The sequence below is a fragment of the Rhinolophus ferrumequinum genome, chromosome 15 (genome assembly GCF_004115265.2).
Source record: "Rhinolophus ferrumequinum isolate MPI-CBG mRhiFer1 chromosome 15, mRhiFer1_v1.p, whole genome shotgun sequence".
In the NCBI taxonomy this organism is placed as follows: domain Eukaryota; kingdom Metazoa; phylum Chordata; class Mammalia; order Chiroptera; family Rhinolophidae; genus Rhinolophus; species Rhinolophus ferrumequinum.
Genome location: NC_046298.1, coordinates 46948858 through 47020703, shown reverse-complemented (window position 1 = coordinate 47020703; position 71846 = coordinate 46948858). Strand labels below are relative to the sequence as shown.

Here is a 71846-nt window from a genome sequence, read left to right as displayed (position 1 = left end):
ACCATCGACTGACTTCTAGCCAGGGGTCTTCTCAGGCCTACCTACTCCCCATATAACACACCTATCTAGCCGGTCAAAAACTCGATTGATCCTATAGACTCGTTCAAGATCTCAGAATAATCAATCAAGCTATTCTCCCAACGCATCCCATCATCCCCAACCCCTATACCTTTCTTTCCCACATCCCCCGATACCACTCACTTCACTATCCTGGACCTCAAAGACGCCTTCTTTACCAATCCCTGACATCCTCACTCCTAAGACCTCTTCGCCTTTACCTGGACTAACCCTAACACACTATGTTACAGACGACTAACATGGACAGTCCTTCCCAAGAGTTCAGGGACAGCCCCCATTTCTTCGGTCAGGCCCTAGCAACTGACCTAGCCGCTCTCAACCTCACTCCCAACACACTCCTACAGTACATGGATGATCTCCTTTTGTGCAGTCCGTCTCACTATCTGCCATACCGCTACCTTTCTGAACTTCCTCGGTAGTACGGGCTACCGGGTGTCCCACACAAGGTACAACTCTCTATCTCCTCTGTTATCTACTTGGGAGTCCAACTCACCCCCACATACAGGGCCATCACGTCTGACTGTATCTCCCTTCTTAAATCTGTACCATCCCACGGGCCCCCACCTTCCTCAGTCCTTTTGAGCTCATGTATGGCAGACCTTTCCTACTAGACAACCTCCCTCCTAATAGCTCACCAATGGAAAACTAACTCCCAGCCCTTAGCCTCGTTCGGCAGATCCTTAGGGAACATGCAGATCACATTCTTCCCCGACCCCAAGACACTTCCTCTCTCTCTTTCCCTAGCCCCAGGAGACTGGGTCCTTCTCAAAGACCTCAACCCCTCAGACTTATGACCACGGGGGTAAGGGCCCTCCGTGTCCTTCTCACCACCCCCACGCAGCCAAGCTGCTGGATCACCCCTCCTGGTTTCACTTCTCTAGGCTGAAAAAATGGCTGAACCACCTGTCCTGCCATTCCACAAGACCACTCAGGCTCCACAATATCACAGCTCAGTCCTGAGTCCCACCGGGCTTTGACTTCACAAGATCCCTGAGGAAAAACCGGGAAACTCATGAATGATGACCCCTGCGCCTGTCCCTGTCCTCGCTGCACGAACCAAACACCCCCAACCTCACTCCTGGTTCCTTCGCTTCCCCTCCAAATCCTCTCAGTTATCTCCATCTTTCCCCTTAACCTCCACAGGTCAATTTTAGCCCTCCTTTTCAACACTTACCTCCAAGGAAACTTTGATTACCTGTGGGATTCCATCACCCATCTTCTCAACTCCAGAGGGGACATACTCAACTCCAGAGGCACCTTCATAACAGTACTTTTCTCTCTCATAACACTTTCCCTACCATTACCCCCGTATCTCCTCCGGACCATCAAACTAACTCATCACCTTCTAAACCAGGCACCCCCCTTACTTACTCAAGATTGCTGGCTCTGCTTATCCACCTCTACTCAACTCTTTGCTGCCGTCCCCATAACGGCTCAAATATGGACTAATACCTCTGCCTTCCTCTTCTACAAAGTTCGATGTGGACCTGCCTCACACTCTAAATCCACCACTCGCTACAACTCCTTCCCGAGCCGATACCAGCTCAGAGCAACACAATACCTAAAAACCTTCACTGATGCTCTAGACAAGGCCCGTGACAAATCCAGGCCCACTGTGGGGATAGAACTCTACTCACATCCACACCACAGCCTCCCACTCACAGGCCAGCAGCAGCCCCATGGGCACCTTAGGCCCCAATCTCTGTAATACCGCCATCACTATCTCACCCTCTCTTACTCATGCCACCTCCTCCGCAGGTTCCTTCTTCCAACAACCCCTCCGCTTCTCCTCCCGTCCGAGCCTCAGCGTCACCTGAACAACTAACATCAACACCCTATACTGTCAGGAGAGGCCTCCGACCTCAATTAGACTTCCTCCTTGGTTCCCCCATACTGTCTAAAAGGGATCCACCTGTCTTAAGCTACCTATTCCATCTGACCCAGCTGACTTTTACCTCGATACACTCAAACTCCATCTCTTTACACATCAAAACTCTACACCTGACATTCCCATACAACCCCTCATGGGGCCACAGTATTGGGCACGTTTGGTATTTGGGACAAAGAAGGCTCCCCACAAAAATACATGGGAACCCTAACCCCTTTCTTCTCCCTCGACATCTTCACCTGCCTTGGTCCCCTGGCCTCTTCTTCCTCTGCAGAACCTCCACATACGCCTGCCTGCCCACCAACTGGACACGCACCTACACCCTAGTTTTACTTTCTCCAGATATTCAGATCGCCCCCAATAATCAATCTCTACCTGTCCCCACATACACTGTAATGTGCCCGAAGAAGGGCCATCTCCCTTATTCCACTCCTAGTGTCACTGGGCATCTCTGCAGGGTAGCAACAGGGACAGCAGGGCTCAGAGTCTCTTTACACCACTTTCAGGCCCTGTCACAGAACCTTGCCCAGGCCCAGAAAAACAGAGACCGCCACAAGCGCCAGTGGGGCTCCAGGTTCATGGGTAGCTGGGGCCAGTGGCTTCTCCCCCTCCTAGGGCCTCTAATTATCTTTTCGATCTAGCCTGCGATCACTGTCTCCTCCGCCTTTTCACCCACCCAATTCCTGCAGAGGTGACTCCAGATGTTCACAAATGAAACTGTCAGTGAAAGGCTTCTCCTACAACAACATTACCAGCTCCTTCCACAAAGTCCCCCTCCTCTCGCCGTCCCCGGTCAGCCTGAAGCAGCTACAGAAAAGAGACACAACGGCGCCTCTCCTTTTTAGTAACAAACAAGGCTGGACTGTTAGGTCTCAGAGACCTTGACTTACAGACAGCGCCATGTCTGCAAGAAAACAACAAAATGTCTGTTGGCCTGTACCTGTAGACAGAGCCAAACTTGCGATAACAGAAAACGCCACAAAACAGCTACTGGCTTACAGACAGTCAGCATTTTCTGTTCAAATAATGATACTTTGTCAGCACAGCCCCTGTAGTACCCTCCTCACCCCCTCCCTCGGGGCTGCAAGTCTCCCTTAGATGTGCAGCCCCGGCTGTAGCCAGCTCTGTTCAGCCCGATAGACTTTCTCTTAATAAAATAGACTTTCTCTTAATAAACTTGCTTAACTTGCCTGACCTTAGAGAGTTCCTTTATTGGCCGACCTATCAATAGCAACTATAAAATGGGCCAGCCACAACTTTGCCTCAGCACCTGCCAAAGACACAGGAGGAGTTCTAAACCAGGAAAAGAAACCTTCGTTGCTAAGCGTCCGGAAGCCCAGGCCCCGCCCCAGCCACTCCTTCACCCCGCTGCCTTTTCCCTTCCTCAGGTTCAGGCTGAGATCTGGCATCTCACCGGCCTGGCCTTACAGCAGCTCAAGCGCATCCCGGCCCCGCCTTCACGTCAGTTTCCCTTTGCTTCCTCCCAGCCATCGCGCATGCGCAGGCCCTGCCCCTCACTCCGGCTGCGCCCAGGCCCTGTCTCACTTTGCCGACCTTTGGGTCTGCGGCCAGTTCTTAACAGACTCTTAAGCGGAGACCTGAGAGTGAAGGTCACTCCACCGAGGTGAGTTTCCGTCTTTCTAGTCTAAAGCTGTGTTTCACACCCTACCCATCTTCATACATGGGTCTGGAGTCGCTATGGACCTTCAAGTCCGCGCGACAGGTCCTCCCCTCTGTACACTGAAGTTTCGCCCTGGGAGCCCCGGCGCTTCCTTTGGGATTTGAAATGCCTCCGAGGCTGCTCCCTGCCCGCCGGCTTTTCTGTCTTTTCGCGTTGTTTTCCTACGTAAAACTCTTCACTCACCTCTTCGCCGGTCAGGCGCCCTTCAAGTATTGCGTGAGGTGGATTTGTAACCGTATGTGAACGTCCTGTCTTTTGGATGTATTCTGCTTTAATCCAAGCTTGCTTTGTTTATCCAGATAGAACTGTAACTCACTTGCATTCTTTCCCCAGATCCTCCTGCCTGCTCCTATACTGTATGGGCGTTCCTTTTAATCCTTAAGCCCTTAGGACATTGGGTTCTGGTCAACACCAAATTCACTTAAGAATAAACCTTCAGGTCTATCCACCCTGACGAGGATACAATAACTAAACCTCAAACGATGAGTACGAGTTTAACACAACAAAGCTAACACCTTGGCCTCAGTTATGTTTCCACTCCGGATGCATGAAAGCGGAACAGCCCCACGGACCACCACCGTATCCCCTGGAAACTAGAGGACACAGTCGGTGACTGAACCAGGACCTGAAGCCATGATCAGTTGCTCCCTGCCTTAACCCAGACTAGTCGATAGAGGCCCCAGCTCCAGCTCCCATAGCAACCATGATTAATGATTGTTTTCCTTATATAATGTAATCGCTAGAGGCTATCAGGGAGCCAGGTTTTTGAGAACTCTAGCCCACCTGTGTCTCTGGACTATGTGCCAACTCCTTAAATAAACCTTTTCTTTCTTTGCTGCAAAGTCTTCTCGTGTCTTTTTGGCTTAAATGTGCCAGACAAGCAGGCCCCTTTGAGTCGTCATTACAGATTCACAGCCCCCGCCTGGCCCTGGAGCCGCATCGCTGGTCACCCTGCCACAGATAAGGCCATATTCTCTCCCTGGTCCTGGGAATCTGGAAACCCCAACCCTGTCCTGAGCCAGTCTCCCCACACCCGGGTCTCCAGTCCTCCTCAAGCCCTGTCCTTCTGCCACTCAGGCCACCGCTTCTTAGTCCCCCTTCTTCTGACCACGTGTTAGGGGGGGTGTTTGTGTGTGTGACCTAGATCTTCCTTGTGATATCCAATGTTTTTCCATTCCAAATTTCACCCCACTGGGAAATGTGCTTTTCGGGGAGATGGACAACTGATTCCATCCTACTCCTTCTGAATGTGTGGCTCCTGAAATAGACAGTCCCTGAGAGAGAAATAGAAAAGCAGAGGCAAATGAGTGATGGACTTGCAAAGAGACAGTAAGAGTGAAAGTAGCAGGGGGAGAAAATGGTCATTTAGAGAAAAAGATTTCCAGGGAGATGAAGGTGAAGCAAGTAGGGTAGGAGGCAAAAGGGGTGCTGTAATAAATTATACATCCCTAACTGGGCGGGTCATTGTGGGTAGTCACACCCCAGGCCTGTAACTTCTTTAGTGAACGGTTCTTAAGCCAGCCCTGTCCATTGTTCTTGTGCATCTAGGTTAACACACCTTTGAAAGGCCAGAGGTAATGATGGGGGAACTGACCTTAAAATGGTTCCCTGCCACGTGGAACTGACCTAAAATGGTGGCCCGAGCGGAGAGACAAGTCCCCAGCCGAAGCCCCAGCCCACTTCCGCATAACCCTCTCCAAGCCACACCTTGAGCCAATCACCAGATGACACTTACCCCTTCCCCGACTCAAGGAAGTCACCAACCCATAAAAACCTGCTCAAAACCTTGCTAGGGGCTCAGTCTTTTGGGAAGGATCCTGCTGAGCCCGCCGGCGTAATAAAGCTGATCTTCCTAACTCTCTGAGGCCGCTTGGGTTCTTTCCGGTCTCGGATTCTGCCACAGTAATACCCCTCCTGGCATGGCAGCCCACCAGGAGACAATGGTATCTCGTTATCTATCCTGTGATCCCTCCCCCATCCCTGCCTTCTTTTGTAATCTTCCTTACTTTGAAATGTATAAAAGAAACTGCAAAACTCATTCTTGGGAGCATTGGCAAGCTTACTCCATGGCATATGTCCTCAGTTTGGCTCAAACTCATAAAAATTCTCTACAGGTTTGTACATTTTTTATGTTGGCAGGGCCTTGGTAGACAATAGGAGCGGGAAAACAGTGGTGAGGCACTTAAGACACTTGAGATAGGGGAGAGGATAAAAGTGTTGGATCTGTGGGCCACAGAGCCACGTGTTGCCTGGGACTGAAAGAGAGGACAAGGGGTGAGGAGAGCAGAGGAAGAAAGAGCAGGAGGGAGGCCTAGCAACCTGGGTGAGGCAGAGTGTGAGGTTGAAGGGAGTATAACTGGGAAAGAAAGAATGTAACTGGGAGAATGGATAGGGAGCCAAGGTGGGGAAGAAAGTAGCAAAATACACGGAGAGTAGGGACAATCAGAAAAGTTGGGGAGAAAGACCAACAGGAGGGGAATATAGTTGCTGAGTGGGGTTAAGACAAGTGTGAAAAGAAATACAGAGAATGGAAAACATCAGGATAGAAGAGGGGAAAAAATGAGCAGAATAGAAAAAAGAACGAAAATATGGTTATACATACACAGAACAGGAGTTGCAAATGCATAGTAGTGAAGGGGACATTCAATTCTGTGTATATAGCCAAAGGAAGTGATACCATGTTTTGAAGAGGTATCTGCACTGCCAGGAGTGTTACTGCATTATTCACAACAGCCTAGATGAGGAATCCACCTAAATGTCTGTTGACAAGTGAATGGATACAGAAATGAAATGAAATCTTTCATGCAATGATACATTCAGCAATAAAGATGAAGGAAGGAATGAACAACATGGATGAAACTGGAAAACAATATGTTAAGTACATTAAGCCAGATAGAGTAAGACAAGTATTGTATGATCTCGCTATGTGTGGAATCTAGAAAAGTCAAACTCGGAGAACCAGAGAGGAGAGTGATGTTTACCAGGGGCAGGGGAAAATGGGGAGGTGATGGTCGAAGGGTATAAAATTTCACTTGTAAAATGACTTAAGTTCTGCCCTAGTGAGTATCATCAATCACACTGTATTATATACTTGAAATTTGCTGAGAGATAAGTCCTAAGTGTTCTTACCACATGGACATAAAAAATAGTAATTGTGAGTTGATCGATGTGTTAATTAAATTGTGATAATTGGGGGGTGGGGGGTGAGAGATGAGGGTAAGGGGAACCAAATATATGGTGATGGAAGGAGAACTGACTCTGGGTGGTGAACACACAATGGGATTTATAGATGATGTGATACAGAATTGTACACCTGAAATCTATGTAATTTCACTAACAACTGTCACCCCAATAAATTTTTAAAAAATGGTGATAATCATTTTAGAGTATATATGTATTTCAAATGATGGGATTGTGCTCCTTTATACAAGCAATTTGTATTTGTCAATTATGCCTCAATCAAGCCGGAAAATAATCAGGGTGGAGTTGTGCTGGGCTCCCCTTCTTGCTCCCCTTCTCTGGGTGGTGGTGAATCCCACTTCACACTAGATTGCTGAGGCATTTTGCAATTCCATCTTGTGCTTCCCTTGACCAGAAAGTTTCATTCCTACATTCGATGTGGGCCCAGCCTCAAGGACATTTAAAGTGCTTCAGGTGATTCTAATGTGTATCCGTCATTGAGCAGCAAGGCTCTGGTCCTCCATTTCTGGGGACTGAGATATGGGGTGAGGGTGAGGGGCTCTGCTCTGCTTGAGGTTTGATCAGGGCCAGGTCTGTGACCTGAAGGCGAGTGTCAGCCGGCCGAGGTCCCCGCTGCTGCAGTGCATGTGAAAGCGTCACCAGGAGGGCAGCGTGATCTGAAGAAAGGGGTGGGAAAACTTACTTTTTGGTGTTGGAGTAGTTTACTGTCCCTGAATGACGCATGTGGCAGGGGCAGCAGGCCCTGTCTTTTCACATGGGGAGGTCACCCCTGTGTTTGCGGCTGTGGCACAGGGAGGGGGTATGTTGATAAACCGCATATTTTCAACTTTTTAGATTGAATTCTAAAGACACTTGTTTCCTGAGGATGAAGCCCAGAAGAGGAGGAAGAGCAAAGAAAGAGTGTTCAGCAATGGCTCTTCCTCAGGTTGAGTCATATCCTGGGTTGGTGGTTGTGTCTGTCCTTTCTGAAATACACTTTGACTTGCTGATCTTCTCTGACTCTGAATTGTCCTGCCTGACATGTTTGTTCACACTCAACCTGGGCCTTCCCTCAGACCCTCCCCCCTCCAGTTAGGTTCCATCTCACTATGACCCAGTGACATGGGACTTGTGAAGAGGCTGCATGTGCCCTTGGATTGGAGACGGAGTGGGGACTCCATGGCATCAGAGTGATTGGGCAACAGGGATTGTTCAGGGGCCACATCTGGATGCACTGTCTCCTCTCTGTCAAACGGTAAAGGAAGATGCTCATAGAAATCATGTATTGATCTTGAGATTGTAATGCTAAGCAAAAATAAGTCACACAGAAAAAGTCGAGAACCATATGATTTCACTGATATGTGGAGTATATAACTGAAAACAACAAAGGAACAAGACAAACAAAGAAACAAAACTCATAGACACAGACAATAGTTTATTGGTTACCAGAAGGTAAGGGGGTAGTAAATGAGGGTAAATGGGATCAAATATATGGTGATGGAAGAAGAACTGACTCTGGATGGTGAACATACAATGTGATATATAGATGATGTATTACAGAATTGTACACCTGAAACCTATGTAATTTTACTAACAATTGTCACCCCAAAAAACTTTAATTAAAAAAATAAGTCATGTATTGATATGCACAAATACTTATAAATTCTGGAAAGGAACCAATATGCAAAAATCTTTCTGACTGATATTATTGAGTCACTGACTTCAAAATGTTAATGACTGGGAATAAAAAGGAAAGGTCACAGAAAGACATCAGTGACAGAGGGTATTTTATCCTATCATGCATTTTAAAATAGGAAATCCACTGTAATGTCTGACATGCAAATTGTTCAGGTAGTTTTTTCTCCTGTTTGTTTCTCGGGGCAGCATTTTCACTGTGTGGATTGTATCTTTTGACACACAGAAGTTTTTTATGTTTGATGTAGGTAAGTTTCCAGCGTCTTTTTTTCTTTTTTTAAATGTTGATGTCTAGATTTCCCACACCATTTTGTTGAAGGCACTGACCTTTCTCCATTGTGTAGTCTTGGGGTCTTTTTCAAAAATCATTTGATGTATATGCATGGGTTTATTTCAGGGCATTCTCTTTTCTTTCGTTGGTTTATGTACAAGTATCTGGGTAATGCCACTATAACACCGACCTGATGACTCTTTGTTATTATGTTTTCAAATTCAAAGAAGTGAAGCCTCCAACTTCTATTTCAAAAGTGTTTGGGCTCTCTTGAATCCTTTTTGCTTGATTCCATATGAATTCTAGTGTGTTTTTTTCTATTTCTGTCAAAATTGCTTTTGGAATTTTGATAAGGATTCCATCAAATTTGCAGAACACTTTGAGTACCATGGGCATTTGGACAATATTAAGTCTTGCAATCCATGTGTAAGGGATATCTTTCTATTTATTTCTATATGCTTTCATTTCTTGTGCCAGTGTTTTATAGTTTTCAGTACATAAGTCTTTTCTGTTCTTGGCTACATTTTTCCCCCTATGTATATAATCCTATGTGATGCTATGGTAAAAAGTATTGTTTTTTTTTTTAAGTATCTTTTCAGATTATTCGTTGCAACTTTTATAACATAATTTTCCAGTTTTAACATTTCTTTTTTCATGTGTGGAATCTCTCTGATTTTCTACACTTGATCTTAGCCAAAAGTCTGAGAAGCGATCTGATTTTCTACATGTAAGAGCTTTTCATCTGCATAAAAGATAATTTAACTTCTTTTCAATTTCGAATTTCAATGACTTATTTCTTTTTCTTGTCTAATTGCTCTGGCTAAGACCTCTAGTACTTTCTTGAATTGTAGCGCCAGGAGTAGGCATCCTTGCATTTCTTCTCATCTTAGAGCTCAAGCTTTCAGATATTCACCTTTGAGTTTGATGGTAGCTGTGTGCTTTTCAAATATGGCTTTTATTATGTTGAGGTAATTTACTATTTATAGCTTCTGAACACGTTGTTGAATTTTGTCAAATGCCTTTTCTGTATCACTTGAGATCATGTGTTTTTTTTCCTGTCTTTATTCTCTTAATGTGGTGGGTTGCATTGATTGACTTGTTTACAGTGATTAGTTGCATTTGGTCATGATGCCTAATTTGTCAGTGTGCTGTTGAATTTGGTTTATTCGTATTTTGTCTTTGCATCGATACTGATCGGGGATATTGTCTATAGTTTTTTTCTTGTGCCTTTTTTGGGTTTACTATCAGCATCATGCAGACTTTATAGTATGAATTCGCAAGACTTCATTCTTGAATTTTTTTGTAATATCTTTTAGCAGAATTATTGTTATTTCCTTTGTCAGTGTTTGGTAGACTTTTGCAGCAAAGCCATCTGTTCGGGGTTTGTTTCATTTTTTGCTGGATGTTTTGATTACTGCTTGAATCTCTTGTTAGAATTTCCTTCACATTTTTTATTTTTTCATGATTGGTCCTAGTATATTTTTAGGAATGTACTCGTGTTTGAGGTTATATAATTTTTTTTCATAGAATACCATTCATACCACTTTCTTAAAATCCTTTACAAAAATTTCTGTGACATCAGTTGCAATGGTCCCTGTTTCATTTCTGATTTGAGTTATTTGAATCTTCTTTTTTCCTTAGTGTTGTTAAGGGTTTATAAATTTGTGAATCTGTTCAAAAACCAACTCTTAGTTTGTTGATTGTTTAGTTTTTTTTCTCTTTTCTTTACCTGTGCTTTAATAGAGTATTTCTTATTTCCTTCTATCCTTTTACTAAACTTTGTTTTAGTTTCTTATTTTTTTTACCATTTTCTAAATACCTTTATTCATAAATCAGTATAATATTGATCAGTTTGAATGCTATATATATGATAAAATAGATTATGAAAAGTATCATATTCACAACAAAACCATTATTTTATATAACTGAATGATCTGATACGCTATCTTCTGCTATAACTCAATGGACGCAACTCTACCCTATGAATGGATTGATTTTATGATTCTCCTAGAAAGTTTTGAGTTGGGTATAATTTCTTGGTGCTTCTTTCTATGATCCAAGGCTTACAAGAAAATCTCTGAAAACGAACAATTGGAACCAGAACTCTCCAGGATCAAGGAGAGACAGGAGTGAGGAAAAGGACATCCTGTCACATCCTAAAGATCCACAGCTGCTGTGCTTTGCAGGATATGGGGAAGGCGGAGCACATAGTGTAAGAGGAAAGAATCATTCCCAACGATTATATTGAACATTTTTAAATTGTCAATATCAAGGGTTAATTTCTAAAATACAAGTTTTTAGACAGAAGCTATCCAGTAAGCCATTAACTGAAATAAGTATGCAACATAGTCAAGGAGATGCGATGCTTGCAAAACCACATACATCTTATTTATGTTTAATTTTAAAATAATTCATTCCTTTGCTGGGTATGCAAGTAAGCAATGGAGAAAGCGGTGCATCTGCAATACCGGCTGGTGCTAAGGATTTCAGTGCTTCCAGAAGATGCGGGCTAGAGAACTTTACGAGGCACCGGAGGGGTTCTTCTCTTTCAGCCAAGATGCCCCCATTTAAGTCACTTTTGAATTTTATTTCAAGCTTATATTGTGCAAACTCTAGTCTTGGTTGAGAATAGTCCCCAAAAATATCTTGAGTCACTCTTTGGACTCTGTCTTTTTCTATTCTGTTTTCATGAATGATCCTTGAATCCATATTTATATCTAGCCCAAGTCTTCTTTCTTGTAGAGGTGTAGCAGAGTTGTGAGTTTCGAAGTTCTGATTATACTGTTTAAAAACAATAGCCTTAAGAGAGTCCAGATATCGACTTCTGAGGTCCATTTTCACAATCTGATGGTGTTTGCTAGCGATTGTCAGTGCCTGACACAGAAGGGGTGTATTGCTTCTCAGCTGGGAGAAAGAAATGAAGGCATATGGAGTCTGGGAATAATACATCACATAAGCAGGTTTGTACTGGTTTCGTTTTCTATACTGTGTTCCCCAGGCAATTCGAATCCATACTGCATTCTCCTCAGCATCTCTGAAAGTGACTGTCACATTTTTTAATGCCCTCTGAAGAATTTTCTTAAATGAACTTTTGAACTGTTCCATATCGGAAAGGTCAATGTCTTCACCTGGCTCTTTAGCCATCTGAAAAACATCCCAAACTCTCTGGTGCCAATGAAATTGAGTATAAATGATGTCTAAAAGGGCTGCGTCATTGAGACTCACACCATTCTCCTCACAAAGCAGAACCAAGTCCTGAGCAAGAGATTCCTTTCTCTTCCGGAAGCTTACAGTCTGCAGTTGATTTTCAGACAAAAACTCCCAGGCTTTTAGGACTGTCATCATTTTAGTCATTGGGATTTTCAAGATGGTCCTCTGATAAACTCGGCAACAGTTTCATCCATCTCTTTGGCACGGCCCACATCGCCAGCTGTCTCACTCTTCAGCAGATGTTCCCGCCTGCTGCACCTTCAAAGCCGCCAATTCTTTTTTTTTTTTTTTGGAGGTATAAAAATTGATATCTGATTTGAGGTCTTTCTTCTTTTTAATGTAAGTACTTGCTACTTCGTTCCTCCTTGTGCTGCTATCACTGCATCCCATAGATTTTAGTCTGTTGTATTTTCATCCAGATTTTTAAAAAATGCTGTTGTGATTTCTTTTAATTACTGGTTGTTTAAGAATGGCTTGTTTACTTTCTATGTTTTGTGGATGTTTCTATTTCCTTTCTGTTTGTTTCTAGTTTCATTTCATTGTGGTTGGCGTAGATGATTTATATGATTCCAATTCCTAAAAATTTTTTATTTGTTGCTGACATGTGGTCTATCATGGAGGACATTCCCTGGGTGCTTGAGAAGAATGTGTTTTCTGCTGATGTTGGGTGGAGTGTTGTGTATGTCTGTTAGATTCCATTGGTCTATTGTGTTTTTCAAATATTTCGTTTCCTTATTCATTTTGTGTTGGTTGTTGTATCCATACCTAAAGCTGAAGTAGTCAAATCTCATAGGATTACTATGCTGGTATCTATTTCTACCTGCATTTCTGTCAACATTTAACTCACATATTTGGGAGCTCTAATGTTTTATGCATATATACTTATAACTATTATATGTTCCTGGTGAATGGGCCACTTTACCATTATAATGTCGTTTGCCTCTTGTCAGTTTTTGTCTTATACTCTATTTTGTCTCCTAGAATTTAGCAACTCTGGCTGTCTTTAGGAACAGGTTTGCATGGAATATCTTCTTTCCTCCATTTGCTATTAGCCAATCTCTATTTAGATTTGTGAGTTTAAAGTTCCAACTCTTTGTCTCACTGTCTATTTTTTCCTCCTTTTCCCTCTTCTACTGGTCTTTGTTTAGGCAGCCTCTCCGGTCAGCCCCCTTTGTCCACTGATTTCAGAGGAAATGAATCTACTGTTTTCTGCTAATCAAAATGTTTGGTGAAATGTTTCTGCTTCATGACAGGTTTTGCCTCAATTTCATTTTTCTCGTGCTGTTTACTTATATAACAATTTTCTCAAGTACCCATTAATGTGATAATATACAACGCTGATGATTTTGAAAACCATGAATCATTGTTTTATGAGTATACTACACCAATAAACTATTTGGTTTTTGTTAATGCCTACATATCTAAATGTAAATGGATGAAATTCTATTTGTATGTTTCAATAAGTAATTTATAGAAATTAGAGTTGGAGTATTCTATATTCTTTTCACTTTTTGCAGTGTTTTACTAACCTACAATACAATTTCAAAAAAATCAAATTGTACATTGATACATTTTTATGGTTTCAAAGATGTTGACGTACACATGAGTAAAAACGATAATGAATAAAAACTTTCATAATATGTCAAATGACAACACTTCTTGTTTCAGTTAATTGTTTGGTTTATACATGTGTACATGAGTGCATGGATATGTAAGTTCATGATTTTTATAAAAGATATGATCATTTCATAAGTAAGTTTTATATTTTTTAGCAATTGAAATTATATCTTAAACATATTCCATGGTGTTAATTTTTTCTACACTATCATGTTTGATTTAAAGTAAAAATAAGTAGCATTATGTACATGTTTGTGTATGCCCTTTTATGCAGTTTGATAGCGTTAACCTTGAACTTGTTTCAAGTGTTTTCAGTTAGAGAATGTTTTGTTAGTATCCTTTTAAGGCACTGTTTAGGTTCAAGTCTAAATCCCACCACCTGAGTTCGGTTGTTTGCTAAGTCAAATTGTAGATTTTAACCTGTGATGAGTTTCCTAGAGTTTCTGTGACACGTTTTCTTCTCTATAAGATGGGAACAGTGTTGTCTGTAGTGAGCCATTATGTTGTTAACTAGTTGAACTAGGTAAACCACTTAGACTAATGCTTAGTGTATAGGACATTTTCCAAAATTTTAGTCATTGCTGTTATTATCCTTATCACATTTAAAGGTCTGAATTTTTTAAAGACACTGTGGACTTTGTCAGCTCTGAAGACACTACTCAGGCTCTAGCTCATCTACACATTGAATATCACTCAGTACGTAGAACATAATATCTGACACTTCCATGTAAACAATCCTATTTTGAATTTTATTTATTTATTTATTATAATTATTTTTTTATTAGTTTTAGGTGCACAATACAAAGTAATAGTTAGACGTTTATCATTTATATCCCTCACACTGTGTCAACCCCCCTACCCCTATCCACTATCCCTCTGACAACGCACACAGACATTACATTTCCACTCTTTCTATTCCTAATGCTGTACTCTGCTTCTTGTAAGTATATATATATATATATATATATATATATATATATATATACATATATACATGTGTATATATATATAAACTTGTAGTTGACATTCATTATTGTTCAGCTTCAGCTTTGGGTGTACAGTGCAGTGATCAGGCATCTACATCATCCCTGAGGTGGTCTCCCTAACGAAACAAGTGTCCATCGGATACCCTACAAAATCTTTACAGCATTATTGATCACATTCCCCAAATTAACTTTTGTAACCCTGTGGCAATCTTGTGGTTACTGACTGCTTTCTAGACCCCTCACCTTCCCCCTTATTCCCACACCCCTCCCATCTAGCAACCCTCAGTTTTTCCTCTATGTTGCTGAAACTGTTTCTGGTTAGTTCATTCACTTATTCTTTTCTTTAGATTCCACATAGAAGTGAGATCATATGGTATTTGTCTTTCTCTGTCTGACTTATTTCACTTAACATAATGTTCTCTACGTCCATCTATGTTGTTGCAAATGGTAAGATTTCTTTCTTCTTTATGGCTGCGTAATACTCCATTGTATAAATGTACCACAGTTTCTTAATCCAGTTGTCTATTGATGGGCATTTCGGTTGTTTCCATGTCTTGGCTATTGTGTGTAGTGCTGCAATAAACATAGGAGTGCATAAAGTTTTTTGAATTAGAGTTTTGGATTTCTCCGGATAGATACCTAGGAGTGGAATTGCTGGATTGTAAGGTAGTTCCATTTTCAGATTTTTGAGATACCTCCATACTGTTTTCCATAGTGGCTGCACCAATCTGCAATCCCACCAACAGTGCACAAGGGTTCCCTTTTCTCCACATCCTTGCCAGCACTTGTTGTTTGTTGATTTATTGATGATAGCCATTTTGACTGGGGTGAGGTGGTATCTCATTGTGGTTTTTATTTGCATTTCTCTGATGGTTAGTGAGGTTGAGCATTGTTCAATATGTCTGTTTGCCATCTGTGCGCCTTTTTTAGAAAAATGTCTCTTCATCTCCTCTGCCCATTTTTTAATTGGGTTGTTTGTTTTTTTGGAGTTGAGTTGAGGGAGTTTTTTGCTTTTTTTTTTTTTTTAAAGATTTTATTGGGGAAGGGGAACAGGACTTTATTGGGGAACAGTGTGTACTTCCAGGACTTTTTTCCAAGTCAAGTTGTTGTCTTTTCAATCTTAGTTGTGGAGGGTGCCATTCAGTTTCAAGTTGTTCTTTCAGTCTTTCTTGTGGAGGGTGCAGCTCAGCTCCGGGTCCAGTTGCCGTTGCTAGTTGCAGGGGGCACAGACCACCATACCTTGCGGGAGTTGAACCCGCAACCTTGCGGTTGAGAGCCCACTGGCCCATGTGGGAATCGAACCGGCAGCCTTCGGAGTTAGGAGCGTGGAGCTCTAACCGCCTGAGCCACTGGGCCAGCGCCTCTAAAAACCAACTCTTGGATTCATTGATCTTTTATATTGTTTTTCTGGTTTCCATTCCATTTATTTCCGCTCTGATATTTATTATCTCCTTCCTTGTACTCCCTTTGGGCTTATTTTGCTCTTCTTTTTCCAGATCCCTTAAGTGTGAAGATAATCTGATTAGTGATTTTTCTTGTTTCTTTAGGTAGGCCTGCAATGCTATGAATTTCCCTCTTAGGACTGCTTTCACTGCATCCCATAGATTTTGGGTCGTCGTGTTTTCATTTTCATTTGTCTCGAGATATGTTTTGATTTCTTCCTTGATCTCCTGCTTGACCCATTCATTATTTAGTAACATGTTATTCAGCCTCCATGAATTGGTGTGTCTTCCAGTTTTTTTCCTGTAGTTCATTTCTAATTTCATAGCACTGTGGTCAGAGAAGACAATTGGTATGATTTCAATTTTCTTAAATTTATCAAGACTTGTTTTGTGGCCTAACATGTGGTCTATCTTGGAAAATGTTCCATGTGCGCTTGAGAAGAACGTGTATTCTGCAGCTTTGGGGTGAAATGCTCTGAAAATATTGATTAAATCCAAGTGATCCAATGTGACATTTAAGGCCGTTGTTTCCATATTGATTTTTCTGTCTGGAAGACCTGTCCCTTGTTGTCAGAGGTGTGTTGAAGTCCCCTACTATGATAGTGTTACTGTTGATCTCTGTCTTTATGTCAGTCAATATCTGTTTTATATATTTAGGTGCTCTTATGTTAGGTGCATAGATGTTTACTAGGGTTATGTCCTGTTGTCGGATCGATCCCTTTATTATTATATAATGCCCATCTTTGTCTCTTAATATATTCTTCATTTTAAAGTCTATTTTGTCAGATATAAGTATTACAACTCCAGCTTTTTTCTCATTTCCATATGCATGAAGTATCTTACTCCAACCCTTCACTTTCAGCCTATGTGTGTCTTTTGATCTGAGGTGAGTCTCTTGTATACAGCATATACAAGGGTCTTGCTTTCTTATCCACTCAGCCACCCTGTGTCTCTTGATTGGAGCATTTAATCCGTTTACATTTAAAGTGATTATTGATAGGTACATAGTTATTGCCATTTTTTAAATTTGTAGTTAGATTGTTTTCATCTTTCTTCTGTTTACAGAAGTCCTTTTAATATTTCATGCAATGCTGGCTTGGTGGTAATAAATTCCTTTAGCTTATTCTAGGAAGCTCTATATCTCTCCTTCAACTTTAAATGATAGCCTTGCTGGATAAAGCAATCTAGGTTGTAGGCCTTTGTTTTCCATCACTTTGAGTGTCTCCGGCCACTCCCTCCTGGCCTTCAATGTTTCTGTAGAAAAGTCATTTGATAGTCTTATGGGAGTTCCCTTGTATGTAACCCTCTGTCTTTCTCTTGCTGCTTTTAGGATTCTCTCTTTGTCTTTAACCTTTGCCATTTTAACTATAATGTGTCTTGGTGTGGACCTGTTTGGATTTATCCTGGTTGGAACTCTCTGCACTTCCTGGGCTTGTATGTTGGTTTCCTTCAACAGGTTAGGGAAGTTTTTGGACATTATTACTTCAAATATGTTCTCAATCCCTTGCTTACTCTCTTCACCTTCTGGTATTCCTATAATGCACATGTTGTTGCGCTTGATGTTATCCCAGAGGTCTCTTAAACCATCTCCATTGTTTTTTATTCTTTTTTCTTTTTTTTGTTCTGTTTGGGTGATCTCTGCTAACTTGTCTTCTAAGTCGCTGACTCGATCCTCTGCTTCATCTAACCTGCTGGTAATTCCTTCAAGTGAGTTCTTTATTTCAGTAATTGTGTTCTTTAGTTCTAACTGGTTGTTCATTATGATTTCTCTATCCTTCTTTATGTCGTCACTAAGCTCCTTAAACATTCTTATCATCAGTGTTCTGAACTCTGTCTCTGATAGGTTGGTTATCTCTATTTCATTTGGTTCCAATTCTGGAGGTTTTTTCTGATCTTTTATTTGGGACATGTTTCTTTGTTTCCCCATTCTGGCTGACTCTCTGTGTTTGCTTCGATGTATTAGGTAGATCCCCTAGGGCTCTTAGTTCTTGCTGGGTTATCTTATGTAGTATGTGTTCTTTATATTTGACTTACACCACTTCCTTCTTCTCCTCTGTGTGTGCTCCAAAGGTGACTCTTGTGTTGTGTATATTGTCCTGTTAAAGTTGATCTTAAATTGCTTTTTGCTTGTGAGTAGGTGGGGTTGACTCCTAGGCTGACTAGTTGTGAGACTTGGCTCTGCCCATAGCAGGATTTTCTGCTGCGTGAGGGTTGACCACTTAAATGAGGTTTGGCTTCTATGGGCTCTTGTGCCTGTAGAGAATTCCTCTGGGTGTGTCACTTGTAGGTCAAACCCGGTAGTACTCTGGGTTGGTCTGGAGTTGGCCTCTGGGTGTGTTGAATCTTGTGCCTTTTAAGCTGGGCCCTGGTGTAGGGCAATTTCAGAACAAAGCAAATCACCAATCACAACAACAACAACAACAACAAAGAAAAAACCAAATACATTCATATGTAAAAATAACCAATAACCCACACTCAACACAGGCAAAGATATCAAAGATATAAAAACAAAACAAAACCAAAAAAAGTAACACCAGTCTTGGCTTAAGCCCATCAAGTAATCTCTAGGTTGTCCTCTGCTGTACCAAAGAGTCCTCTGTGTATTGCTCAGGCAGAGCCGCTCACCTGGTGCCCAGAGTGACCTTGGGACTGCACATTTAGATGAGTGGGGCTGAGGGGTCTGGATGGTAGTTTCTACAAAGTCAGTGCAGTTTCTGCTCTTGCCTGCACATATGCGCACTGAGAGTAGCACCACCAGCCCTGTGGCCAGTTCTCCTGAGTCTTAGGGCACTTTTTCCGTGTGTGCATGAGTGTGTGTGTGTGTGTGTGTGTGTGTCTGTGTGTGTGTATGTGGTGGGCAGGAGATTTCTGAGCTGCTAAAATCCCAGAGCTGTGTCTGCCGCCTACTGCTGATCCCTGGGTGTGTTTCCGCAGTTGTAATTGTCCTGCCTAGGCAGGCCAGAAAAGGTGGTGGCTGGGGTGGAGGAGTCTTCCCAGCCTATTCCCTGGGTCAGAGCTGCACGCTGGTCTTCCCAGAACCTGAGCACTACGGCTCCTCTGTAATCTGACACTACTCCTCAGTTCAGGGTCCAGTGTAAGTCTCTGGAAGGGTAGGGGTAAGATTGGAAGAATGGGGGGAGGGACCCAGGTATGGAGTTTGTGTCCTTTGTCCGACCTAGGGCCCAGCTGGAGGTCTCAGCTGAGGTTACTGCCTCAAATACTGGATATGCTGCCCCCTCAGCGGGAGAGATCAGCTGTGGGACGCAGGGAAAAAGCCCACCTCTTGGCTTTAGTGTTCACTGTTCTGTCCTGGGATCCCCTGCGTTTCTGCAGCCGCAGATGCGGCTGCTTCTCTACTCCCTTCCTTCTTCCCCCTGCTCGCCCAATTTGCTCATCTTCAAGTAATCCTTGCATGAGTCTCTTAACTGTTCTGCGTGATGAGCAGAGGTCCTTTGATGGGTTAAAGCTGTCCCGTTTTAGTAAGATCCGGAGGAGAACTCAAAAAGTCTTCCTCCTACTATGTTTATTGCAGCACTATACACAATAGCTAAGACATGGAAACAACCAAAATGCTCCATTTATACAATGGAGTATTACGCAGCCATAAAGAAGAAAGAAATCTTACCATTTGCAACAACATGGATGGACCTAGAGAACATTATGTTAAGTGAAATAAGACAGAGAAAGATAAGTACCATATGATCTCACTTATATGCGGAATCTAAAGAAAAGAATAAGTGAATGAACTAATCAGAAACAGTTTTGGAGACAAAGAGGAAAAACTGAGGGTGGCTAGATGGGCGGGGGGGTGGGGGTAAAGGGGAAGGTGAGGGAATTAGGAAACAGTCAGTAACCACAAGATGGCCACGGGGTTTTGAAAATTAATCTGGGGAACGTAATTTAGTGGTTACCAGAGGGTAAGGGGGGTGGGGGGTGGGAGATGAGGGTAAGGGGGATCAAATATATGGTGATGGAAGGAGAACTGACTCTGGGTGGTGAACACACAATGGGATTTATAGATGATGTGATACAGAATTGTACACCTGAAATCTATGTAATTTTACTAACAATTGTCACCCCAATAAATTTTTAAAAAATAATAAAAAATTTTAAAAAAAAGTCTGCCTCGCTGCTGCCATTCCTATGACGTCCTATCCTATTTTGAATTTTAATTGTGTATTTTATGTATGGTCCACAAAAATGAGAGACCCTCCCTGATTTATGGGCTAGCAATAGCTGTCATGGGAAAGTAAAATAAGCCAACATTACAGACACTTAACTGGCTCCACAATATCATACGGAGATCTGTCAGAACACTCACTTCAACTGAATCAATTTTACACCTCTCTCCTCATTCTGTATGAGGGTAAGAACTGTCATCATTTTCCTGTGGTGAAATGTGTTTTTCATTTCAGCAATGGTTGATATTTAAGAATGTGGTCATAGATTTCTCTCCGGAGGAATGGGAATGCCTGGATTCATCTCAGAGGGCTTGTACAGGGACATGATGTCAGAGAACTACAGGAACCTGCACTCCTTGGGTGAGGGTGACTTCTCTCCAGAAGTTAGGATCTGCCTCGAGGTGTCTTCATGTTCCCTTGTGTGCTTCTCAGGAGCCCCTGCCTCACATGAGTGAGATCAAAGCTCTCTACTTGGACATGAAAAGGCTTCAATGATGTGGCATCAGGACTTTGAACTCTCCCTATCTTCAGGTGATTGGCCCACTTCATGACCCCTCGGGTTGCTCCAGAGCTTAAAATGTCTATAAAGCCTTGCAGCAAACTCAAAATATGTAATGCTTTGTTTTCTATCCCCGCTTATTGATTCAGGAGTTCTTGGAACAGGGCTTGGTATCTGCATATGACACTGGTTCCTATGCACAGAAGTGGACAAGCAGTAGAGAGATTTGTAAAATATTTTTCTCAACCCATCTGTAATATCCTCATACCTCAGTTGACCAGAGATTGGGATTCTGGAGTAACTACAGGTCTTCATGTTCCTTTCTTCTTATATGCAGGAATTTCTGTTTCTGGTCTAAATATTGTCTCTAATGTGGAGGAAGGGGAAGCACCCTGGACTCTGGAGAGTGAATTGAAAATCGCAAAAGAAGCAAATCGGTAGGAATGAATGAAAGGTGTAAATACATGGAAGCCGCAGCATTCATACTGTTTGCAAAACTCTCCCCAGGGGAGAGATCTTTGGGAAACAGAAGTTTATTTCTTGGGAATGCTCAATGGAAATTTTTCTTCTCTCCAAATCCGCTCCGTCCTTCCACGTGTAAAATTTGACCTTTCACCCTCCAGTGGTGCTGCAGTTCCAACAGAGACACAGGGAAAGTGTTTCTGGTGATCACAGCGCTGTTGTGTGGCCCCTGAAATGTCCTTGAGGAGCATGAGGCGGGCTGTCCCATATGGTCTCTTTCCTTCTTGGTCTCTCCTTCTGGACTTGATTCCATTGGTTGCTCAGTTCTTAGTCCTTACACATCACTGAGGCCATTGTGGTCCTGCCTCCTCGACCTATGCCAATTCCATTGCCATTTCCTATACATGGAAGACCTCACTGTAATGAGACATTTGTCTTATTCTTGGAAATAGTAAAGAACAGTCATCTGACAGGGGAGCTTAATCAAAGGAACCAGAACAGTGTGTGTGGGAGTGTGATTCACACTGAAGTGCTGGCATTAGCTTTTGTCCTTGTTAGTGGGAACCTATCTTAGGGATCATATTCTAATGAATAAAGTTAATCATTTTTCATAGCCCTGAATGAATCATTTTACTTGTATGAACACTGTTTTATCCCACCTCCGTAGTGTGCTTCATAATAAACAAGCAGGGTACCATTAGGCTCTCAAGCTTGAAGAAATTGATAATGATTTCCTTCCATTGTGGGATCAAGAAACATACAATTTAGGGGTCAGGTACTCATAAATTGCTCTTGAGTTATTTTCCCCGTACTGTGGTCCATGACATTTATGAGACTATAATAAAAATACCTTAGCAGTGACATTTCAGACTGTGATCTCTAAAACCTGCCCACCAGTCATGAGTATACACCATCAGATTATACTTAAGTCCTTCTTTGTACCCAAATACAACCCATGGCATACTCCTTGATTTATGTGACGTGAAAGTAGAAATGTAGTAAATATGGAAAAAGTATGAAATCAAACAACATTTCAGGAATAAGGATAAATCTTTTGAGCTTGGAGCACTCAAGTAAAATTATTTAGGTGAGGAATATACAATAGGAGCATTTTGTTGTTGTTGGGAAAATTGGAAATTTCATATGTTCACTCAAAGCTTTTTTGTTAGTTTGCACTTGTAACCATTCACAACAGAGTGGAACCATGTCCAAAGCTTGGTTTGCATATAGAGACTGATGACACCATACACTCAAATGTTAAGAGATTATTTTTTATGTAAAAAAGCTTGCTTTCTTAAAGTAGTGTCATGTGCAGGCAAATCAGAGTTAAAACCTTAGATCAATTTGATATGAAATTAAATGCTACACAGATAAACTATGAACCAACCATCAATGAAGATTACACTACAGTGAATTAGCCACACTCAGATTAGTATGGTGTTTAGGATCATTAGTTTAATCTCCATACACTCAGTGCACTTGTCAGGATTTATTCCTCCTACCCTGTGTCTTTGCCACTGGACTCGTTTCTACCCTGCAGGAACCCCTTTTTATGCTGTGAGCACTTATCCACCTCTTTCATCCACTTCTTTCCCTTATAGACTCTAGCTCTCCCACTGAAATGGGAAAAGAGTCATTGGGTTCCTGCTGCCTAGACAACAGGCTCCACAGCATTGTGACAATAAAAAGTGTCTTTGGATATTTGGGAATATTTCCTAGGAGGGGGATGACAACTCCTGGACGTCACCTGCATCCATGTAGAGATCAGAAAAGCAAAAGATAACATGACATATTCTGGTCTATTGCATATGACACAATATGACAATAATACCTGACATCAGAAATGAAGAAACTCATGTGTAGGCAGGATTTAAAGGGCATAATTATGTTTCATCTCAGACTGGTAAAACTTATTAAGAAATGCTTTGTGGGTCAAGGGCAAGTTGAAACTCAAACCCACAGTCCAGTCTAAATGAAGAATATAGCCCCAGTGCCCCTTGAAATAAGCTGCCAATTGATTAAATTGGCTCCCTTTGGACAAAATGGTTTAGTGAACAAAAACTATAAGCGTGGCTCCCCTAGGAGCACAAGAAGCACAAAGACCCTGGAATAAACCTAAAAAGCTAGGGATACCTTGCTAAATATGCTGGGTGTAGCTATTGGAAAGTGGAGCTGTTTGATATCACAAAGTGTTATTATTTTTTCTGATTCCAATGTTTTGTTCCATTTATTTATTTTAAATTTTTATTAAAATACAGCTAACATACAATATTATATTATTTCAGGTGTACATCATAGTTTGTCGCGTCCAGCTCAACATGGACAGTGAGGGTGCAAGAAGGGGCAGCTTTGGGTTAAGCTTTTTTTTTTTTTTTTTTTTTTTAAAGATTTTATTGGGGAAGGAGAACAGGACTTTATTGGGGAACAGTGTGTACTTCCAGGACTTTTTTCCAAGTCAAGTTGTCCTTTCAATCTTAGTTGTGGAGGGTGCCATTCAGCTTCAAGTTGTTGTCCTTTTAGTCTTAGTTGTGGAGGGCGCACCTCAGCTCCAGGTCTAGTTGCTGTTGCTAGTTGCAGGGGGCACAGCCCCCCATCACTTGCGGGAGTCAAAACCGGCAACCTTGTGGTTGAGAGCCCACTGGCCCATGTGGGAATTGAACCGGCAGCCTTCGGAGTTAGGAGCATGGAGCTCTAACCGCCTGAGCCACTGGGCCGGCCCTGGGTTAAGTTTTTAAGAAAGAAACAAACAGAGACTTAATGCAGTTTAAATCTCAGAAGGCCAGGGGTCTCACAGTCATGAAAGACTGGAGCCCAGAATCAAGCCAACTGGTGGCTTTTATTGATAAGCATACAAGGGGGTACGTTGTTCCTGACACAGTCTGTGAGACTCATTTATCACGTCATAGAGAAAACCCAAACCAAATATGTTGGTCCCCAAACAGCTGAAGCAGAAAGTCCTTTGGTGACTGAGGCGAAGTATGCGACTCCCTAAGGGACTTATATCACATGTCGAAACTGTTCCATAGAGCTGAGCAGAGAGGGCTTGATCTTTATCGCTCTCTTGACCTCTCTCACAATTAGGTGAGAGGGGAAAGCCAGAGTCAGCAGTGGCTTTTCCGAGGCAGGGGGAAGGGGAGGCAAGGCCCCTTCCCATATCTTTCTAAGGCAGCTCATTGGGGGTCCCCACTCGGTTCCGCCTGGCTTGAGTTGTCTCCCCCCGCCCCCCGTGGGGAATCTTACTCGTCATTGGCTGCAAACCCTCTTTTGGAGACTAGATAGAGAGATATGAGGTGTAAAACATCAAGGTAAAACAAAGTCCAAAAAGGCACAGTCTCACAGACTCTTCTTTCCTTAAGGAAAGACACGGGGGACAATCGACTAGGCTGTTGTGTGACAACACTAGTTATTCAACAGTGCCTACTTAGCCCTATACAGTGTTATTACCACATTATTGATTTTATTCCCTATGCTATAGAACTGATTACCATGGTAAGTCCAGCAATCATCTGACACTGTACCCTGCTATTACAGTCATTATTACTGATCTTTTTTACCCCTTTAAAAATGTTTCAATTACAGTTGACATTCAATGTTATTTTGTATTAGTTTCAAGTGTATAGCATAGTGGTTTGACATTTATATAATTTAGGAAGTGACCTCCCTGACTAGTACCACCTGGCACTATACATAGTTATTAACATGTTATTGATTATATTCCCTATATTTTACATCCCCATGACTACTTTGTAACTACAGATTTGTATTTCTTAATATCTTCACTTTTTTCACCCTGCCCCCAACCCCATTTCCATCAATCACCCTGATAGATCTAGTACCTATATGGCACCATACATAGTTATTAGGCTGGTGCAAAAGTAGTTGTGGTTTTTGCAATTATTTTTAACCTTTTAAACCACAATTACTTTTGCACCAACATAATACAATATTATTGACTATATTCCTTAAGCTATACCCATGACTACTGTGTAACAACCAATTTGTACTTCTTAATTCCTTCCTGTTTTCACCCATCCCTAACTCCCAACCCATCTTAAAGAAGTCCCTCTAAGATTTCTTGTAATACTTGTTTGGTGGTGATGAACTCCTTTAGGTTTTTCTTGTCTGGGAAGCTCTTTATCTGTCCTTCGATTATAAATGATAGCTTTGCTGTGTAGAGTAATCTTGGTTGTAGGTACTTGCTTTTCATCACTTTGAATATTTCTTGCCAATCCCTTCTGGCCTGCAAAGTTTCCATTCAGAAATCAGCTGACAGTCTCATGGGGGCTGCTTTGTAGGTAACTAACTGCTTTTCTCTTGCTGCTTTTAAGATTCTCTCTTTGTTTTTAACCAATTCCATTTTAATTATGATGTATCTTGGTGTTGGCCTCTTTGAGTTCATCTTGTTTGGGACTCTCTATGCTTCCTGGGCTTGTATATCTATTTCCTTCACCAGTTTAGGGAAGTTTTCTGTCATTATTTCTTCATATAGGTTGTCATCCCTTACTCTCTCTCTTCTCCTTCTGGTACCCCTATAATGCGAATGTTGATATGCTTGATCTTGTCCCAGAGACCCCTTAAACTCACCTCAATTTTTTTGGCTTCTTTTTTCTTGTTGCTGTTCTGTTGGTTATGTTTTCTGTTACCTTATCTTCTACATCGCTGTTTCAAATCTCTTTTTCACCTAATCTGTTGATTCCCTGTAATATATTCTTCATTTCCATTACTGAATCCTATATTTCCGACTGGTTCTTTTTCATGTTTACTATCTCCATTTTTATGGTTCCTATATCTCTTTTGAAATTCTCCCTGAGATCACTGAGCATCCTTATAACCAGTGTTTGGAACTTTGCATCTGGTAGATTGCTTGCCTCCATTTTGTTTAGTCGTTTTTCTGGAGCTTTGTTCTGTTCTTTTATTTCTGATATGTTTCTTTGTCTCCCCATTTTGGCTGCCTCCCTGTGTTTGTTTCTATGTAGTAGATAGGGCTGCTATGTCTTCTGGTCTTAGTTGAGTGGCCTTATGTAGTAGGTGTGCTGTGGGGCTCAGTGGCACAGTCTTTCTGGTCAGCTGAGCCACACACTCCAGATGTGTCCCTTGTGTGGGTTGTGTGTGCCCTCCTGTTGTAGTTGAGCCTTGGTTGATAACTGCACATCAATGGGAGGGACTGACTCTTGGACTCACTGGTTGTGAGGACTGGCCTTGACTACAGTGGAAGAGTTTTTGTGCAGGGGCTGACCCTACAGAGCAGGATCTGCCTCAGCAGGACTCACACCTGCCCAACCCACCCCTTGGGTGTGTCACTCTTGGAGGTGGCTGGGTGATGCTCCAGCTCATTTTGAAGCTGGCCACTGGGGGCCCAGCACCAGGACCACCTTGGAGGGGATCCACTGTAGGTCAATTTCAGCCACAGCCAGTGCCCCACCCAGGGCCAGCCAGCAGGAGCCACAAAGAAATCTGCAAATGGCTGCCACCATGCTGTGCTTGGAAGCATCTGGAGAGGCCAAGCTGCGAACCAAGACCAGCTGCTGGTAGTGTTGAACTTAAGGCTGCTTGGCCAGTGGTACCAGAAAAGTTCAAGCCAGATGCTGCTTGTTTGAGTTCCATGAACCTTTGAGAGACTCTAGGAAAGTCTGCAGCCTGAACCAAGGCAGGCAGCGTCTACAGAAAAGCCACTGAAAGCAGCTTTGATATACCCGAAAGTTAAGTTGGGCGGGGTCTCGAATCAGCAGGGCGTGGCGAATGAACAGTGGAGACTCAGATATGGTGGCCACCTGAATCCATATGGCTAGAAGGGGGTGGGCTCAACAAAGAAACAATGGCCTCCACCAGCTCCTCTATCCAGGAGAAAGCTGCCTCTCCAGCCCCCGTCCCAAGCCAAACAACTCAGTTCCCCACCATATGTCCCTGCCATCATTCCAGCTGCTGTCCCAGCGCTGAAGTTCAGAGCGAGTGATTCAGTTGGTAGGTAAGTCCGCGCGCGGTTCTTTTAAGAGGAGTGCCTGGGAGTGCAGCCTCACTCAATCACAATCTCTGCTTTTTTTCACAACCAGAAATTATAGGGACTTCTCTCCTTGGCACTGGAACCCTGGGCTGTGGTGGGCCAGGGACCTCTCACTCCTTTAGAGGATGGCAGGGACCTCCATATGCAAAATATCCCTCCTGATCTTTAATGGTCATTCATGGGTGTGGGATCAGCCCTTTCTGCATCTCTTCCCCTTCTACTATCTTCAGGTAGCTTCTTCTGTATGTCCTTAGTAGTAGGGCTTTGATTCAGCCAGATTTTAGCTGATTCTCTATGATGGTTTTGTAGTTTAGGTATAATTTTGATGTGGTTGTGAAGGGAGGTAAGCACAGCGTTTACCTATTGTGCCATCTTGGTATTCTCTCACAAAATATTTTTTTAATGTCCTGTTGTGCTGTTGAGAGTTCTACAAACTTGTCCTACAAAAAAACTGAGCTGATAGACTTACAATAATCTTTGTAGGTCTATAACTATTTATGAGAAGGACATAGCTGTGGAAAGCTGCTTGTTTCACCAAGAAAGCATGGTGTCTAATCCTGTATTAGATGTGACTAGGTGATGTCAGGAGCAAGAACAGAAGAACTGGATATCCATTTGCAGGTGAACTGGAGTCAAGAAAGGATCCTTCTTCATTCCTGCCCACATGGACTAGGGCCCCGACTCCCTTGGGGAGGGTTTATTGAGGTGTTATTTCTGTGTTCCACTGTAATTGTGTTATGTGATGAGGACTCCATTCAGGACTCTGAATCAGACGAATCTCCTGACAGCCTTATAAGTCACTCATTTGTGATTGAAATCATGTGTGGGTAGGCCTTTTTAACGTTTCTTTTGGGGCAAAAGTAAATGTATTTTTTTGTGAGCAAAGAAGGGACAGATTATTTCTGATGGAAGCTGCACTGCCATATATTGTAGCATTATTTCCAGTTGTCATCCCCCTGTGAGATTTACACATCTCTGCCCCTTGATATCAAGCATGACCTCTTGACTGGCTCCACCTCTTACCCTGAGCACCGCCCCTCCCTCCCGCGGGCCCCGCCCAGGCCTGGACGAGAAACACAAGCCCCGCCCACTGCCGGAAACAGTCGGCCCACTCTCTGCACCTAGCTCAACGTTTCTGGCAGCGTGATGCGGAAGTTTCTTTCAGACCGCGAGTCCGCAGAGACAGACGAAAGTTGAGGGTGGCGTGGGTGATATTCGGGTTTTCTGGTTTAAACCTGAGCGTCTCAGTCCACGGTCCCGCACACGTGACGCCTGGCGGTCACTGCGGACGTTGAAGTCCCCGCACCAGCGGCCCCACAGCGGTGAGTCCGGCGACCTGGGGAGACGTCCCGATCCCAGACCTTTTCGCTGCCCGGTGGAGGTTCCGCGGGGGTTTCCGGGTAAACTGAGGCCGTCCTCCCTCTGGTCTCTCCGCCTTCGGGCCCTTAGACCCCGCCTGCCGCGTTGTTTTCCTGCTTAAAACCCACCACCGGGCGGCCCTCCACGCGCGGTGTGAACTCCGGAGATGGACTCGGGAGATGGAGTCCAGCCGTTGGCGCCCCTCCCCCAGCCGCGCCACGCGGCCCCTGGAGCCCCGCCTCCTCCCTGGGCTGGGGTTCGGCAGACCCTCTCCGCCGCCTACAACCCCCCTCACCCCAGTTTAATAAGAGGCCCGAATCCCAGGAAAAGGACACTTCAGGGGGATGGGATTTAGGAGGGAACACCGCGGGGTGTCACCGGGTCACCCCCTCACGCGGGGAGGGGCTTTGTGTGAGCGGTGACTGTGAAGGGCCGGCCAGGAAAGCGGCAGAACGAGGGTGTGAGGGGGTCCCGAGAAGGAGGCAGAATGAGATGAGTCCACAGGCGAGAGGGCTGAACGATCAGTGCGGGGTCGGTAAAGGAGGCAAAACAGGATGTGGGAGGGACTTGTAAAGCGACGGTGAGACAGAACGAGTGACTCGGGGAAGTAGCCAGAGGACAAGGAAAAGGAAGAAATACAGAGGGAAGGGGGAGCTGCAGAGAGATGAAGGGGAACCTAAAGGGAGAGGGGCCCCTGGTTAGCAAAAGTGGGGGCAACAAGGGACAAAGGGCTTTAGAGGAGAGAGGGGTTAGGAGAAGAGTTAGGGGAGCCGAGTGCAGGAACAGGGAGGGTGACAGCAGAGCGAGAAGCGCACGGAGAGCTAAGCTGCAGCTGTCAGTGAGTCCCCGCACAGGGGTGTAAACAGAAATACAGTGTCACCGGGAAAGAGGAGGGGCACATGGACGGGGAGAAAGAGGCAGAAATATATGGAGATGGGGAACAATCAGACAGATTAGGAAGAGGGAGCAACTGAAGGTGAAATGGGTTTCAAGAGTTTCACAGAACAGGGACAGGGAAGGGAACAGAGAGAAGGGGGAGAAATCAGAAGTGGAGAGAATTCTGGTGGAGAGGGACACACAGACCATACACAGGAATATATAGTACCAGAGGAAAAAGGGTGCCTTTATGAGAGGTACGTGTGATCAAGTCGTGATATATTGATTTGTGGCTTTATAATCGATTTAATTTTACACGTGCTGCATTTTCAGTCACACAGATGAGAATGAGAATTATAAAACTCCAGTTTCTAATGCTTGTGCATTTAATAATTAATTTCATCATCCAGTGGTTTCCATGTGCAACCCTCATGCAGCTGTAGGGGAGAGACCTGTGTCAGGCAGTCATGGGTCCCTTCTCATTTCCTGGGGTGGCATGAGGGACGTGACCTGGGACAAGAAATGACTATGTCACCACGTGATGCCTTTTCAAGAAATATTAAAAGCATTGCATCCTTTTTTCTTTTACATGGAATTTACTTTTTCCTTTCTACCTATAGTACATTTGATTCGTTGTTTTTATAAAAAGCAAATGGAAATAAATCTTAGTGTGCTGATTTAACTGCTGTTTTGTAATAGTCATTAACTTCTGAAATAAGGTTTGGTGACATCACATTACCAGCTCTTATTCTTTTGTAAATATGAGGTAGTCACAATTTTTTAAAAATTTTGACCCTAGAAGTAATTACAGTAAATAACATCTTGAATCGATTTCCCTTCTAATATCATTGTGTCTAGTTTAGATGAGAAGCCCTGCATTCTTTCTACTCTTTATTATGTTGAAACATCCATTGGTACTTATTAGTAATATTAGGCTACTTCAGTGTGTATTTGGTTAGGATGTTTGTGTGAGAACCTAGTTTTGTGAGTTAGTCTGATATTCAGCAGCTGTTGTCTTCCGTTTATGTGATTTGTTAAATTAGTGAGCTGGGAGCTACCAAGTAGCTCCCTCAGGTCTCTCTTGTCCATTCTCTGAAAAATGGATGGACTGGACAGACCTGAAACTTGGTGCCCACGGAGCCCATCTGTTCACTGTGAAATAATTTGATTAGCGTATGTCCACAGCAAACCCTTTTTTACAAGTTTTTAGCACCAAATGCATGTTCATCATTTTATAGCTCTTAGCTGACTGTGATTTCCTGGAAAAGAGGAAGAAAATCCACCTGGGAGGGCCAGCCCTTCTAGAATTCCCCCCCCACCCCCTCACGCTCCCCAGAGCTCTCAGGCCTATGAAGTCTGAGACCTGTTGCCCAGTGTGACTGCAAACAAGTATGAGGAGCAAGTCAGCTCCCCCAGGGAGACTCAAAGATGCCATTTCCTGGGCCCCCTGCAGACCTGCAGAACCATAACTGCTTAGAGTGGGTCCTGATTCCTCAGGGACCTGCATGTTCATTTAAGCTAAAAGGTTCCCATCCAGGTTCCTCCAGGTCACGTGGAAATTTCAAGGAGTGATGTGACCAGCGCCTTCCCCCTGGGAGTTGGACACGTGGTCTGGGTGGAGCATCGTTGTAGTGAGGTGTTCCAGGTGATTTTCAGGTGAGGCCAGGGATTAGCTGGGGGCTCCTGGACACAGTTCCGACTGTTGAGAGCTGTTGAGAGAAACCTTTGGTTAAACCTTTGGGTGCTCTATTGGATTTGTGGGGGGCAGAAGAGCAGCCCACGTTCTCATTGCTGTAGGAATTTGTGGATGTCTGTGGAAGGGAAGAGCATGTGAATCAGGAAGGAAAAAACTGACAGTTCTGTTTTAGGAGCTCCTTATCCCTGACTGTGTCCTGGGAAACAGGACAGGAAAGGGTGACCTTAGCATTTCAAGATCCTACTGTTTGTCAGTTTGGGGGAAGCAGATGAAGGGCCTGTGCTGACACCCTTGAAGGGACATTCTCAAGATGCCAATGTGATTTCTCTCCAATAGGTTGCCTGTGGAAAAAACCCTGAGCAGGAGGAGGACGAAATGGCTGCTTCTCAGGTAAGCATTCTATCCCGGGTCACAGGTTATGTCGGCTTTTCCTCCTAAAATCCATGGGTTTGGAACCTGCGACCTTTAATTCTCTACTGCTGATGTTCCTGCCTAGCAAGGTTCTTTTCAACTACTTACTTTGTCTTTTTCTTCTTGTGAGAGTCAAGGTCAGCTCGGTAGAACACTCGGACTTTGTCCGACAGACTTTTCTGCATTCTGTCCATTAGGCTCCCTGAGGACGTGAGGAATTCCCACTGTGAGTTACTGACCCTCAACTACTGAAAACATCTCCTTTGTGACAGATCTACCTGAGAAGGTGGTTGTGTCCAAGGTCCCTGTTGGGTGGGGTCAGATGCTCGGTGTCCTGATGAAGGGAGGTGTAGGTGTGTGTCCTGTGACTGCAGCATCAGGGCTGTAGAACAGGGGTAAGAATGTATATGATGACCCAGGATGCCTCAGTGCACAGAATAGCCTGGAAAGTTCTGGGGGAAAAAAAAGTAATAAGTAATTGGAAGCGACTTGCTCACTAGCTTGGTAAGATTGACTTACTGTTTAAATGCACTGTTAGAGTCACAGAACTGGGGAACTATATGTGCATTGAAATTTGCGTCAAACTAATGTTTTTATGATCAGATCCACATGATTTCCTTATTTGTTCATTTGTGCCGGTAACATCACAGCGGTGATGGTGTGTCCTTCTGTGTGCCTCGGCCAGCTGATACCCATTTGTTCCTTCCACCTGATTTTTACTTGTTTGAGGTCCTCTCTTCACTATAAAGTTAACATTTTTTATCTTTATCATTAATAACGGTCGGGATGGATTTATAGAGAGAGGTGCAAAAGCCATCACATTTCTTCTGGAAACTTCCTTTTTTCTTAGTTTCTCTGCTTTGGATAATGAAGGCCCTCAGCTTTCTTTACTAAAGATAATTGCCTTTGGAGTGGAGGCTTTACTCAATCAGTCCTTGTTCCTGTCAATTTCTATTATATTCCACACTCATGTCACAGACATTCCCTACTTCATCACTTTTTGTGTTTTTAAGAAAGTTTACAAGAATCATATTATTAAAGTGTTGAAGTGTGGGAAGTTTGTAATGTATAGCTCAGCACAAGTGACAAGCAAATTTTTTCAAAGAAACAGCGGCTATAACTTAGTTATTGTGTGTTCTTCTCCCTATTATAATTATAAAATGCAGAGTATCATCCACCAAGACGTTTATTAGATTTACATAATTGAAAATAATTGTGATTTCAATGATGTGAAAATTTCCTTCTCTGTCATATTTAATGTGCACACAGTTCTCATATGTCTGTCTGTGTGCCTGTGTCCATAAAATCTTGACACTATTTGATCTATTCTTTCTTCTTATTTGCTTAAGTTAAGTTTGCTTAAGTTTTCTCTTTTTCTCAGTTACAGAAATGGCCATGTAGGTTCATGAGGGTTGTATACGCATATTGGTTTCTGTCCTTTTTGAAAAATTCTAGAGCAACTTTGGAGTAAAACCCAAGCTCTACCACTTAGTGGATGCTTCAGAAATATTCTCATACAAAAGGACGTATGATACTGTTCTCAGATTATGAGTTATGTGCATTATGAGATTATGTGCATTATGAATTAATATGTTAAAAAACTTAGAACGCTATGTGGTATAGTCATTTTTCAAAAAGGATTGTGTTGCTATGCTTCTAGGAGAAGTGTAAATTCCATAAAACTCTTGTCGTGTATGAGTTTTTCCCTGTTTCCTTCTTCTGTGCTACTGAACAGTGTGACACATGGACCAGAGACATTGGCACCACTAGTCAAAAGTGATTTTGTTAAATGTGGAAACTCGGGCCCCACCCCAGAACTCCTCAGTCAGAATCAGCATTTTTATAACAGTCCAGTTCCTTGTTGTCCACGTTAAAATTTGAGAATACTCAGAAATCCATATGCATGTGTTGTTTTTTTTAAAGATTTTTTTGGGGAAGGGAAACAGTGTGTACTTCCAGGACTTTTTTTTTTTTTTCCAAGTTAAGTTGTTGTCCTTTCGATCTTAGTTGTGGAGGGTGCTGTTCAGCTTCAAGTTGTTTTCCTTTCAGTCTTAGTTGTGGAGAGCGCAGCTCAGCTCCAGGTCCAATTGCCGTTGCTAGTTGCAGGGGATGCAGCTCACCATCCCTTGTGGGAGTCAAACCGGCAACCTTGTGATTGAGAGGACACGCTCCAACCAACTAAACCATCCGGGAGCTCAGCGGCAGCTCAGCTCAAGGTGCCCTGTTCAATCTTAGTTGCAGGGGGCAGCACCCACCATCCCTTGCGGGACTCGAGGAATTGAATTGGCAACCTTATGGTTGAGAGCCCACTGGTCCATGTGAGGATCAAACCGGCAGCCTTTGGAGTTAGGAGCACGGAGCTCTAATCGCCTGAGCCACCGGGCTGGCCCCCATATGCATGTATTGAAGCCTGAATTTAAATCTTTCTTTCAGAAGAAAAGATAGATTTTTCTCTATGGTGGTTTGTGGATCATACATCATCCTCCTTTCTCAGAGTTAGAAAATAGCACTCAAGAACATTACTGTAAGTAGCCTTAGTGTTCCATTCCAGATACTCTCCTAGGTCAAAACCAGTTCTCTTTACTCTGTTTTCATGTTGGGTCACGTTATGACCTTGCCCGTGGCCACGTGATAAATGTGTCTTTTGTTTCAGGGACGGTTGACATTCAGGGATGTGTCCATAGATTTCTCTCAGGAGGAGTGGGAATGTCTGCACCCAGCTGATCGGAAACTGTACATGGACGTGATGCTGGAGAACTACAGGAACCTGTGCTCCCTGGGTGAGGGTGACTTCCTTCCAGAACTCCTACCCCACCGCAGGGTTGTGTTTCCTTCATCAGTACAGTGTCTCCTGGGAGCTTCTGCTTTGTGTGATAGAGTTTCAAATCCCGGCTCTGAGGAACAAACGGGGGGTTTGCTGGTGTAGAAAAGAAGTCTTCATGATGCCCTTGGAGTGGAACTCAGGATCTGAAAACGTTCCATGTTGTCTAGTAGGGTAAAGGTGCTGTGAGAAAACTGTTTTGGGGAAATCCTTTCTAGAATAGTCTAGTTTTCTCCAATGTCCTTTCTTCTCAGCTGAGCACATACTGGATTGGAAATGGAGACTCTCCGTCAAAACTCATGTTTCTTTTTCTAATAAACAGATCTTGCTGTCTCTACGCCAGATGTGGTCATCTTTTTGGAGAGAATGAAGGAAGCCTGGGATGTGAAGCGAAAAAAGACAGTGTCCATCCACCCAGGTAGGTGGGAATGAAGGAGGCAGATGACACAGGTGAGAGGGCCCAAGGTCCCGGAGGAGCCAGACCTTAAGATGTGGTTTGGGAAGCTCCGCTTCAGTGGAAAGGATGTTGTCACGCAGCAGCCTACCCGTCTGTCCCCTCATACCTGTCCCTAAAGAAAGGAGAGTCTGTGAGACTGATCCTTTCAGGGACTTTGCTTCACCTTTGTGCTTACACCTTATATCTCCCTGTTTGGCCCCAAAGGATGGCTGGTTAGTTAATGACGGGTAAGATTCCTCAAGGGAGGAACAACCTAAAACAGGAACAGTCGCATAGGGGCCATTTGGAGAACTCACAGGGTTGATAGAGGTGGGCACAGAGCCCCACCACCCCCGGCTAAGGAGAGCTTCTGCCTCTGTGGCTACATTCCTTCCCACAATCTGCTTGGGAAGTGATTCTAGATGTGATAACATCAGTTCTCCATCTATTCAGATCAGTAAGTTCCAGCATAAAGGTTTTGTCCCTTGGAGAGGTACATACAAAAATTACTAAGACATCCTGTGACTTTCAGTTTCTGTCTCTTGCAGGCAAGGGTCATTAGTTTGAATCAGTTTCCTAGTATAATGTATGAAATTCACAGACTGCGGAGAAAACAATGTTACTTCCTTGTGTGTACATCAACAAAAGTCACAAGGTGGCCCGATTCGGGGCTCTCAGTCCTTTGAGGCTGTGAGACCCTTGGCCCCTAGTGCATAAATCTTTTGACTTCAGTTTCTTTCTTAACCCTTCGCCACCCCTGCTCGTTCGTTCTCTCACTGCCCGTGTTGCGCTGGACGTGACAGGATGTGAGAAGCCCAGGTTTCTTTCTGTTGCTGTTACAGAGGGACAGTCCTGTCCAACATGTCCCGTGCTCCTACATTCTCTAGGGACTGTCCTCCTGCTCAGTGATCTGCGTCCCATTGCAGTGAGGGCCGACGTCCTCCCCCTGGACTGTGGGGTCCGCCCTGGTATGGCTATTGTTCCATTGCCTCGGGGGCCGAGGAAAATCTGTGCTCTCTGCTGAGGAATTCTCCCTGAAGCCATTTTTAAAGTTCTGTTCTTGCCTCATGTAAGGAGTTTGTGAAGGAAGTGGTGGAGGTCCTGTAATTTGGAGCAGAAATCTCAGGGGCACTGGCAACAGATGTCACATGCTCTCTGCTTTATAATTTCTAATCCTAAGGAGGCTTCAAACATGACCCTACAAAGTTCAGACCCAGTAATTTCATCTCAGCACAAAGCACCTCCCTAATGTCAGAAACCGTCAATCACGGTTTCACTTCAAAATGTCCTTTTGCTTTGTATGAGCTGACATTAAAAATTGTGAGTGTCTGCTCCCAATTCCTGCATGTAAGAATAGTTTAATCTATCTGTTTGCCTCACAGAATTCTTAAATGACTTCATGCCATTGGGGAGCTTAGAACATTGCCCGCTGTATAGGAAGGTCTCCATTGGTCAGATTTCTTGATGACTATCGTGTTGTAAGTGTCTTGTTCAGTCCAAAGCTGCCTGGGCCTGGGTCTTCTGTTTTTCATTTCTGATGAGATCTTTGTAAGATTAGTGGTTTTAGATTCAGAAGTGCTGATACTATGTGCTCGAATTAAATTCGTTGGTAAGAACTGAGTTGTAGAATTATTAGGTTCCCATATTTTGGAAAAATTTATCTTCAGTTTCAGTTTACTTCAGGCAAAAAGTAATCACGAGGTTTGTCATCTTGTCATCAGCATGTCTCTCAGTAATGGTGTACTTTAATCTCAAATGTTGATTTTATAGATCACTCATTCTCTGATATTTGTAACTTCTTGTACTTTCGTTTGGCAGTGAAGGGGATTTTTTCCCTCCGGAGGATGGATTAAAGCCTGTACATTTTGAATGAAAATAGCAAAATATATTAATAACAGGAAATTCTTCAATATGTTTTAAATGGTTATTTATTAACAATTTCCTTAGAGCTATTTATGAATGATTCTAATGCATTGGGAAATTTAGTTACTTGCATTTTTGGTTGTTACTTATATGTTATGATGTGAATGACAGTTTTCAGCTCAGTACATTTAAGAGGAGGTGGGGTTTGATTCACATAGAAATGAGGCATCTGTCTATTGCCATTAAAATTATGTGCATGTTTGTATCATTTTACTCCAGCTTTGTGTATGACATCTTGTTTATTTCTTTTGTTGGTTAATCGTCAGTGCTTTTCTTATCCTGTGCAGTTAAGTAGTTGTGGTAATAGTCTTAATTTAACATCTGTTTACTGATGATTTTATATTTTCTTTGTGAGAGTACCACTTTTTGAATTCAAAGTAATTTTTGAAATGTTTTATAACTGTATGTTTTTTAGATTTTTTTTGGTCATTTTCAATTTTGGTAAAACCTGTGACTAAAATTCTGCCCTCTGTAACTGCAGTCCAGTCATGTTAAGTATATTCACATTGTTGTGCAACTGATGGTCTGGAAATTTCCATCTTGCAAAACTGACCGAGTACCCATTAAACAGCTACTTTGTCATTTCCCTTCACCCCAAACCCCTGGCTACTACCCTTCTTTTTGTTCTGTGAGGAGGACTGCATTAGGTGACTCACAGAAGTGGACTCTTACAGTATCTGTGTGTTTGTGGCTTGTGAGCATTACAGAAATGTCCTCAAGTTTTGTCTGCATTGTATCAAGTGAGAGCATCGGTTTCTATTTTAAGGCTGAGTGACATTCTGTTGTATGTATATGCTACATTTTCTTCACCTGTTCATCAATTGACGGCCATTTGGGTTGCTTCCACCTATTACAGGTTTTGTGAATAATGCTCCAGTGTACATGTGTGTTCACACGGCTCTTGCAGAGCCTCCTTTGAAGTTTCTTGGAAATGTGTCCAGAAGTGCGAAGGCTGCATCATAGCACAATTCTATTTTTAATTTTTTGAGAGACCTTCATATTGTTTTGCATATTGTTTGCAACAATTGATATTTCATCCAAGAGTGCGTAAGGGTCCAATTTCTCCACATTTTTGCCAACACTTGATATTTTGTGTTTCTTTGATAGTGGTCAGTGTAATTGTTGTGCAGTGATATTGTGTTTTTTGTTAACTAGCGGATGCAAACATTTATATTCTTGTATGAGCATGTCAAACTTCTGGAAAGACATACGGACCTGAGATCAGATATTTAGGAGAAGCAGGAGTCTGAGGGTGACTTTTATGTTAAGAGCACTTATAGGTCACAGCAAAATTGAGTAGAAGTTACAGAGAATTCCCACATGCCCCTCGGACATGTATAGCCTTCCCTTGTCCATGTCGTCCCCAACTCAAGTGGTACATTTGTTACATAGATGGAGGTACATTGACACGTTATTGTTACCCAGAGTTCATAGGTCACATTGGGGTTTATGGTGGTTCTGTCCATAGTATGCGTGTGGACACATTTATGATGACCTGTATCCACCATTACAGTGTTTTATGGACTAGTGTCACAGCCCTGAATATTCTCTGTGCTCTGCCTGTTCATCTCTCCCTCCCCTAAACCCTGGCCACCAGTGATCTTTTTATTGTCTCCATCATTTTGTCTTTTCTGGAGTCATACTAATGGGCCTTTTCAGATTGTCTTCTTTCACTTAATATGTATCTAGTTTTCCTCCATGTCTTTTCATGGCTTGATAGCTTCTTTCTCTATAGCACTGAATAATATTCCATTGTCGGTATGCAGCACAGCCCACTCCTCCATTCTCCTCTTAACAGACGTCTTGGTTGCTTCCTAGTTTTGGAAATTATGAATAAAGCTGTTGTGAACACATGTGTGGGCTTTTGGGTGGATAAACGTTTTCAGCTCTTTGGTTAACTACTGACGAGCACAACTGCTTGATTGTATGGTGAGAGGCTATGTACAAACCACTAAACTGTACCCAAGAGACTGCAGTATTTTGCGTTCCCACCCGCAGTGAGTGAGAGTTCCTGCTGCTCCACGTCCTCACCAGCACTTGATGTTGTCCGTGTTCTGGGTTCTGGCCCCTCGTAATAGGTATGTAGTGGTGTTTAATTTGCTGTATGTTTAATTCTTGTTGTTTTCATGTGCATTTCCCTAGTGACATATGACGTGGAGCATCTTTTTATATACCAGTTTGCCTTCTGTATATCTTGTCTAGTGTGGTGTCTGTTTAGGACTTTGGTCCATTTTTAATCAGGTTGGTAGTTAGCAGTTTGAAGACTTGTGTGTTTTGCAAATGTTCTTTCCCAGTCTGTGGCTTCTTGTTTTGTACTGCTGACGATGACTTGTTTGTTGCTTTTTACTGGTTATTATAATATTCTATTTGAAACAAGGTAGTTCAAAACTTAATACTACGATTTGAAAAAAGAAACTTGGTTAAGAATTTGTCTTGGAAAAAATGTGAAGTGTGTGAAATTAAGTTTATATTTCATAACATTTAAATTCCAATTCCAGCTATGTGTTCATTCCTGGAATAAATATGTAATGAATCTCGTGTTGATAAAGATGAGGTTAAATATTATGAAAATATTATAGGTCAACTCTAATGAAATTTTTTTTTTTTTTAAGGAGGGCACAGCTCCCACTGGCCCATGTGGGGATCAAACTGGCAACCTTGGTGTTATTAGCATAGCACCGCACTCTAATCAACTGAGCTAACCGGCCACCACTCTAATGAAATCTTTTAATTCATTCCTAATTGTACAGCACCATGGTGTTTTTTACATTATAATAGTAATACGTAATTGTTGGAAAAAGTGAAACAGTAGCAAGAGTTATCAAAATTTTTATTGTGGTCCCAAATGGGATCAACTGTTTTCTGTATTTATATATTTCTACTTTTAAAGTATAGGTGGCATACAATATTCTATTAGTTTCAGTTTTACAACATGGTGATTCTTCATTTATATATTTTACAAATTGATCACTGTATGATTCACGTAACATCTGTCACCTTACAAGGGTATCACGATATTGTTGAGTACTTTCCCTGTGCTACATTGCATCCCATGCCTTACTCTTTTCATAACTAGATGTTTATACCTCTGATTCCCCTTCACCTGTGTTTTCTTTCTCCATGGATTGTCTTCCCTGGCAACTGTCAGTTAATTCTCTGTATCTATGAATCTTTTTTTGATTTGTTTTTTCATTTCTATTTTTTAGCTTCCATGTATCAGTGAAATCATATGGTATTAGTCTTTTTCTGTCTGAGTTATCTCACTTAGCATAGTACCCTCTAGGTCCATGTATGATGTTGCCACTGGCAGGATTTCCGTTTTTCTCCTGGCTAAGAAATATTCCATTGTGTACATTTATCACATCTTCTTTATCCCTTGATTTATTGATGGGCATGTATATCTTGTCTATTGTAAATAATGTTGCAGTGGATGTAGGGATGCAGATATCTTTTTGAATTAGTGTTTTTGTATTCTCTGGAAATGCCCAGAAGTGGAATTGCTGCGTCATATGATAGTTGTGTTTATAATTTTTGAGGAAGTTCCATATTGTTTTTGGCTACATCATTTTTTGCATAAATATAATTGTTATACCTTCCTGTTGAATTTACCCTTTTATCATTATATAATGTCCTTCTTTGTGTTCTGACACTTTTTGACACTTACTGTGTATTTTTCTTATATCATTATGGACACCCATGCCCTTTACTGGTAACTGTTTCTATGGAATACATTTCCCATCCTTTGAGTGCGGTCCCATGCATGTCCCCACGTCTAAAGAGAGTCTCTTGTAGTTGGATTTTAGGTAGTTGGATTTTATTTTTTTATCCATTCATCCAACTTATGTCTTTTGATTCAGGGAGTTTCATCTATTTTCAATTAATCACTGAGATGGACGGACTACTATAATCATTTTAGAATGGTTTTCTGCCCTTTTTGTAGCTATTTTGTCCTGCGTTACCCCCTCTGAACTGTGTTCCATTGTTTCTTTGATATCACTTGGTAGTGGCATGCTTTGATTTCTTTCTTGATTTCTTTTTGTGTGTCTGTTACAGATATTTTATTGTAGTTACCATAGGGGTAACTTAAAACACTTTTAAAGTTATGACAGTGTATTTTGAATTATTGGTCAGGTAATTAATAGCTCTATTAGTTTTGGGCTAATTTCTCAAGATGTAGTTTGTTCCTCTGATTGGACCATGTTTTGGTGTTCTTTGTGTGCCTTGTGGTCTTTTGTTGAGATTTGAGAAAAGAAACAGCCACCATCCCAGGCTTTGTGGACTGGCTTTGTACAGGAGAACACAGATAACGGGCAGCTGTGCTTGAAATTCTGAGACCTATCAAATTGGTTCTGCAGATGTGTATTCACTGTGTTTTTTGCATGTAAGTTTCCAGTTTAAAATGTTTTCCATTTCTTCTTTTTGAGGAAGTGATGTCTTCCTATCCTTGATGTTTGTCTTCAATACTGTTGTCTTTGTGGTGTTTGAACAATTACTCACCATTTTTCTTAGTGGCCACCAAAATGCATTCACATTGCACTGCCATTCCCTGAGCACTTGGTGTCATATAGAAGATAAATGAGTCCCTCAGGTGGCTGCAAAAAACGAATCCATTGGACATGCAGTACACTCATCTGTTTCCCTCCTGAGAAGAAACTGGGAATTGGGGTTTTCTCACAACATTGCCATGTGTGCCAGGAAGGGTGAACAGCTATTAGCTACTGTTGGCAAATATAAGCAACTTTTCTTCCCTCTTGATGTGACTCTTGATGTGGTTTGCTTTCCTGAGCATGGTTTCTGAGTACTCAGAAAGCTAATTGGGTCAGTAATTCTTGTTAAGTTCATGTCTCCATGGAGGATGGAAGTTTTGGTGCTTCCTCGTATGCCATCTTGTTAAGTCCTGTAATCAGTATTAAATTTGTACATTAGAATTTAAAGTATATTCACTTGCATGTAGTAAGAGTGATAATTTATTTGCTGTCTTTCAGCTATGTCTTTTGAGGACACTTTGGACTTGTTGCCAAACCCAAGCATAGGAGATTCATTCCACAAAACGCTACTGGTAAGATATGGAAGGTGCTGCCTTGACAATCTGCACTTAGTGAAAGACTGGGAGTGTGAGGTGGAGTGTGAAGTGCAGAAGGATGTTATGATGGACATAACCAAACTGGGACAGTTACTCATAGTAAAATCCTGTTGCCAAGAGAGATCAAAGATATAAGACATCTTGGGAAAACCATCACTTTAAGGCAGTTACATTAGCAGAACACTTTGTTTCTGAATGTAAAGATAGAAAACAATTTACTAAAGATACATATTCTTTGAAAGGAAATGTGGAATGTAAGGGAAATTACCTAACACATGGTGTAACAATCATTTGAATCACTTAAAATGTAGGATTAGCTTAAACTTTCAGTCAAACATTTAAAAATCAGATTTAAAAATGAAGATAGAAATTCTAAATGTAATCAATTTTACAATCTCTTAACCAGGCTTTCATTATTCTTTCACCAAGAAACAATTCCTCCTTGTTCCAAATTGTGTAATTTTCATAAATGTGGGAGCATATTTATACAAGCATCATGGTTTCATAGGTATCATGGAGTAATTGGGAATAACTTTAGCTGTTTAATGAAATTGAAGTCCTCACTAACAGTCTTTCTGTCTTTATTGATTACCAGAGTACATGTAATGGAGAGAGAAGTTATCAATTCAGTGAATCTTGGAAAAACTTTAAACAAGGGTCAGATCCTAATAAACATCAGAGATTTCAGTTTCTAGAGAATCATTGTACACATGGGAAAGTCTTTCGTGAAAGCTCAAATCTTACACATCAGAACAGTTATATTGTAGAGAAGTCAAACAAATGTAGTGAATATGACAAGTCTTTGAACCAATCTTTATGTCTTCCTGAACATGAGAATATTCATACTGGGGAGGAACATTACAAGTGTAATCCGTGTGGGAGAGTCTTTAGTCGATTACCCAGTCTAAATAGACATAAGAAAATCCATGCTGGAGTGAAGCCTTACAAATGTAGAGAATGTGACAAAGCTTTTATTCGGCGTTCAAATCTTACTGGACATGAGATACTTCATACTGGAGAGAAGCCTTACAAATGTACAGAATGTGGTAAAGCCTTTATTTGTCGTTCATATCTTACTGTACACGAGAGAATTCATACTGGAGAGAAGCCTTACAAGTGTAGAGAATGTGGTAAAGCCTTTAATTGGCATTCATCTTTTATTAAACATGAGAGAATTCATACTGGAGAGAAGCCTTACAAGTGTGAGGAATGTGGCAGAGCCTTTCACTGGCGTTCACATCTTAACGAACATGAGATAATTCATACTGGAGAGAAGCCTTACAAATGTAGAGAATGTAGTAAAGCCTTTACTCAGCGTTCAAATCTTGCTGTACATATGAGAATTCATACTGGAGAGAAGCCTTACAAATGTGAACACTGTGGCAAAGCCTTTACTCAGCATTCAACTCTCACTGAACATAGGAGAATTCATGCTGGAGAGAAGCCTTTCAAATGTAGAGAATGTGGTAAAGCCTTTATTCAACGTTCATATCTTACTAGACATGAGTTAATCCATACTGGACAGAAGCCTTACAAATGTAGAGAATGTAGCAAAGCCTTTCACCTGCGATCTAAACTTACACAACATGAGAGAATTCATACCGGAGAGAAGCCTTACAAATGCAGAGAATGTGGTAAAGCCTTTACTCAGCGTTCATATCTTACTAGACACGAGATAATTCATACTGGACAGAAGCCTTACAAATGTAAAGAATGTGACCAAGCCTTTCACCAGCTCTGTAAACTAACCCGACATGAGAGGATTCATACTGCAGAGAAGACTTACAAATGTGGAGAATGTGGTAAAGCCTTTACTCAGCATTCATATCTTAATAGACATGAGATAATTCATACTGGACAGAAGCCTTACAAATGTATAGAATGCGGTAAAGCCTTTACTCAGCGTTCGTATCTTACTAGACATGAGATAATTCATACTGGAGAGAAGCCTTACAAATGTAGGGAATGTGGTAAAGCCTTTACTCAGCGTTCATATCTTACTAGGCATGAGAGAATTCATACTGGAGAGAAGCCTTACAAATGTGAAAAATGTGGCAAAGCCATTACTCACCATTTACAGTTTACTCAACACATGAAAATTCATAATGGAGAGAAACCTTAATACTGAAGAATCCAAGAAACCCTGTAGCTGGACCTACAGCCTCACTCAACATCAGAGAATGCTTACTGCAGAGAAATCTCCATTCAAAATAAACGATGAAAGCCCTTGGTTCAAAATATAAACTTCAGAAAACCCACAGAATTCCTACTCCAACGTGACTTGAAAGATGTAAAAAAAATGTGGGGAAATGCTTAATCGAAAATGAAATCTGAAATATCAGAGAATTGACATTACAAAGTTGTAAGTGAAGAACAGTTTGCAGATATTACTTGAAATCAGAATATATATAGAAAATAAGCAAATATTTAAAAAGTTGTTAATATGCTTGAAAGTATCAAGGGATGAATATTGGACAGGTATAATTATTTACAATGAGTCTTTATATATTGATAGTACTTGAGGTTTATTGAAAAGGAAATATTAATGTGATTCCACTGTGCAGTCACTTGATGCTATGTTTTTATTCCTAGTGTGTGTGTGAATCATGGGTTGATTGTTGCTGCCTCAAACATCTGGGAGCCCTTGTATGTTGGCTGGGATTCACTCAGATCTACTTTTCCCTCGAAGACTGAGGGCACTGTAATACACAATGTACGATGAAAACCTCAATGGAGATGCTGTTTGGTTGACTTAGAATGCTGGTATAAGTCGCCGTAAAGTAGGTGCTCGGGTCATCATTCTCTGCGTTAATGTAAGACAGGAACATTCTGAATTTTAATTAGTTTTACCAATTGCTCTTTAAGGAAAATAAGGTGGTGGTTTATTGAAATCCTGATGTGTCTTTGTAGTAGCCATAGATAGGAGTCCTGAATATTACCAGATGTGGTTGAAATAAAGAAGTCTTCAGAGATATCTGCGAAAGTGCAGACAACTCATCCAAAGTGCATAATTATTGTACATCCATGTTTCCTAAACAATGAGCCTCAGTCTTCAAACCCATGGAAAACAGCTCTAAGGTCATTATATCAGAACAACCAGAATGTTTCTTAAATGCCTGTTATCTGTATTTTGTGCATGGATCCTACAGGTGGTTTGCCATGCTTTATTTAGACTGTATGATCTTATATTTACATTAATAAAAGCAAATGATTTTTAATGTATTAGTAGTGATATGTAATGAATGACTTCTTACTCTGCCACCAAAGTTGACCTCTCCCACCTTAGTCATGGTTGTAGTCAACAATGTACTATTTGGTGATGCAGTGGAATGACAGCACTAGTAATCCTTTTCCCCATGGTTTTAATTCGCAAGTGGAAAGAGAACCTTGCTCTCTACAATGCTAAAGACCAAACTACAATAAAGGTTAGCAGACATGGGAGTTACATGTGGCTTAAAATGAGCATAAAGCACCTGTTTCCTTGTGATTAGATCCATATCCTGATTCCCTTTTCCCCAGTGATAACAGGATAGAAGATGGGTTCACCCATGTGCATCAGGCGCCCACACGAGCTTGTCCCCTCACAGCTGGTGTTACCTTCATCCACTTGATTCAGGTCCTGTGTACACCATTTCTCTATAATATTAACAGTTTTCCTATTTTCACCCCCAGTAAGGATTTGGGGATATTTACTGAGTGTTGTGTATAAAGAACAGTATATACTCTAGAAATCCTTTCTTCTGAGTTTGTCTTTGCTTGATTTTGCTTTAGAACATGGAGGCTGTGACCTTTGTTTATTATAGATACTGGTTTTTACAACTGGAGGTTCTAAGTCAGGCCTCAGTCCTGTAAGTTTCCCTTTTATTCCAAAGTCATGTCTGACATACTCGTACTCTTCTTCATGTCTTTGTTCTATTTTCAGAAGAAGAAAATAAGAGTAATATAGTTAATAGATGTTCAAGTGTCTTCAAAGTCTAACATATAACTCAGCACAATGATAACTAAAAAATTTTCAGTAACACTCATACTCACAAATAGCTTTTATATGAGTTTACATCATTGGGCATGTTTTTGCCTGTAGTATTTTTATGACACTCAAAAAACTTCATGCACAAATAGATGCATACATTTTTGCAATTGAAAATATTTCTTAGTTTCAGTGACATTGAAATTTTTCTACTGTGTCACTTTTGCCATGTACATAGTTACTTTTTAGAGATATGCTGTATACCTAAAATGTAAAAGTTATATGATCAATTCCGTTTCCATTACTCTTCTCAGTTACAAAATCATCAACAAAATAATTTGTTGATGATTTTCTCTGAATATTAGCCTTGTACGTGTCTTTCTAGTAGACAAATTTTAAGTCAGAAAAGCTAGGTTAAACCCCTGGTTGTAATATTTACTGGATGATGAAACAAGCAAAGAGTTAACAGGAGCGGGCTTGTGAACTGGCAGGATGGGACAGGCATAGAGTTAACGGGCGCTAGCTTGTGCGCTAGCGGGAATGAGCTTAAAAATTAACCAGTTGGTTCTGAGTCCCCTGGCTTGCACTGTACCTGCAAGCTCACAAGCATCTTACATCCATCATAGATGGGAACAGGACAGTTATCAGGAGAAGACAATTGTAACAGCATCCTCCCTGCATGCTAACAAGCACCCTACTTTTTGCATGGAAAAATACAAAACCCTGGCTAACCAGAAACCTGCCACAGCTGTCTCCATCAGACTCTGCTCTGGCAAACTCCTTTTGCCAGTATTTCTCTTACCTCCCTGTCTTGGCAGCTATCCCAATTGGACTCTGCCCTGACAAAACTCCCTTTGCCAGTATTTCTCTTCCAAACAGAACTCTCTCTCTGCCTGACTCTCAACAAACCTTTTCTTGCTCTTCTACTTTGTAGAGTCTGTGAACTACCAGAGGTTAGTTCTACGCCAATACACTGGATATTGGACAAATAGAAAAATAATATTGCTCTCATAGACTATTTTTTGTAGTTTTATGCATTAATATTAGAAAAAGTTAGAATAATGTCTCAGGATATCCAGTGTTCAAAAAGGAATGGTCTGCCATTGTTGCTATTACAGAAGAACTTGTCATTGCTGTGAAGCTCTTTCCTTTCCAAGTAATTCATCACATCTTCCCACATCTTCATCACTTCTTCTTACAGCTTTGGTATTAAAAAGTGTGGCCCTGGGACCTAAGGCATTAGGATGAGTGGCCAGCATGTTAGAAATGCAGAAACTCAGGCCCCACCCCAAAACTTCTAAATTAGAACCTGCATTATAATAAAATATACAGTTCATTGTTGTGCACATTTAAATTTGAGAAATATGCTTCAAACCCACCATGAGTTGCCCGTATGGCGTATACATGCTAAAAAATACATGTGCCTGTGTTGATCCTTAATGGCATATTTTATCCAAAGTGTATTATCTATAGTGGGTTTTTATATCTTTGTCAATCCCCTTTTTTAATTAGAAAAATACTGAAGAATATTACCATGTTGAAAGCAACCTGATTTTATATTTCAGAATCAAATTCACCTGCCTCAAAACCACTTCTCTTAATTCTTTTAATCTTTGGTCAGAGTATGAACTGTGTCGATGGCCACTTGGTAAATGTGTTATTTACTTCAGGGATGGTTGACATTCAGGGATGTGGCTGTAGAATTCTCCCAGGAGGAGAGGGAAATCCTAGGTCTCGTGGGATTTTTACCTGGACATGGTATTGGAGAACTCCAGGAACCTGGTCTCCCTGTGTGAGGAGTGCTTCCTTCCAGAATTCCTACCCCCCCTGCAAGGTTCGGTTTCTTTTATTTGTAGACTGTCTCCTGGGAGTTTCTGCTTTGTATGACTGAATTTGTGACCCTCTTTGAAGGAAGTTGTTTAGGGTTTGTTGGTGTAAAATCTTCATGACCTTTTATGTTGACCTTCCCCTTTTGTGAGGTGGTCTGCATCCTCCACTTTACATTAGGGACAATCATAGAAACCTAGTGACATAAAGTATTTTTCTTAACTTTTTTTTATTAGTTTCAGGTGTACAAAACAAGGTAATAGTTAGACATTTATATTTGTATCCCTCACACAGTGATGACGCCCCTCCCCCGTATACTACCCCTCTGACATCGCGTACAGCCATTACATTTCCACTGTCTCTGTTCCTAATGCTGTACTCCACTTCTTGTAAATATATATATATATATATATATATATATATATATATATATAAACTTGTAGTTGACATTCATTATTGTTCAGCTTCAGGTGTACAGTGCAGTGATCAGGCATCTACATCATCACTGAGGTGGTCTCCCTAACGAGACCAGTGTCTATCGGATACCCTACAAAATCTTTACAACATTATTGATTACATTCCTCAAATTGACTTTCGTATCCCCGTGGCCATCTTGTGGTTACTGACTGTTTTCTAATCCCCTCACCTTCCCCCTTACCCCCACCCCCCCAATCTAACAACCCTCAGTTTTTCCTCTATGTCTCTGAGACTGTTTCTGATTAGTTCATTTATTTATTCTTTTCTTTAGATTCCACATATAAGTGAGATCATATGGTATTTGTCTTTCTCGTGACATAAAGTATTGTTGCCTGCATCTTAAACCTCAATTTGCACCCCTTATGTTTGATTCCATGTTAGTACTTTGATGTGCAGTTCAGATCTGTAAATTGAAAATGCTTTCTAGACATCATAAAGGGGCTGTCAGGAAACTGGGGAAATAATTTTCTATTTCCTTCTATAATGTCCTCTCTTCTCTATTGAGCACAATACTGGGTGGAAATTGTAGAGTCCCCAGCAAGAGTCACGATCCTTTTTCTAATAAACGGGTATCATCGTCTCAAATCCACACCTGGCCATGTATTTGGAGCAAAGGAAAAAGCCCTGAGAAGTGAAGACAGAAGAGACACCAACCTTCCACCCAGGTAGGTGGGAATAAACAAAGCAGATGATACAGGTGAGAGGGCCAAAGGTCAAGCAGGAAACCTCCTTAGAGTGTGGTTTGGGAAGATCTACTTCAATGGCAATGATTTTTGAGAAGCCCAGGATTCTTCCTGTTGTCACAGAGGGACGTATCCTGTCTGACTCTGGTCCTTCTCCTACATCCTCTAATGACTGCTTTGCTCCAGAAAGAAGGTTTCTCGAAGGAGCACATTCAACTGAGAGCCAAAGCCTCCCCACAGCCAGTGAGGGCCTGCATGGTCTGACTGTATTTCCATTGCTTTTTTGCACGTCTGGAATTCCTACATGGAGGCCAACGTATGAGTGTCCCCTCCCCAACATTTGGGTGCCCCTGCATGCTAGAGATACCTACAAATGTGCTACATCCTAGGGAATGCGGGATACGTTGACACTCCTCTACCAAAACATAAGCAGAGCAGGCCTGCCCATGGAGGCTTCCCCATGGACCAGACCCTGTAACCAGCCCACAGAAATGGCCCTGGGGTCCTCCCCGTGTTTACCTGGCCTTATGGTAGAGTATCGTGGCTACTCTATGAAGATATTGATGCTGGGCACTGCCACAGACTGAGAATCACTCTCTGGGGTGGGACACAGGAGTGATAGTTGTAAAACCACATAAGGGAGGCCATCGGGAAGTCAAGGCTGAGCTCGACATTGCTAACCATAGCTCATCAAACTTTCATGCACTCACAAATCACTGAGGATACCTTTCTGGGGCTCCCACACTCAGACATATTTCCCAGGTTTGAGGTGAGTCCATTTAATTTGCCTTTTTAACAACCACTGAGGTTGCTGCCCCAAAACCCCATTTCCAGCAGCACAAAGCCTGAGAAAGCAAGCTCACCTGTGTGCCTTACACCCAATTCTCCATCTCAACACAAATACCCATTCCCAGTGAGTGTCACCTAGCAGCTTCTCGAGAGAGGACATTCTCTGCTCACTGTGTGCTCATTGAGAGGGGACAGAGCAGGCAGTGGTGTCTGAGTAAGGGAAAAAAAAATTCACATATTCGTGAAAGCAGTGTTAATTGAGGATGACTTCCTCTGAGACCTCCTAAGAAATACACTGTTATTTCCGTCAGATCTTTCCCATTTCAGGACACTTTCTACACCAGCAGTGGAGCAGCTTACTCTGTGCTCATGTGATCTCTTACTTGTGTTCACAGCTCCATTCATTTCCACCTGCTTTGATTTTCCCCTTCACTTTGCGGTTCCAGGGTTCCCATTGTTGCAAAGTGGAGATCAAATTTAGCTCCAAACACTTCAATTTATAAATAAAAATTGAACATGATATGGTATGCTTTTTCAGAACACATTGCCAGCTCTTGATTCAGCTAAGAACAGAATATTAGAGACAGGCCTAGGAAACCATTTTAGAAATTGGTTAACTGACTGCCTCCTTTTGAAAGCTGAGGGGGACTTCTGTTAAGTTCGCAGAGAGCTGGGTCCCTTTAGCAACTACTGGATCAAAATCATGAGGGTAAAACAATCAGGTGCTCCTAAAACTTCTCCATAAGGTTTTCTGACTCCTACCTAACATTGCACATCCAGCACTCATCAAGCATGAAATGTGCAGAACTCGCAAGGAGTGGATAAGTCCAGAGTCCACATGCCTCATACAGAAGCCTTTTCTCCCAAATCAAATCAGCTTCAGTGGCTCTCTCATGCACAGGGATTTGAAACTCAGACAAGTCAGGGCCTTCCAAAAGACTCAAATGGGAAAACAGATAATGCAAATATTGTCACTGATATTTAGAGAGAAGCAGTTTCCTGCAGTTCTTTAACATCACGTCCCTGGAAAAGATGGGTCCAAGCATTCCCACGCCTCCTCAGAGAATTCTGTGGCCACATCCTTGAATGTCAGCCATCTCTGAATGGAAAACACAGTTCACGGAGTTGACAGGGAGAGAGTTCTTATTTTGACACAAAATGAGAGAATTGGAGCTATGCAAAAATTAACTTGGCTGGATCTAGTGTTCTGACATCCATGTTAGGTAAATTTAAGGATCTTATATATGTCTATTTCTTTTTAACTGAGTGAAATTCAAATAATTTAAGGTTAACTACGTTAAAGTACAAGTGAATGGCATTTAGTACATTGAGAATGTTGTACAAATGTCACATCCAGTTGTAAATATTTTATCAGCAGCAAAGGAAACCCTTTACACATGAAGCAGTTGCTTATACCTCCCGCCCCCCATTCTGGACACCACCATGGTGCTGACTGGATTTTGGATTAATGGGATCATCAGCGTATGTGCTGCAGACATTTCTAAGAGGTTATCTGCAATGAGGACTCCTGGTTTCCTCGGGACTAATACTAATTCTCGAACCTTTAAAGTGTTTTCTTCCCTAATATTTTATTGAGGGTTTTATATTTTAGATATTTAAATACTTAGATTCAAATAGTTTGAAACTTGGGAAGATAAATTGCTCTTGGACAAGAAAACAAACAACCATCGCCCTGTCCCTCTCTTTCCCCTGTCTCTCAGGGCTGAGCCCATTTTCCCTGAGTTGTGCTCCCGCACACAGACTGACTTGCCATTTCTCTACAAATGAAATCTTTCACAAGTAGGAATGAGAGAAACCATACTTCATGGTAGATGTTAATAACAGATATTGCCATAAAAGTTTTTGAGTGTAGAAATGAAGTTATTTATTTTATTTTTTTGTTGGGGAAGAGTGTGTTTTTCCAGGGCCCATCAGCTCCAAGTCAAGTAGTCCTTCAGTCTAGTTACGGAGGGCACAGCTAAGCTGCAAGTCCAGTTGCCCTTTTCAATCTTTAGTTGCAGGGGGCGCAGCCCACCATCGCATGTGGGAATTGAACCGGCAAGCTTGTTATTAAGAGCTCGCGCTCCAACCAACTGAGCCATCTGGCTGTCCAAGTTATTTGATAATTTTAGTTTAGGGCTGATATTATAGAGAATATACTTCCGTACTCAATGCCCTTAGAAATATTGCAAAATTCATGATTCTTTAGGTTAAAATAAATCCCAAAGTCTTTTGAGGACTATATTTTATGGACTTTGTTAAGCCCATGTGACAGAACATTCAGAAATAGAAAACAAAACAGAGCTAAAATACATGACAATGTTAAAATAACAAAGTAAGATTTCCACTTACTCTCAGAAGGAACATACAATGAATTTGACATGACCTTATATTTAGGTATTATTGATGTAAATATGAACAAGTTCATCTCAAAGGTATTTGAAGGTAATTTATTTCAAGTGTGGAATAAAACAATGAGATTTGTAACATTTTTTCACCAAGTTATTTTACCCAGTGCTTATTGACCTAAAACACCACATGTCTTAGTCCTTCATTTCTCATATCCCAATTGGTGTACCTCTACAGGACTCTGGAACTGAGCCATGTTGAGTCTTGGCCTCCATGGTGAATGGGGAATAGAAAAGGAAATGCTGTTCTGTTGGTGCCAGTATGAAATTGCCTTTTCTACCCAGGGAGGATTTTGTACTTCACACTCTAGTTGGTAATCCCCACACAGGCAGCTGCAGTTCTTGCTTAATTAAAGTGCTTACATTAATTCTAACTGCAGAAATGTTCCTGAGTACCATCCCTTCCCTACACCCACCCCCTCACCGCGATCCCAGTTCCTCATAAGTTTCTTCAACCTCACTAGCAGGATCTCCGTGCAATCCGCGGACCAAAACAGGTTTTGACCTAAACCGTTTTCAGCTTGTTAAAAGGAAAACATCTTGGTTTTCAACACATGTGGTTCATAAAACTGTAACCTTTTACCTTAAAACTTACACATAATAAAATGGGCAGGTAGCAACGCTGCTACATCAGTCTAAAGACGAGCAATTCTAAAATCAGAAACGAATTCTTGAGAACCAGGAGCAACAACGCATAAGCCCCGCCCCGTCCCTAAGCCCGTTTCATTTGGCTTCCTCGCTGTCACTGCGCGTGCCTGGCTTCTCTCCCGGTCCCGCCCCCAGCAGCTCGCGCTCCGCCCCTTCGCCGGTTTCCTTTCGCTTTCCTCGGGTCACAGCGCAGGCCAGGGTTGTCCCTCGGCCGTGCTCACTGCAGCTTCCTCCCCGTCCTGGCCTTACCCCCACGCCGGTTTCCTTTCTATTCCCGGGCGTTAGTGCCCAGACCCGACCTCTCATCAGGCCCCGCCCCCTGTCGTTAGCGCTGGGCCCCGGTCGCCCTCCGTTTTCCCTTCCGGCGCCATTTACTATAGACCCGGAAGCGGAGAGTCGCGAGCGTCTGGGTGAGTGTGGAGCGTGAGTTTCCGATTTTGTAGTGTAAACATGCGTTTCCCAAACCCCCCATCTTTAGACAGGGATCGGGGGTCGCTATGGACCTGTGCAGCCGACTCTCACCTCTGAAAATTTATGCGCCGCCCTGTGAGGCGGGGCGCTTCCCTGGGGCTTTGAAATGCCTGCGAGGCTGCTCCCGGCCTGCCGGCTTTTGTGTCTTCCGACCACGTAGACATGCTTTTCGAGTCGTTTTCCTTCTTAAAACACTTCACTGACCTCTCTGCCTGGCAGGAGCCATTCAAGTATTCCGTGAGGTGGACTCGCAGCCCCAGCCTCACCCGCGCGGTCCGTGGGGCACTGCGGATCAGCCCGCCGAAATAAGGCCCTGTTTTCTTCGGGGTCCTGGGATCCTGGAGAAGCCCCGCTTTCTGAGCCACGCGTCCCCCCATCCCCCAGACCTCCGCCGGCCTCGCGTCCTCAGGCCCGCTCCTTTTACTCCTCGGGCCTCCACTTCGTAGGTGGAGGTCCTACGAAGGGGGACCTACCTCGTAGGTCCCCTCCGAGCACGGGTTTGGGGTGGGGGTGGAGGTGTGACCTCAGCCTGCCTTGTGACACCGGGTGTTCCTTCTTTCAAAATTCAACCCCACTGAGAAATATGCTCCTGGGGGAGAGAATCATCTTTTTCATTCCACTCCTGAATGTGCGTGCAAGGGAGTCCAGAGAAACAGGGCCTCGGAAAGAAAAATAGGAAATGTGAGAAGAGTGAGGAATAATAGATGACAATGTAGCAAATGAGTGAGGGATTTGGCAAGAGACAGTAAAGGTGTTAATCTAGGTGTAAGGGTAAAATTCCGTAAATCAATAACGTAATTAGACCTAGGTCGTTTGCAGTTTGACTCACCACATTGCTGGCTATCTAGCCACTTGTCAGTTTGATCCACCCTGCTATTCCCGTTTTCTCTTTGTTTCTCCCCTCACTGATTTACTGAAGAACTCTGTTTAGTTCCCTTCCTCAAGGCTACACATACCTCGTTAATCCATTTAATCAACTCAATCCTAACCTGGAAAGGGCAACTTCTTAATCCTCAGGCCCCAGACACTGGAATCCAATTTGAAAGCCCCAGGCTATGGTGGCCTAGTCCAAGTCTGGGTTCTGGAGATAACATTATCTTAAAACAGACCAGACCCCAGGAAGTGATGTCAGCCCTTGGACCCCTTTCCTTTGTTCTTCTTGTGTACCTATAAAACCTTCTGTCCTGTCTAGGAAAAGGGAGATGGACTTTGGACAGGAGTCCGCCATTGTCCCAGAATGTCGCCATTCTGAATAAACCTGATTTTCTTTCCACCAATCTTGTCAGTTGATTTTTAACTTTTTCAAGCAGCAGGCAGCCGGACCTTATTATGGTATCATAGGTACTGTCAACTTCATAATAACATGGCATAGTTCTATTTTGTCACTAAAAAAGATTTATTTGGGAAGAAGACAAAGGAAAGGGTTGCAACCCAGCACAAACAGACATAGCAAACCACCTTCACATTCTGGCCAGTGCTGCAAGATGGAGGGATATTTAAGGAAGGGAAAAAGGAAGTTAGAATCATCGCGTTCTATTATCTTGCTCCCCAGCATATGTCATTAGTTTGGCTCAAACTCATAAAAATTCACTACAGATATCTACAGGTTTTATAGCAACAGGTCTCTGGTAGGCTTTAGGAGTGAGAAAACAGTAGTGGGGCCCTTAAAACAGAGTGAAGGCAGAGGATAAAAGTATTGGATCCATGGCCCATAGAGCCACTTGTTTTCTGGGACTGAAAGAGAGGACAAGGGGGTGACAGGGAGAGCAAAGGAAGAAACAGCAGAACGGAAGTGTAGCCTCCTGGGTGTGGCAGAGTGGGGATGAATGGGGCGTAACTGGGAAAGAAGGAATGTAACTGGGAGAGTAGGGAGCTGAGATGGGGGAAAAATGACAAAATACAGCAAGATTGGTGACAATCAGAAATTGGGTGGAAAGCACAAGAGGGTATCAAAGTTGCTGAGTGGGGTTAGCACAGGTGTGAGAAAAATACTGAGAAGGGGAAACAACAGGATGAGACGGGAACAAAATGAGCACAGTAGCAAAAAAAACAAAATGTGGTGACAGAAAACAGAACAAGGGAGGGAAATTCATAGTAGTTAAGAGGGGGTCCACTTCTGGGTACATACAGGTCCGACAGTTAAGTTCGCAAACTTGTTGCAGCGATGTTGCTAACCTTTTTTGATACCAGAAGGATTATTCATTATGAATTTGTACCGTCTGGACAAACAGTTAACGAAGTTTACTATTTGGAAGTGCTGAAAAGGCTGCATGAAAAAGTCAGATGACCTGAACTTTTCACCAACAATTCATGGCTCTTGCATCACAACAATGCACCAGCTCATAAAGCACTGTCCGTGAGGGAGTTTTTGGCTAGTAAACAAATATTTAAACACCCTCCCTACTCACCTGATCTTGAAAGGAAGACATAAGGAAGACATTTTGATGACATTCAGGACATCAAGGGTAGTATGATGACAGCTCTGATGGCCATTCCAGAAAAAAAGTTCCAAGCTTGCTTTGAAGAGTGGACTATGTGCTGGTGTCAGTGCATATCTTCCTAAGGGGCGTAATTCGAAGGTGACCATAGTGATATTCAGCAATGAGATATGTAGCACTTTTTCTAGGATGAGTTCGCAAACTTAATTTGTCAGACCTCGTATACCTAAAGGCAATGAAATCATATTTTGAAGAGATGTCTGCACTCCCATGCGTGTTACTGCATTATTCACAACAGCCAAGATGTGGAATCAACCTAAATGATGACAGATGAATGGATAAAGAAAAGGAGGTCTAGCTATCTATGTATCCACGATGAAATGTTACTCAGCCAGAAAAATTAAGGACCTGCTGCCATTTACAACAACATGGGTGAACCTGGAAAACATGCTCAGGGGATAAAGCTAGAGAAAGTCAAATGTATGATCTCGCTATATGTGGAATGAGGAAAGTCAAACTCAGAGAACCAGAGAGTACAGTGGTGTTTACCAGGGTTGGGGAAGATTGGGAGATGGTGGTCAAAGGGTACAAACTTTCAGTTGTAAAATGAAAGTTTCTGGGCTTTTAATGTACGACATAGTATCATCAAGCACACTATATCATATACTTGTGTTGCAGAATCCAAGAGCGGAAAGAACGCAAGCGGCACTCAGAGTTAGAAGAGTCAGCTTTTATTACGCCGGTGGGCTCAGCGGGATCCTTCCCAAAAGACTGAGCCCCTAGCAAGGTTTTGAGCAGGTTTTTAAAGGTTGGGGACTTCCTTGAGTCAGGGAAGGGGTAGGTGTCGTCTGGTGATTGGCTCAAGGTGTGGCTCGGAGGGGGTTATGCGGAAGTGGGCTGGGGCTTCGGCTGGGGACTTGTCTCTCCGCTTGGGCCACTATTTTAGCTCAGTTCCACGTGGCAGGGAACGATTTTAGGTCAGTTTCTCCATCATGTTCCCCCTGTTGATGATCCTAAGTGGCAACAACTTCGAGATCATCATATTAGCTAAGAGGATGTTAACCTTGTAGGGCAAGTATCTGGGCAGTAGCCTGACGGGTGACGGAGGTCTCTATGAAACGTATGACAGCATTAAGTATGCATGGCCCGATGGTAGCAAGGAGGAGGATCATGAGGAGTGGGCCGGCCAGGAGTGGGAGCCAAGAGGGCCACAAGCTGGGATTGAGTCCCCAGTAGCCGTGGAGGTCGTCTCTGCGTTTCTGGATGCGGTCGTGGAGTTCACAAACTTTAGCAGTGACGGTCCCCTACTGGTTGACGAGGTAACAGCATTCTTCTCCTAGGAACAGACAGGTGCCTCCTTTCTCGGCAGTGAGTAGGTCTAATGCCCGCCTGTTCTGCAGGGCGACTGCTGCTAGGCTGTTGAGTTGGGACTGGAGGGTAGCGAGGGAATCGGCCACTCGGTCCATGTCATCCTTGAGTTCCTGGGAGAGCCTGTGATAGAAACTGACAGAGGATCTGAGCCCAGCGGTCCCAGTAGCGACCCCAGCGAAGATGCCTGCCCCGAGTAGGAAAGGGGCTGCGGCAACACGTTTCCGGCGCGGGTTAAGCGTCAGTATACAGAGAAGCCTCAGGGGTGAGGAAAATCTGGATGCAAGGATTGGTGAGATTGGTGTCTACACAGTGTAAAACAAGTCCATTACAGAGGAAAAAGATGCCAGGCGAGGCACAGTACAGGACACCCGAGAGAACTGAGAGGTTATGGGAGCATAAGGAGGGCTGTAGTTTACCCCAGGAAGTAACACTGGGGGAAACTACACAGGTATAGTTGGGCGCGGAGGCCACCAGGATTTGGGCAGCTATTGGCCCGAGGGTGTAGGTGACATTGTTTGGGCTGGTATCGTTGTCTGGGCTCCAGTCAGAGGGAACAGGGATCCCAATATAACTGGTCCAGGGGTAGGCAAATCCAGCAGGTGGGGGTGGAGGCAGGGTTGGTGGCGTTTAGCCAGGTGGTCGCCCACAAGCTATATACATGGTGTTCAGGAGGTGCCGGGTGAATAGCGAGGTATCAGGGACTTGGGTTAGTCTGCAGGGAGGTTAGGTTGAGACCGCGGTAAAGAGGGCGATTCCTGACAGAGGTCGGCAACCTGATGGACCTTGTCTTTGATTTGTTGGGCGAGGGCCAGGTCCTGGACTCCTTCCCCATCAGAGTGACCGATGTGGGTAAGATAGCTCCAACATGCCTGTTGTCCTAGTGCGTCTGGGAAGCTAGGGCTAGTGATTTTTCCCGTCCAGTAGCACTTGGACCCATCGTAGCAGAGGGAGGCTGTGGTGTAACACTCTGAGGGCATGAGGGTAAAGTACAAGAAGGTAGGGTGGCCAGCGGATTTTCCCCGGCAGCCTGAGGGACAGGAAGGGGAGGCGGTGTCTCCTCCCCGGGGAAGAGATAGTATAAAGAAAAGCCAAATCATGGTCGCTGTCTAAGACAGGTTATGGAGAGGAGGCAAGCAACCCATAACAGGAAACAGAACCCCAACAGTCCTTTCTCTAGCGGTGACCAGCTCCGTGGGGTGGATGTAATGAACAGGGTGAGGGCTAGAAATACTAGGAGTCCAATAACAGCAAGGATGGAGGCCGGGCAGACAATGGCAAGGCTCATCCGGGCTGTTTCTAGAGGGTCAGGTGGAGTGGATGGGCTGGGTCAGGCTGGGCGGTTCAGGCGTCGGTCTCTGGCTGGGCTCCGTTCACCCAGGTGTGATGGATCCACGGGACAATGCCTGAAACTTTAAGAGCGGTGGGAGTAACGAGTATTACAGTATGAGGGCCTGTCCACCTGGGCCGGAGGGGTTCGTGTTTCCAATCTCTGACCCAGACCTGATCTCCCGGGGTAAAGGGGTGTACCGGGGTACCGAGGGAAATGGGGGCCCTTTCCAGAATGTAAGCACGTACATCTGTGAGGACCTTGTCTAGCGTGGCCATCTGGTTTTGGAGACTGGAGAAGCCCAGCTGGCGAATGTCGCCAGGGAGACTGGTTAGCAGGGGAGGGGGCCTCCTGAACATAATTTCGAAGGGAGAGAATCCAGATTTGCCAGGGATACAGCGCGCCCAAAGGACGGCTAGCAGTAGGAGGTCCACCCACCCTAGGGAGGTCTCCTGGTGGAGTTTAGCCAGTGTCTCCTTGAGGGTACCATTCATGCGTTCAACTTTCCCCGAGCTTTGTGGTCTGTAAGCTGTGTGGAGCCTCCAGTTGATGCCCATGGCTCTGGCTACCGTCTGGAGAAGCTCTGCTGTGAAGGCTGGCCCGTTGTCACTCACTGTGTATGGAAAGTGGAATCCCGTAACGGGGAATAATTTCCCCGAGGAGGACCTTAGCTACTTCGCAGGATTTTTCAGTCCGAGTGGGGAAAGCTTTGACCCACCTGGAGTAGGTACAGACCAGGACCAGTAAATACTTAATGCCGCGGCAGCTTGTCATGTTGGTGAAGTCCACTTTGAGGTCTTCAAAAGGCACAGCTCCACTCCTTTGGATCCCGGGGATGGGGCTAGGTCCAGACTTTGGATTGTTCTTTGCACAAGTCAGGCAGCGTTCTCTGATGGACTTGCAAAGAGCTGACAGCCGGCTAATGTAGTTTTTGGCTAGGAGGCCTTCAAGAGCAATTTTTCCTAAGTGGGTTAACTTGTGGTATTCAGCGGTTATTTGAGGACCCAGCAAGGTCAGGTCGTTGCTACCACCCTTGTAGCAACCTGGTGGCTCCTTCTGATCTTTCCCATCTGAGTTCTTCTGTGTACCGCGCGCGGGAGGGATGTGGTGATAGTGCCAGTGACCACGGCTTCCCATCACTGCTGATTTGGCCATGGTGTCGGCGAGCCTGTTCCCGACTGCTGAGGGCTCGTTGCCCCTCTGGCGGCCCCGACAATGGATAACCGCAACCTGCTGGGGAAGCCAAATGGCTTGTCGGAGCTTAAGGATTTCTTGTTTGTTTTTAGTAGTTTTTCTCTCCGCGGTCAGAAGGCCTCTTTCTTTGTATATAGCCCCATGGATATGGACGGTAGCAAAGGCATACCGAGAGTCGGTGTAGGTGTTGACTTTCCGGCCCTCAGATAGAGTGAGGGCTCTTATTAGTGCCCATAGTTCTGCCCGTTGGGCCGACCATCCCACCGGGAGTGCCCCTGCCTCGAGTACCTCATCTGTGGTAGTTACTGCATACCCTGCGTGACGTTTTCCGTCCCTCAGGAAGCTGCCGCCATCAGTATACAGAGTAAGGTCCGGGTTAGGATGTGGGCTGTCCCGGAGGTCAGGTCTGGTAGCATAGACCTCGTTGATAACTTCTATACAGTCTTGTTCCGGATCTCCGTCCTCGGTTGGCAGGAAAGTGGCTGGGTTCAGGGTGCACACAGTTTCTAACGAGATCCGAGGGTTTTCCAGGAGTAGCCCCTGATACTGAGTCAGCTGTGCATTCGACAGCCATCGGGGTCCTTGTCTGTTCATTAACGTGGCGACTGAGTGGGGTACTTTAACTATGAGTCTGTGGCCTAAGGTGAGCTTGTCTGCCTCTTTGATGAGAATCACAGTGGCTGCTAGGGTCCGCAGGCATGGTGACCAACCCGCTGCTACAGGGTCTAATTTCTTTGAGAGGTAGGCAGTGGGACGGAGCCATGGTCCAACTGTTTGGGCCAGCAGTTCTAAGGGTGTTTTGTCTCTCTCATGGACGAATAAGTGAAATGGCCTCTCAGCATCAGGTAACCCGAGGGCTGGGGTCTGTCCAAGTGAGCTCTTGAGCTGCTGGAAGGCGTTTTCTTGGTCTTCTGTCCATATAATGGGGGCCTTTTCTTGACCAGCTAGAGCCTTAAATAAGGGCTGGGCTATTGCCGAAAAGCCAGGAATCCAGATCCGGCAGAAGCCGGCGGCCCCGAGGAACTCACAGAGCGCCCTCCGGTTTGTGGGCCGAGGGAGAGAGGTGATGACTTTCTTCCACTCGGTGCTGAGGGCCCACTGTCCTTTGGAGATGACAAAGCCCAAGTATTGTACTTGTTTTCTGCAGAGCTGGGCTTTCTTCCAGGAGACTCTATACCCCATCTTGGCTAAGTGGGACAGGAGTGCCCATGTCGTGGTTTGGCACTTGGTCTCGGTGGCATAGGCTAGGAGCAGATCATCCACATACTGCAATAGAGTGCAGCGGTATTCTTCTCGAGGGAAGGTGGCTAAATCTGAGGCTAGCGCTTCCCCAAAGAGGGTTGGGGAGTTTTTGAAGCCCTGTGGGAGCTGAGTCCATGTCAGCTGGAGCTGCCGGCCGTATCAGGTTCAGTCCATTCAAAGGCAAACAGTGATTGGCCCTGGGGCGCCAACCGAATGCAGAAGGATGCATCTTTCAGGTCCAGGCAGGTGAACCATCCGGCCTCCAGGGGCAGCTGACTGAGGAGGGTATACGGATTTGGGACTACGGGGTGTAGGGGAACCGTAGCTTGGTTCACTGCTCTTAAATCTTGTACTGGCCGGTATTCTCCATTAGGCTTCCTTACTGGCAGAAGGGGCGTATTCCATGGTGACTGGCACTCTACGAGTATCCCTGCTGCTCTGAGACAGGTGAAGTGTTTCTGGATCCCTGCCCAGGCTTCCTTGGAGATGGAATATTGGCGTAGCCATTGGAGTTGAGCTCTGGGTTTTAGCTCCACCAAAATTGGGGTCTTATATTTTGCCAGCCTGGGCGGATTATCTTCTGCCCAAACTTCTGGGAAGTCAGCCCTGTAGGCTTCTGGGTTCTGTTCTACACTGCCGGTCCAGTAGAGCCTCCATTCTTCTTTCCTCAGGGTGGTGATAGACAGAATAAAGCTTTCCGCCAGAGGCTGCAGAGACATGGTGGCTTGGCCTGATGGTTCGAAGGAGATTTGGTTCCCTAATTTAATAAGGAGGTCACACCCCAGGGGGGGATTGGACAGTCCAGTAAGTAGAGAAACTCATGTGACATGGTATGTCCTCCTAATTTACAAGTCCTGGCCTTGCAGAACGGCCAGCTCTTAGCTTGATCCCCGGTGGCCCCCATTATGGTGACTCTGCGGTCCCCGAGCGGTGCCACCGGCGTGGTGAATGTTCTGCTCCAGTATCTACCATGAAAGTCACTGTTTGGCCTCCTACATCTAAATCGACCATGGGCTCGTGGGGGCCGAGTTCAAACGAGCCCGGTCCCTTTCAGTCCAACTCGATTCCTGCTAACCCTGTGAAGTCGGGCTCCTGGCTAGTTGCGTTGGGACCACGGGGAGGTTGAGGCTTCCCTCTCCAGCAGTTGGGACACTCATTTTTCCAATGGCCCAGTTCTTTACAGTACGCGCATTTGTCTTCTTTTAGTGGGGCGCCGGGGCAGGGGCCTGCCTGCTGGCGGGGAGGTCCTTTCCTTCCAGGGCCGTCCCCTCCCTGTTGGAGCACAGCCGCAAAGAGGGTTACCTTTTCTCTCATCCTCTTATCGGCTTCCTGTTTAGCCACAACCTCACTGTTCCGATTGACCTTGTTAGCCACTTCCAAGAGCTGAGTGATGTTCATTCCTGCGAACCCCTCAAGTTTCTGGAGTTTTCGGCGTATGTCAGGGGCTGCCTGAGAAACGAAGGCCGTGTTTATCATCCTTTGATTTTCGGGGGCTTCCGAATCCAACGGAGTGTTGACCCGGAACGCCTCACAGAGACGTTCGTAGAAGTCACCAGGAGTCTTTTCCCCATTTTTGGTCACATCAGCTGTTTTGGACATGTTGGTTGGTTTTCGGGATCCTGCCCGCAGCCCTCCTAGGAGAGCGTCTTGGTATTGGCGGATTGCGCCACTCCCCGCTTCAGTGTTAAAGTCCCAATCAGGCCGTGCATCCGGAGCAGCCTCGGTCGCCCAGGTGGCAGCATCCAGGACTCCTCCGGGGGCCACTTCTTCGAGCCACTGCCTTGCCCCCTGTATGATCCGTCGGCGCTCTTCAGTGTTGAAGAGTGTTCGGAGGAGCTGCTGACAGTCTTCCCAGGTGGGGTGATGAGTGTGGAAGATGGACTCCATAAGGTCTATCATGGCTTGTGGTTTCTCTGAGTACGCTGGGGTATGATGTTTCCAATTTAACAGGTCAGTGGTGGAGAAGGGCTGGTAGTAGATGATGGGGCGTCCTGGCTGGAGGGTCCCGTCATCTCCCACTTGGTCTGGCCCTCTGGTCTCTCTGAGGGGCAGCTCAAGTGAGGGGTATCTCTGGACCTAAGTCGGCTAGCAGGTCCCAGTGAGGGTTGGTGTTGAGGATCAGGCGCCTCCTGGGGAGGGCTTGGGAGGTCGGGTGTCGGCTCAGGGGGTTCGGATGGAGGCGGAGTGTCTGGGAGTGCCGGGGCGTGTTAGCCGTTGGCCATGGAGCATATGGAGGTGGTATCAGCTCTTCATCGGGGTCTCCCTGGTATATGGTCTTAGTCGCCTCTCTCTGGGTGCGGCCTCGTAGGCTCCGTGCAACAAAGATCCTGGACTGTCCCTTACTATTGGAGCAGAACCGTACCCAAGGAGGAAGGGTTTGGGCGATTTCCAACCATGAGTCAATGTAAGGGAACTGGTCTGGATGTCCAGGGGTTCCAGTGACAACTACGTAGACTTGGCAAATCGTGGGGATGTCAAGAGTGCCTTCTGGGGGTCATCCCATGTCAAAACCTGGCCACTCCAGCTCACATAAAGTGTGGAGATGTCCGGGGGTCATTTTGACCCCGTAGTTGCCTCTGAAACCTTTCCTGAAATTCTTTAACATGCAATCTAGAACCGTGGGCTTCCCGTGTTTCCCTCCCATGCTGTTCGGTGTCGCGCGGACAAGGGAAGGGTTTCAGTCAGGCGCCCGCCTGGCCGTTTCCCTCGCGGGAACTTACGGTGCGTCTTGGCTAAGTTGTGCCCGTATAAACCCTGGGCCAGGTCGCACCCCGAGAATGCGAATCACCGTTATGCCTTAGGACGCTACCACGGAAACGCAGGTTGGGGCTCACTCGGGTTCCGTAGCCGACAGGCCGTGGATCCGCACAGAATCCCGTTCAGGACCAAGCACACACATACTCATTCAGGGAGGAAAGACGCCCTCCCCCGGAATGGCCCCAACTGGAGTCCAAAGTGGGACTCAGCGGGAGGTGATCAGGCCCCCTTCTGCTCTTAGGCAGGCCTAACTGGGTCCGGGCCCGGGGTCTTACCGTGTCCGATGTCCTGGTTGGCTGTCCGTCCTTTCTCCCTACTGGGGTCCGGCAGGGAGCCACGGGCCAGAGCCGGCGGGAGGTTGCTGGTCCCAGGCCTGCCGAAATCAGCAGGTCACACCTAGCCCTGTGTCAGCTCTCCCGCCACCCTGCGGCCTGCCTCTGCCCAAACCAGTGGCTCAGGGGGCCAGCGCAGTTGGGTTCCCAGTCAGGGAACCAAATGTGGCAGAATCCGAGACCGGAAAGAACCCAAGCGGCCTCAGAGAGTTAGGAAGATCAGCTTTATTACCCGGCGGGCTCAGCGGGATCCTTCCCAAAAGACTGAGCCCCTAGCAAGGTTTTGAGCAGGTTTTTATGGGTTGGTGACTTCCTTGAGTCGGGGAAGGGGTAAGTGTCATCTGGTGATTGGCTCAGTGTGTGGCTTGGAGGGGGTTATGCGGAAGTGGGCTGGGGCTTAGGCTGGGGACTTGTCTCTCCGCTCGGGCCACCACTTTAGGTCAGTTCCACGTGGCAGGGAACGATTTTAAGGTCAGTTTCCCCATCACTTGAAATTTGCTGAGAGACAAAATCATAAGTGTTCCCACCACACAGCCAAAACGTGGTGATTATGAGGTAATGGTATTATGAGGTATTAAATGGTGATTATTTCCCAGTGTATTTCAAATGATCAGGTTGTGCTTTTTTACTACACATGATTTATATGTGTCAATTATGCCTCAATCAAGTTGGAAAAGAAAAAGTAAGGGGGGGGCAGGGGACTGTGCTGGGCTTCCCTCCTGTGGATGGTGCTGAATACCGCTTCACACTAGATTGCTGAGGCATTTTGCTATTCCATCTTTTGTGCCCTCTAACTGAAAGTCATTCCTACATTAGGGTGGCCCAGCCTCAATAATGTTTACAGTGCTTCAGGTGATTCTAATGTGTATCCGTCATTGAGCAGCAAGGCTCTGGTCCTCCATTTCTGGGGGCTGAGACCTGGGGTGAGGGTGAGGGGCTCTGCTCTGCTTGGGGTTTGATCAGGGCCAGGTCTGTGACCTGAGGGGGACTGTCAGTTAGCCGAGGTCCCCGCTGTTTCAGTGCATGTAAAGGCATCACCAGGAGGGCAGTGTGGTCTGAAGAAAGGGATGGGAAAATACTTGTTGGTGTCAGAGTAGGAGTTACCTACCACTGAATGCCGCATGTGGCAGTGGCAGCAGGCACCCATCTTTTCCACGTGGGGAGGTCTCCCCGTGTGTGGTTGTGGCACAAAAAGGAGGGGGTATGTTGATAAACCTCATATTTTCAGCTTTTTAGATTGAATTCTAAAGACACTTGTTGCCTGAGGATGAAGCCCAGAAGAGGAGGAAGAGCAAAGAGTGTTCAGCAATGGCTCTTCCTCAGGTTAAGTCATATCCTGGGTTTGTGGTTGTGTCTGTCCTTCCTGAGATGCTCTTTGACTTGCTGATCTTCTCTGACTCTGAATTGTCCTGCCTGACATGTTTGTTCACACTCAACCTGGGCCTTCCCTCAGTCCCTCCCACCTCCAGTTAGGTTCCATCTCATCACGACCCAGTGACATGGGACTTGTGAAGAGGCTGCACGTGCCCTCTGGAGACGGGGTGGGGGCTCCATGGCATTAGAGCGGTTGGGCAACAGGGATTGTTCAGGGGCCACATCTGGATGCACTGTCTCCTCTCTGTCAACCAGGGTAAAGAAAGATGCTCACAGAAGTCATGTATTGATATGCATGAATGCCTGATAAGTTCTGGAATAGGGACCAATAGGTGGAAATCTTTTAGACTGATTTTATAATACATTTGAAGCTAAATGAGTGCGCCAGGACTTCAAAATCGTAATGATTGGGAATGAACTGGGAAGTTCACAGACTTCAGTGACAAAGAGTGTTTTATTTCACCATCCATTTAAAAAGAAATCCACTGTAATGTCTGACAGTTGCAGATTCTTCAGATCATCTTTCTCACATCCATTTGTCGAGGGTAGTAGCATTTTCACCCTGTGGATTGTATCCTTTGACACATGGAAGTTTCTATGTTTGATGCCGGTAAGTTTCTAGCTTCACTCTTTTGCATGTAGATATCCAGTTTTCCCCACACCATTTGTTGAAGGGACTGACCTTTCTCCATTGGGTAGTCTTGGTGTCCTTGTGGAAAATCATTTGTCATCTCTGTAAGGGCCTATTTCAGGGCATTCCCTTTTGTTCCATTGGTTTATGTATCTGGATTAATGCCATTATCACACCGACCTGATGATGCTTGCTTTGTAATATGTTTTTCAACCGAAAACAGTTTAGCCTCCAACTTCTATTTCAACAGTGGGTAGGCTCTCCGGGATCCCTTTTCCTTGATTTTTTATGAATTCTTAGTGTGTTTCTTTCTATTTCTGCCAAAATTGCCTTTGGAATTTTAATAGGGATTCCATCGAATCTGTAGAACACTTTGGGTAGCATGGGCCTTTGGACAATATTGAGTCTTGCAATCCATGAGTTAGGGATGTTTTTCTATTTATTTGTATCTTTGGTTTATTAGCATTGTTCTGTAGTTTTCAGGTATAAGTTTTCAAAGTTCTTGGCTACTTTTATTCCTACATATTTTATCTTTTTCAATGCTGTGGTAAGTAGGATTGTTTTCTGAGGTTTCTTTCTTGAACGTTTATTGCCACATTCCTAAAATAGTTTCCTAGTTATAACATATCTGTGTGTGTGTGTGTGTGTATGTATGCGTGTGTGTTTATGGTTTTCTACATGTAAGATCTTTTTATCTGTGAAAGAATATAATTTTACTTCTTTTCAATCTGGATGACGTTTCTTTTGCTTGTCTAATTGCTCTGGCTAGGACTGCCAGTACTTTGATAAATATTGTGCCGAGAGTATGCATCCTTGCCTTTCTATTCGTATTAGAACTAAAGCTTTTGCCATTCACTATTGAGTATGAGGGTAGCTGTGTACTTTTCAAATATGGCTTTTATTATGTTGAGGTAGTTTACTCTTAATAACTTCTTAAAAGGTGGCTGAATTTTGTCAAATGCCTTTTCTGCATCATTTTGAAATGTGTTATTTTTACTTTCTTCATTATCATAATGTGGTGGGTTACATTGACTGACTTTTGTATGTTGAAACATTCTTGCTTTACAGTGAGAAATTCCCCTTGGTTGTGATGTCTTATTGTCTTAATGTGCTGTTGAATTTGGTTTACTAGTGTTTTGTCCTTGCATCAGTACTCATCCAGGGATATTAGTCTGTAGTTTCCTTTATTCTTGTGCCTTTCTTGGGTTTACTATCAGCCTCATGCAGACTTTATAGTATGAATTAGCAAGTCTTCATTCTTGAATTTTTTGTAATATTTTTTTGCAGAACTCTTGTTATTTATTCTGTCAGTTTTTGGTAGAATTTTACAGCAAAGCCATCTGTTCTGGGTTTGTTTCCTTTTTTCCTTGCATGTTTGATTACTACGTGAATTTCTCTAGTTATAATTTTGTTCACATTTTTTATTTTTTCACAATTGGTTCTGGTATGTCTTTAGGAATTTAGCCATTGCCTTCGAGGTTATGTAATTTTTTTTCACATAATAGCATTCATAGCACTCTCTTAAAATCCTTTAAAAAATTTCTTTGACATCAGTTGCAATGATCCCTGTTTCGTTTCTTATTTGAGTTATTTGAATCTTGTCTTTTTCCTTAGTGTTGGTAAAGGTTTATAAATTTGATAGTCTGTTCATAAACCAACTCGTAGTTTGTTGATTGTTTAGTATTGTTTTCTTTTTACTTTCCCTGTGCTCTATCTAATACAAGTATTTCTTACTTCCTTCTGTCCTTCTACTAAACTTGTTTTAGTTCCTCACTCTCCTCCTCTCTCTCCTCCCCCTCCTTCTGCTCCTCTTCTGCGTCCTCCTTTTTTTGGAGGTGTGAAAGTTATATCTGATATCAGGTCTTTCTTCTTTATAATGTAAATACTACTTAGCTTCTCCTTGTGCTGCTATCACTGCATCCCATAGATTTTAGTCTATTGTATTTTCATCCAGATTTTTAAAAAATGCGCATGCTTTCTTTCAATGGCTGGTTGTTTAAGAATGGCTTGTTTGCTTGCTATGTTTTGTGGATGTTTCTGTTTTCTTTCTGCTGTTTGTTTCTAATTTCATTTCATTGTGGTTGGAGTAGATGCTTTTTTGATTGGAATTTGTAAAAAAAAAATTTCGTATTTGGTTTGTGGGTAACGTGGTCTGTCGTAGAGAACGTTCCATATGTGCTTGACAAGAATGTATTGTCTGCTGGTGTTGGGTGGAATGTTGTGTATGTCTGTTAAGAGTCTTTCTGTCCGTGGTGTTACTGAAGTGTTCCATTTCCTTATTGATCTTGTATTTGTTGTTGTATCCATACCTAAAGCTGAAGTAGTCAAATCTCATAGGATTACTGTGCTGGTATCTATTTCTACCTGCATTTCTGTCAACATTTACCTCATATATTTGGGAGCTCTACAGTTGTATGCACATATGCTTATAATTGTTATATGTTCCTGGTGAATGGCCGCTTTACCATTATAATGTCATTTGCCTCTTGTCAGTTTTTGTCTTATACTCTGTTTTGTCTCCTAGAATTTAGCAACTCTGGCTGTCTTTAGGAACAGTTTCGCATGGAATACCTTCTTTCCTCCTTTTGCCATTAGCCAATATCTATTTAGATTTGTGAGTTTAAAGTTCCAGCTCTTTGTTTCACTCAGCCTATTTTTTCCTCCTTTTCCCTCTTCTACTGGTCTTTGCAGGCTCTCTGGTCAGCCCCCTTTTTCCACTGATTTCAGAGGAAATGAATCCACTGTTTTCTGCTAATCAAAATGTTTGATGAAATGGTTCTGCTTCATGACAGGTTTTGGCCCAATTTCATTTTTCTCATGCTGTTTAATTATCTAAGAATTTTCTCAAGTACCCATTAATGTTATAATATATAACACTGATGATTTTAAAAATCTCGAATCATTGTTTTATGAGTGGACTACACCAATAAACTATTTGGTTTTGTTAATGCCTATATATCTAAATGTAAATGGATAAAATTCTATTTGTATGTTTCAATAAGTATTTGATAGAACTTGGAGTTAAAGTAGTCTACATTCTTTTCACTTTGTGTAATGTTTTACTAGCCTGTGATACCATCTTAAAAAATCAAAGTGTAGAATTAATACATTTTTATTGTCCCAATGATGCTGAAATACACATAAATAAAAATGATAATGGAAAAAAATCATTGAAAAATATGTGACGAGACAACGCCTCTCATTTCAGTTAATTGTTTGGTTTATACGTATGTGCATGAATGCATGGATATGCAAGTCATGATTTTTACAAAAGACACCATCATTACATAAATAAGTTTTATATTGTTTAGTAGTAGAAACTGTATCATAAATATATTCCATGGTCTTAACATTTTTCTACACTCTTATCTTAGTGATTTAAATAAAAGTAAAAATAGTAGCATGTTTGCAGGTGCGCAGATGTAATGACTTTTCATGCAGTTCAATGTCGTTGAACGTGTTTCAAGTGTTTTCAGGCAGAGAGTGCTTTGTTAGTGTACTTTTAATGCTGTGTCTGTTACTTACCTGTTTGACTGTTTAGGTTCAGGTCTAAACCCCATCACCTGAGTTCTGTTGTTTGCTGAATCAAATTGCAGATTTTGACCCGAGGCGAGTTTCTTAGAGTTCCTGTGACATGTTTTCTTCTCTATCAGACAGGAACAGGGTTGTGTGTAGCGAGCCATTATGTTGAGAACAAGTTAAACTATGTAAAGCATTTAGACTAATGCTTAGTACATAGGACGTGTTCAAAAATGTTTACTTATTGCTGTTGTTGTCCTCACCACAATTTAAGGGCCTGAATTTTTTTAAGGACACTCTGGAGTTTGTCACCCCTGAAGATACTACTCATGTTCTAGCCCATCTACACATTGAATGTCACTCAGTGTGTAGAACGTAGTATCTGATACTTCCATGTAGACTGCCCTCTTTCGAATTTTAATTGTATATTTCATGTATTGTTTGCAAAAATGAGAAACCTTCCCTGATTTATGAGTTAGCAATAGCTATTAAGGGAAAGTGTAATAAGCCAACATTACGGACACATAACTGGCTCAACAATATCATATGGAGATCTGTCAGAACACTCACTTCAACTGAATCTATTTTACACCTCTCCTCTTCTCATTCTGTGTGAGGATAAGAACCGTCACCATTCCCCATGGCGAAATGTGTTTTTCATTTCAGCCATGGTTGACATTGCAGGATGTGATCATAGAATTCTCTCCGGAGGAGTGGGAATGCCTGGACTCAGCTCAGAGGGCTTGTACAGGGACGTGAAGTCGGAGAACTACAGGAACCTGCGCTCCCTGGATGAGGGTGACGTCTCTCCAGAAGTCAGGATCTGCCCTTGTGTGTCTTCGTGTTCCCTTGTGTGCTTCTTGGGAGCCCCTGCCTTGTGTGACTGAGATTGAAGCTCTCTTTACTCAGACATGAAAAGTCTTCATAACGTGGCATCAGGACTTTGAACTTGCCCTTTCTTCAGTTGATCTGTCCTCTTTATAATCTCTCTGGGTTTCTCCAGGGCTTAAGTGTCTATAAACCCCTGCAGCAAACTCAAAAATATGTAATACTTTATTTTCTCTCCCTGCTTATTGATTCAGGAGTTCTTGGAACAGGGCTTGGTATCTACATATGACACTGGTCCCTATGCACAGAAGTGGACAAGCAGTGGGTGATTTTGTGAAATACTTTTCTCGACCCATCTGTAATATCCTCATACCTTAGTTGACCAGAGATTGGGGATTCTGGAAAAAGTACAGTTCTTCCTCCTTCTTCTACGCAGGAATTTCTGTTTCTGATCTGAATATTTTCTCCATTTTTGAGCAAGGGTAAGCAGCCTGGACTCTAGAGAGTCAGTTGAAAATAGCAAAAGAAGCAAATCAATGGGAATGAATAAAAGGTGTGCACACAGGTAAGCGCTCAGAAAGGAGAGAGGAAGCTGCAGTATTCGTAGTGTTTGCAAAATTCTCCCCAAGTGAGAGAGATCTGTGGGCAAACAAATTTATTTCTTGGGAACCCTCAATGGAAATTTTTCTTCTCTCCAAATTCTGCTCCATCCCTCCACTTGTAAAATTTGCCTTTCAACCTCCAGGGGTGCCACAGTTCCAACAGAGACATAGAGCATTTATTGTAGTCACAGCACTGTTACGTGGCCCCTGCAAAGCCCCTGAGGAGTATTTTTTTTTTTAATGTATACTTTTTTTTTTTTTAGATTTTATTGGGGAAGGGGAACAGGACTTTATTGGAGAACAGTGTGTACTTCCAGGCCTGTTTTTCCAAGTCAAGTTGTTGTCCTTTCAGTTTTAGTTGTGTCGGGCTCAGCTCAGCTCCAGGTCCAGTCACCGTTGCTAGTTGCAGGGGGCACAGCCCACCATCCCTTGCGGGAGTTGAACCGGCAACCTTGTGGTTGAGAGCCCACTGGCCCATGTGGGAATCAAACCGGCAGCCTTCGGAGTTAGGAGCATGGAGCTCTAACCGCCTGAGCCACCGGGCCGGCCCGCCCCTGAGGAGTATTGAGCGGGTTGTCCCACACGGTCTCTTTCCTACTTGGTCTCTTCACCACCCTCCCATCTAGCACCCATCAAAATGCTATCTGTATCTCTGAGTTTGTTTCTTTTTTGTTTAGTCCACTCTCCATTTTTAAATCTCTTTCATTTTTGCCTCATGTGCATAGTATAATTCCCAGAGTTAAAGATGGGACAGTCTTATGCTACTTGCTGACCCAGTTCTTTCTTACTAGGTCAGGATTTTAGTTGCCCTCCTACAGTTATACTCCCACAGTTACAGGAGCACAAGCTCTGTCCCCACATGCCCATTACTCACTGTCCTCCACTCTTGCCTTCCCTACTTTTGATCTTTCCTCCCATGCAACCTTAAACAAGAAGTTATATACTGTTTTATCCTAGCATGTTAACTCTACTCACCAGATTCCACCACACACCCACACCAGTTCTTTGCCCACCTGCACTCCTCATGCTGTAAAAAAATGCCACCCATTGTTCCCCAGAACAACTTGGTCAGGACATGACCTAAATCAGTATGTGCATGGATGACGACTCAGAAACCATTTCTAGGACAAATGGCCATGCAATACTATTTTAGTGATACAGCTCA

At 43.4% G+C, this 71846-nt stretch overlaps 1 protein-coding gene and 1 pseudogene across 4 annotated transcripts; one reads left to right on the top strand and one right to left on the bottom strand.

The window, feature by feature from the left end:
• Positions 1-11011: 11011 nt before the first annotated feature.
• Positions 11012-12218, bottom strand: LOC117034683 (centromere protein N-like; annotated as a pseudogene).
• A 16086-nt stretch (positions 12219-28304) lies between these two features.
• LOC117034670 (zinc finger protein 708) lies at positions 28305-44964 on the top strand. Of its 4 annotated transcripts, XR_004425130.1 has the most exons (7): positions 28305-28513; positions 31459-31512; positions 34187-34313; positions 34677-34772; positions 38712-38791; positions 41699-41772; positions 42392-42452. XR_004425130.1 is itself a non-coding variant. In XM_033127894.1 (6 exons), the coding sequence occupies exons 2-6, from the start codon at positions 31498-31500 to the stop codon at positions 44488-44490; spliced, it is 414 nt and encodes a 137-aa protein (XP_032983785.1). In that variant the 5' UTR covers positions 28305-28513; positions 31459-31497; the 3' UTR covers positions 44491-44964. The 4 variants fall into 4 exon arrangements, 3 of the variants coding, with proteins under 3 accessions (XP_032983785.1, XP_032983783.1, XP_032983784.1); XM_033127894.1 differs by lacking the exons at positions 38712-38791; positions 42392-42452 and adding an exon at positions 44389-44964; XM_033127892.1 differs by lacking the exon at positions 38712-38791 and having other exon boundaries at positions 42392-44964.
• The last annotated feature ends 26882 nt before the right edge of the window (positions 44965-71846 follow it).

Coding starts and splice junctions, on each gene's coding strand:
- LOC117034670 (XM_033127892.1), top strand. Junction 34,773..41,698: donor GACAGTGTCCATCCACCCAG/GTAGGTGGGAAT, acceptor GCTGTCTTTCAG/CTATGTCTTTTGAGGACACT. Junction 41,773..42,391: donor CATTCCACAAAACGCTACTG/GTAAGATATGGA, acceptor ATTGATTACCAG/AGTACATGTAATGGAGAGAG.